General features: G+C 38.8%; 1 protein-coding gene and 2 non-coding genes across 3 annotated transcripts; 2 read left to right on the top strand and 1 right to left on the bottom strand.

The window, feature by feature from the left end:
- Positions 1 to 20222: 20222 nt before the first annotated feature.
- Positions 20223 to 59862, top strand: LOC126379868 (semaphorin-5A-like). The gene is made up of 20 exons (XM_050028839.1): positions 20223 to 20654; positions 30194 to 30319; positions 31278 to 31380; positions 38607 to 38814; positions 41089 to 41243; positions 41911 to 42070; positions 42384 to 42583; positions 44822 to 44983; positions 45464 to 45758; positions 46052 to 46247; positions 47014 to 47166; positions 48193 to 48396; positions 48852 to 49100; positions 49556 to 49632; positions 49821 to 50037; positions 50750 to 50908; positions 51136 to 51282; positions 51980 to 52102; positions 54643 to 54788; positions 55507 to 59862. The coding sequence occupies exons 2-20, from the start codon at positions 30205 to 30207 to the stop codon at positions 55735 to 55737; spliced, it is 3300 nt and encodes a 1099-aa protein (XP_049884796.1). The 5' UTR covers positions 20223 to 20654; positions 30194 to 30204; the 3' UTR covers positions 55738 to 59862.
- Positions 53014 to 53114, bottom strand: LOC126380805 (U6atac minor spliceosomal RNA). The gene has a single exon (XR_007568542.1). It is a non-coding gene; the product is annotated as a U6atac minor spliceosomal RNA (small nuclear RNA).
- On the top strand, positions 53225 to 53314 carry LOC126380804 (U6atac minor spliceosomal RNA). Its single transcript, XR_007568541.1, has one exon. It is a non-coding gene; the product is annotated as a U6atac minor spliceosomal RNA (small nuclear RNA).
- Positions 59863 to 65666: the final 5804 nt, after the last annotated feature.

Genomic DNA, 65666 nt, shown 5'->3' with positions numbered 1-65666 from the left:
TACATTTGACATTTAAGACTTTCATTTCGCGTTTCCTGTTTCCTGCTTATTTTAGCAGCCTTTCTATTTATCTTCGCTGTTGCGTTAACCGGGGCAGAGTCCAGAATGGGTGGAGAGTATATTTCTTGGTCCAGAATAAGTTGGTTGTTCGGTGGGGCAATTAGAGGGGTTTTTGCGGCCGGTGTACAGTTACCGTCCTGGGCACCTCCCTAGAAGGCGAGTGGCCGGTCGGCCGCAGGAATGCGTCAATATTGAGCCGCAGCCAGCTGCCTCCCCCCCACTATGACCAGCATCACGTCCGCATTCTCCTCACGTCTCTGCGTCCCCATGTCTATTAGCTTCTGAAAAGCTATTAATTAAGGGAAACAGATTTATTCAAAAGTAATGTATTGTTAAGTATCTCAACGAGCACAGAGTACTTAGATTAGATTCTATGTCTTTGAAGAAACCTAGTTATGTAGAAGAATATTAAAAAAAAATATTCAAATATATATATTCTTCAAAATTGGCTTACATAGCAGATTTTGAACGTCTAAAAATTATTAAACGTCAAAAAATAGTTTTGTTTTAGGAACGTTTTTTATTATTATTATTATAAATAGGACACTCAGATCGATCGTCTGGGGCCAATCTCAGTAGAAATGTAGCTACACTTCTTTTGATGGATGTGCTAAATAGAATAGGCCTTTAGACTACCTTACCTGTGCATTTAGTCCTAACCCACGTAAGTGTGTCATCTTGTACACCATCTCGTGCTTATAATGGGGGACATACCAGGCTAAGTTCCCATGGAGCTGTACAGAGTTGCCTTTGTTTAACCTTCTAATTTCATGGATAGCAGACGTATACATCTTTAATATTTGTTTGTTATCTTCTTCTATCGTGTGGGTTGTGAGGTGGATTACCAAACCCATCAGCCCTGGTGTCAGGGTTATTATTGAGCCGCCTTAGGCCCCTGACATGACACATGTAACGACTACGTACTTACATCAGTAAGTAATAACCGGGACCAACGGCTTAACGTGCCTTCCGAAGCACGGATCATCTTACTTTTGTTTGCTTTTGTTTGTTATTACACCCAGACACGACAAATATTTCACCCGTTATACTGATCAAAATAAAGAGAAGCAGTATAGGTAGCAAGATAATTCTATACCATTATCTGATGCAAATATCAAGCAAAAAATATTTTAATATATGCCTCTGCAAACATTATATTTTTGATTAATTATGTAAGCCACTTATGAGGTAGCAAGACTTAGCTAATTTCTATCTATTTAGCCAGATGCTATAAAAGGGGACGCTTCTTTTTTTAATTTAAAATCCAAATAGCATTTGGTACTACTTACAGCACAGGTTGTACGGTCTATTGTAAGTGCCAGCAGTGCTTTAAAATTGATAATCTCTAGCATTATCATATAATTGTACCAATTTGTTATTAGGTTGTTTGGAAAAATAAATACATTTTATTATTATTATTATAGTAAATGTTGAGTCTGAAATTGAATCTTGATTTGGAATAAATACTTAATACAGTAAGTAATGTGATGTGTGTTACTGGCCGTGAGTTAGTTTATTTGGTTTATTTGAGTTCTCTTATTTTGAATTCATTAAGAAGTCGGTTGTTTTTGGCTGAAAGATTGGAACCGACGAGGCACGAAAATTTCAGAGACACGTCAATTTTAAGCAGATATCTAAAACAACCGTCTAAAAATTTTACATCGGCCAATAATCCGACAGAATTAAGGTGACAGCACGTCAAACGGATTGCATACCAGTGAGATACCTTTTTGATTCGCCTGGGTTATTCTATCATTTAGGTACTAATTCTTCCTAAAATTAAGAGCTGTCAATCATCCGTCCCTTTCCTTTTCGGCGGATAAGAAAATGACAGGTATAACTTAAAGTAAAATTAGGAGGTGTCTGCAGGAATCGGGGCCATTTCCTCGTTAAAAAAGAGTGTAACATAATTTGTACTTGAGTTTTCTTTCATTTGAGAACGTCCCAATTATAGTAAACATGTAAATCTTTACACACAGAATTACATTACAAACACTACAGTACCTACCTACTTACTTATTTTATAGAAGTTTGTATAGAAGTAGATTCGTACTATAATATCACGCTGACGCCCCATGTAATAAGCTAAGCCTCAGAAAAAACTGGACGACCGGTAATAGTAAACTTTTTATCCAGGTAGATTGGACCGTCTCAGTTGTGTCATGCGATAACGACGGCAATGGCAGCCGTGATCGGCCATCTTGCACGCGTGAGTTCGTCACATATGGAATTATGAATGATAGGTGCGCAAGCGACCATTAACTACCTCCAAGAAATGTGCGCAGGATGTGATTTATACTTTTTTTGCAGCGCACGCGCTCTGTCTGTAATTGGACAGTTATGTGAGCAGCGGATTTATTTAAATAAGTTTTCTAGTTAATGTTTGATGTCGTGGGCGTAAAATTTATAATATTTCTTAATATTATATTAAGTCATGAATGTAATCGCTTCCGCGTTAGGCAGAGTTTTAGAGCAGAATATAACTTTGAAGGAAGACAAAGTCTGCCCTTGCTGCAAGTTTTGGTACAATCTGAATAACTTAAATTACACAATATGTTGATTAGTTACAGGCTTTCAACTTTCAACCCTCATCCCATAACCATAATTTTAAACAAAATGAGGACATTTCTTAAATAAAATAAAATCTATTTTATTATGTAATTATTTACTTAAAACTGGCTGAAACCAGAGAAAACTCATAGAAATAGAATAAAAGAATAAAAACAGTTTACTTTTAATTGTATTAAAGGTTTTTAAAAAATATAATATTGTGTTCTGCAAGCCAGTAAGGTGTTAATAGGGTTCCATTTAGAAAAGAGTTTCCAATCCAATCTTAAACCTTGGTTAAAAAAACAACAAAAAGCTGCGCCACAGAAGAAAAATCATACTTACCTAATGACTTACTTACTTAATATTAAATTATTATTCGGTAACATTTAATCTATGAACGAATATTAACGCATATTTATAGAACACGCCGCTCGTGCCTCTTTGCTTTTTGTAATTGTGAAAATTTTTAAGTGACGTTATTGTCTCGTTTTTGTGTGTGGCGTCTTTTTATAATAAACAATTTCTATTCTATTCTAATAGTAGGTACCTACTTGTAAAATCTTTATGAAAATTAAGGATTATTTAATATATTGTTATAAAACCTACGGTAGCGAAGTCCCATTACCATCAACCTACTCTTCTATAAAAGATTATTATTAATGGGATTCTACAAGCGTGCTTTGTGTCAGTCGTTTGAAGAATTAAAAGACAAAAACAAGTGGTCAAATATAAATCAGTTTTTAAAATTCTGCACGTGTCTCCTACACAATGACGAGTGATTGTTTCGTGGTGAACGGATTATTTCATACGATTTTGATAATAAATAGCTCGATGAATTTTGAGCTGGCCATAATTTTATTAATAAATTCAGAACTCGATCTTAAAATTGCCCTGCGAATACGCCTCTATTGTGTACAGATAGCTATAAAATTTCCCCACAAGCGTGGGGGAAATTTACGGAGGTACTATAAATCATAATAAAATTAAAAATTGTTTATGACATGACCCCGCAGAGCCAACTGTTTGTTACCTTCGATTTATATTTTAATCGTAAACTCTGTGGCCTAAAGGTCTATGTAACCAGGCCAAAAAATTAAAAATCGTAAATTCTTCCACAAGCTACTAGGAAAGAGAGGAAGGGGAAGACCAAGAAGAGCTTACATGGAACAGATTAAAGAGAAGGTGAACGTCGTGCCTTATAAGGAAGTGAAGGAGTTGGCATTTGATAGACAAGAATGAAGAATGCTACAACGACAAAAGGGCGGCCCTTAAATTAGTGATAAAAGTCTTCCAAATACGAATCAGACTATTATTTAAGTATATCTTTTTTTACGTGACTTATTGTATTGGCCGGACAAATGGGGAGCGTTGAGGGCTCTCACCCAGTACAAAATTTAAGACAACAGGCCTGAGGGTGCCCAGTTGATAGCGAACCTCGGCCTAGGGCGTCGTATGAGAGAAAGAATATTTGAAACAATTAATCGACCCTAGAGGGTCGATAGCGATAAGCGCTAAATGAGGGAAATCGTCGACCACGCCACGGGTTCTAAAGATTTAAGTATATCTCTTTTTGGAATGTTTCATTATTTAATGTAAGGATAATATTATTTAAGTTTGTGTAATTATGAATACGTACGCTAATGCCCTCTGACGAAATATATACGAATACATGGTGACAAATATGTAGGTATGTATAAAAATGATAAAGTTATTTTTTATTATCGTAAAATGGCGTGTTTCATTAAGTTTCCTGTTATGAATGTTCTGGGAAAGAGCATGTGACATTAGTCGTGTAAAAGCGAAAGAATGTTTAAGTATTATTTTCAAATTATTCTATCAATAACCAAAGACTTTCTCCACCTAAATCATGTGGTATGATTATTGAAAAAAATGTTTGCAGCATCCAATCTTATTTTTTTAAAAGATGACAATGGATTTTTAACAGCCTCCGTGGTCTAGTGGGTAGAGTGTTGGGCTCACGTTCTGGATGTCTGGATTAGATTCCCGATGAGGACATGTCGAAATCACTTTGTTCTCACAAAGTTTGTTTGGTAAGGACATTGTAGGCTTGAATCATATGATTGTCCGAAAAAGGGAGGGCACGTTGGACCGTTGGTCCCGGCTATTAGTCGTAAAAACACGGAGGTGTTTTTGTTATTTTTGTATCGACCTGCAGTGGAGCAGCGTGGTGGAGTATGCTCCATACCACCTCCGGTTGATTGAAGGGAGACCTGTGTCCAGCAGTGGGATGTATATAGGCTGTTTATGTTATGTAGATGGCAATCATATCCCCATAATCTCACATGGAGTAGGTAGATTCCCACTTATTTACAACAGGGTATAAGTTACGGGTACGTATCATAATATATAATTTCAAAATACATATGGTTGGAATATATAAAGTTAAAATACCGAAAATCAAAATATATAATGCATCAAAATGTATAAAGTAATTTTGCATAAGTTCTAAATTTCTAAGTTTGAATGCCATAATGGTCGAAACATATAACAAACACAATGCATAATGGTTCCTAAGGCTACGTTTTATAACATTACTTAGCATAATGTTTGTTAAGCCTAAAGATATTTACCCTGTTCTTGTGTAGCATAGTGGTTTTTGGCATATTGGCTTTACCTTTTTTTATTATAAATAGTTTAAAATTATTATTTTTTTCTATGGAGCTCCGCGTTACGGGCACCCCGACACTGTAGATATAGGTTACGAAGGCTGTATGGCAGGGGGCGAGCAAAGCGAGCCCCCTGCCATATAGCCGAGTGGGTTAGGTTACTTGTGACCATCGAGGCCCGAAGGGCCGAGAGGCGGCGGTGAAGATTTTAGTTTAAGTATTTTATATACTTTGAACTTATACATTGTAAACTTATGCATTATGATATTTATATATAACGTAAGTTATGCATATTGATGATTATTTCTTCTGACTATTATACTTTTTGATTTTATATATTTTGAACTTATACATTGTAAACTTATAGATTTTAAATTTATGCATTATGATACGTACCCATAAGTTACTATACCTTAGGCTGGTAACCAGATAGGTACCTAATACGTGATCGTTTATTGGCAATCTGCGACACGAATTCGCAATACTTACTTATCTATTCGTATACCGGACCATAGAAGTAACATACTTTTTTATTTTTAAAACGCACTAAATTTTAATTCAAAGGTTGTAGCTGTTAAGTGTAATCGTTGTCCCGGATACTCTGCGCAGTTGTGACGTGTATTTTGAACGTAATAATACTCGTAATGGCTTGTTTTATTTTAGAACCGAGTGGCTGAGTGGAGTGGCGTATTGCCTTGCTCAGGGTCACACCCTCACTTCCCGGTTGCGTGCATTACTGCAAATTCATCCACTATATTAAGTGAGTTCGTTTTCTACCGATTACTTGGTGTCTACTCTACTAATACTATAAGAATATAATGGTGCTAATTCCTGTAAATACCATCTAATTTTATTTTAAGTTATATCTGTCATTTTCTTATCCGCCGAAAAGGAAAGGGATGGGTAATCGACAAGCATAAAATTTATGGAACACACGTCAATTTTAAGTACAAATCTAAAACAACCGTTTAAAAATTTTACATCAGTCAATAGCCCGACACAGTTAAGTGGACAGCACGTCAAACGGATTGCATACCAGCGACATACCTTTTTGATTTGTCCGGGTTATTCGTTCATTTACTCATTCTTCCTAAAATTAAGAGCTGTGAATCACCCGTCCCTTTCCTTTTCGACGGATATGAAAATGACGGATATAACTTAAAATAAAATTAGGCGGTATCTGCAGGAATCGGGGCCGTCGTAAATGTCATTCACTTATGAACAACATGTGTGATTTTGTCCTGTGAAGCTACATTTTAATTTTTAAGGTAATCCTGCCTCATCTTTACGAAGTCGGCCAGAGTCAGAATCATGGCTCTCCAATCAGAAGTCAACTCGCAGCCATGCTTAAATCATGGTCCCCCTTATACTATGCTTAAGCACACAAGAATTTGGGGCCCTTTCGTATAGTAAACAAAGCGACTTATGCCATTGTTATACAGTTAATAATTTTCTACAATGATCATTAGTTACGGTAATCAGATATAAGTATAATTTATTATGATAATTAGTACCTATGCTGCTGGTTTTTTGATTAGTTTTTCATCCATACAAAATTGTGAAGTAGGTTAAAATGTTAGGAATTATTTCATAAGTATTGACCCGTCATTTCTTGCGAAATACTTAATTGATTGACAGATTTTTGACTTTTTTGAGATTAAAACAAAAAAAAAGAAAAACAATAAAAAAACCGGTTGTCCGAAAAAGTAAGATGATTCCGTGCTTCGGAGGGCACGTTAAGCCGTTGGTCCCTGCTATTAGCCGTAAAATCACCTCCACCAACCCGCATCGGAGTAGCGTGGTGGAGTATGCTCCATACCCCCTCCCCCTCCGGTTGATTGAGGGGAGGCCTGTGCCCAGCAGTGGGACGTATATAGGCTGTTTATGTTATGTTGTTGTTGAGATTAAAACGTGTAGGAGAAAGGCCCGCGGTGGATGGGGGCTGGGTCCTGGGCACGTGTTTTTTGACGTGTCTTATTGAAGATTTGACGCTTTTCAATTTCTATCAGATAAGTTCACGTGTGTTATACAGTTATCTATGGTTGAGGAGCCAACAATAGTGGGGTTTGTAGTACCTAGCAACGGCCCAGCCGGTGTGCAACGGATGGCCGCAGTAATCGACGTCGACGTTTCAATCACGCCGAGATATTGATTGCAAACTGGTACGACGTATTCATACGTGATTTATACGACAATAAAGACGTTACCGCTCAGATGAAACACAAAGAGCCAGTTATAGCACCTACGAGCAGTAAAACCAAAGCCTGAGGCGAACAGAAGCGAAGTGAAACTAAACCTTCGCCACTATAACTTGAGCCCCGAGTTAGCGCTGGTTGTCATGCGTTGACCTCGAAACTCTTGGCAATTTTTAGTCTCAGTCGTCACCGCGGGTCAATGTTGACTGGTAGCTGGAGATAGAAAGTGGCAAGCTTACCATATCAAGCGAGCCGTCCCGACCGCAAACCCGTATTAAACATTTTAGTAAGTAATCGTTTTATAGGGTAGATGAGAAACACTCATTAGGTTGTGTCGGATGGACTTAAACGAGACCTAGTTATGTTGTCGTAGTACTAACTGCAATAGTTTTAGGCGGATGAGACATTCATTATGTGAAATTAGGGACTTTCCGGGCTAGATTCCTCAAAAATAATTTAGATGGCGCTGTACAGATTTTCCTTTGTTTAAGCTTCTAATTTCATGGATATAAATAATGACCTTTTTTATTACACCCAGGCACAATTACATCTTCCACCCATTATTATTCTGATTTCAATAAAAAGAAGCATTAAAGGTAGCAACGTAATTCTATACATAATGTGATCCAAATATCAAGCAACAATTATTTTTGTATATACTTCGGCCATTAGACTGTATTTTGGAATAATTATGTACCCGAATAATGAGAAAATAGGTAATTATCACGTTAAAGTACAACGCCATCTATTTTGGTGAACGTAACCTGGAAAGTCTCTCATTCAAAGTGTAACTAGGTATGTTAGCAACTGAATAAAGATATTTTTGAATTTGAATTTGGAAATTGCCTAATAGCTTTTCACGTTATTGTCAAGAGACGGCTTAGACGAACGTTTCTATTAGTTACTGGTCCAACTGAGTATTCCACGCTAAATTCAGGATGTAACAAATCTACATATCTACCATTAAATACATAAAGTCACATCCATAAATGCTCGCACTTTTATCATTGATTCGTATGAAGAATACATCGGAGTTGAAGCAGTCGCCGTAGCCGAAACCGGCTGCACCAATGATGAATATATACCAGCTTATATAATTAAACATTCCGCCTTTGTTCATTTCTTCATAGAAAAATTTCATGGTGACAGGGTTCATTGTGACAACGATAAGCATTTTTCTGGAATACCCAGTCTATTCATAACATTGATCAGGAACGTAAAAGTTTCAAAAGTATGCCGTACACCGGAAGGTAACGCAACGCGCATGCGTTTACGCAACCAACGAAAATAACAAAATTAAGCCAAACAATAGATTTATTACATGTGGGGCGATCTAATTTGGGTTGTCTTCACAGCAATTTTGAAGTTAGAACACGCTCACGCCATCATGATGGTCAATGTTTGTTTAGTGGTCGGTTCAGACTGGAGGCGAACGTCGAATGTTATGTCGACGAACATTTAGAACATTCGAGAGGTTCTTTAGTGTGTTGCGCTGTCCGCGCACGGTGGACACCCAGTAAAAAAAAACACTAGTTGCGTATTCATAAACGTCAAATTGTAAAATCATCGTAATAATATACTTATGCGTACTGATTTCCTGTCAGTCAATTTAATTGAAAAATTAAACAGATGGCAAACATTTGTAAGTACGCAAAACGTTGGTTAGCTGTTAACATTTTGGATAGCTTTGTTTGTTGGGTAAAAAAGAATTGCGTATAAATAATTGTTCGGTGAAAAGACACAGTAAAGCAATGTTTTGCGGACTCAGATTAATACAAATGTTTGATATAGAAGCGTCTAGTAAGTTCACAATTTGTGTGAATGGCGACGAAAATATAGGTTGTTTTAATGTTTGACCACGATGTAACACCATGGGAGTAGTGAGGAGAAAGACTTAAGCCTACAATACAGAAACGAGTATTTACGCATTCTTGTGTAATTTGATGATGATGGTCGACTAATGCATGTAATAACACAAACATGGGTAAATAAGTAATTTTAGAATTTGAATTTATTAACGATAATAAGGTTAACAGGTAGCTAGGCAGAAATTAAGCTCTTAGTGATAATAGTGTTATTAAGACCCGCTTGTCACTAAGTAAGCACTTTGTTTTGCAATCTGTGACGTCACACGAGTCGCCATGACAGTTCGGCGCGTTTTGTTGGGCTAATGTCAAATAGTTTATAAAAATATATAATAAAATATGTGACAGTCTATATTTTACTGAAATATTAATATTACTGAAATATTAATATACATAATTATAATAAAGGCGCAATATGAAATCGTTTTTCAAAATTAGCCAACTACTTACCTTATTGTTTAGAAGTATAATGCGTGCCAGAGATGGAAAAATGACTTAAAATTATTAATGGACTTATTAAATGTTGTGGGCTGATTTTGTAACTGGTCACTATTAATAGTTCATCAATCTTTGGACATTAATGCCAAAAGTAGCCACCTACAAGGTATTATGTGACTCTAGTGGTTTTGCCTACGCCGATAGGTATCATTATATTAGTTTACGAAATGCATATTGTTTTATATTATGTAATCATGCCATGAATATATAGAACAGATGTGTCCTCAAGGGCTTTATTTAAATTGTAAATTTTAAGCCCGTGATTACATGACATCATATTTTATTAATACACAGGAAAAAGTATGTTTCATTTCTATAAGGTTCCGTCCAGTTTCATTCGCATTCAGACGCAGTCGCCGCCTTTGGACTAGCGTACTTTTTGTAGCTAGTCCGTCGCAAGCGCTTGTGGTTTTTTTTTGTGATTTGCTGCATGTGGCATTAACTACTTGGGCGGAGAAATGGGGACCGCTAAGGGCAGGGAAAATTTAAAACAACAGGCGTGAGGGTACCCAGTTGGGCGAGGACCTCTCAGGGCGTCGTTTGAGAGGATTGAATGAAGCTATAGATAAAGTTGCGCACCAAACTGTTACTGTAACTGCACGCGTGCAAGACGCGCTGCGCACGTCTAAGGGAATCACCCAGGATAAATGCTCTCTCTGCACACAGGGTGTTAGTGATATCGTAACGAATATTGAGGTGATGATGAGTTAATATCAAGGGGAATTTTCATGGCTTTTTTTAAATTATTTTCAATTCTATACTTTTGTGATGGAATCATCCCCCTTAATTTTTGTTACGATGGCACTTACACCCAGTACAAGTACGTACAGGTAGGTAGTCATACAAGTACATATGTGTGTCACTAACACCCTGTATATTAAACAAGAATAAGTGATGTCAGTGATAACTATTGCATGTTATTTATTACTTAATAAAAATATTAGCGTAGTTCCCATCCACTCTTGGCCATTTGTTTTGTGTCGCCCTGGTAGATAGTTATGAAAACATACAGTATGTCATAGTATAATATAGGTACATTCACAAACATAGTTGGCTCGATTAGACGGCGATACGGCTGACCATCTATCACGTTGGTCTAACAGAAAGCTCGGCGTGAGTACTTAGTTCATCTTGCGATGGATGTACCTCTGACTACCCTAATTGGGGTATAGTCGTGAGCTTATGTTTAGATAATATGTTAAATTTTATTCCTGTAAAACTGTAAAGATGTTTTATGTACAATTCGAATTACGAGGCGATACAGCATTTTTGATAGGGGTAAGGCCCCGATTCCTGCAGACATCTCCTAATTTTATTTTAAGTTATACCTACCCGTCATTTTTTTATCCGCCGAAAAGGAAAAGGACGGATGATTGACAACTCCTAATTTTAAAACGAATGAGGTAATGAATGAATAACCAGGAATAATCTAAAATGGGTATCTCGCTGGCATGCAACCCGTTTGAAGTGTGCTGTCAACTTAAATATGTCGTGTTATTGGCCGATGTAACATTTTTAGAGGGTTGTTTTAGATTTCTGTCTAAAATTGACGTGTGCTCCGTATCTAAATTTTATGCATGTTGATTACCCGTCCTTTTCTTTTTCAGCGGATAAGAAAGTGACAGGTATTAGATGGTGTGTACTAGAATTAGCACCAATAATGGGGGTAGTTTATAATATTTTGGGTCTAGAAGAAGGTATCTAGTGAAAATACACTGTGACGTGCGGATAAACTGACAAAGAACAATAGTTTAATTTCATAAAAGGTTTTTCTATCCACGAAAATATTGTGACTGCGCTAAAGAGAATTCGAACAATTTCGTATAGATTTTATCGAATTTACCTGTGGCAATACAAAAACTTATAGTTCAGTAGTTCACACGGTGATGAAGTCCGGTGTTCAAGACATATTTATACCTAATAATATTGTTTTACACACGTCCGGATTACCTACATGAAAAATCTATGTGAACTAGCCTTATTATCCATATGCCTCGAAAGGACATGAAGTGAGGGTTGTCACCCAGACTTTGAGAGAATGGAATAGATTTCCAATAGCACATTTACAAGCTTACTTAAATTAACTGCTACTATCGTATGATGGACGCCTTGTACGTTAAGGTGCAAAAGTCCAATCAGTTTCTTGCAAAGTAAAAAATTAACTGGTTGCACTTAAGATCTCATGGTTACATGTCGTTTCTGCAATAGACCAAAATCACCGTTATGACAACTAATGGTTCATAATTTCACCACTGTTTACAAATAATTCTCTGGGCTCACTGACTGCACCTGCTCTTTGATAGTACATAGACTTGCTTAAATACGCCTGACTCATAACAGCTTAGTGTATGGGAGTTGTTAAATGATTTACGAATGTGATGCAGCAGTGATTCATCGATTATTGAATCTCATGGCAATTGGTAGATGTTGCTCGATACCGATTTGTTTTCACTTTGGTACAACGATAATGACTTCAATTGTACGTAGCTATTTAACCGCGAAGAGTAGGCCATCGAACGGGTGAGTTTTCAGCGCGCTCATTTGTCTGGCCAAATAGTAGCTGCGGGCGGAGGCTACACACGTTCATTTAATTACAAAACATAACATAAACATGCCTATATACGTCCCACTGCTGGGCACAGACCTCCCCTCAATCAACCGGAGGGGGTATGGAGCATACTCCACCACGCTGCTCCACTGCGAGTTGATTATTTTTACGTCTAATAGCCGGGACCAACGGCTTAACGTGCCCTCCGAAGCACAAAATCAACTTATTTTTTCAGACAATCAGGTGATCAATCTGTAAATAAGACACGATAATCTATAAATAGTTAATTTCTCATACTTTTTGAATAAGTAGTTCGTAAAGTAGTAACGACAGTTGTTAGAGTCAGACAAAGCAAATGGAATTCCATAGTCTCTGCTTTAGCGTGAGTTTATGTATATGTACGTATGAAGTTTACACATATACCTACGATACATATACATCATAATCACCTAACGCGCGAAAACAAGGGGAACGACGCTGCGGCGAAAGTGCAAAGCGTGCGCCGGAGTCTGCGTCAACAGCGATAAACCCGGTGAGATCATTGTTTGTAGCTGATGTAGGCATCGATACACGCGGTTTATACGCCCGGCTGGATACAGACAGCGTTATCAAACTATGATAAATACACAGTTGTGGTCTTAAGGTACATCTATAGTGCTGCGTCAGTTAGGTGACTACTTAAATGATAAAAATGTCTGGTATTGAATGTGTTCCTCAAATTATTAAATACCTTGTAATATATACCTAGCTCGGTGGCGCAGCGGTTAACGCGCTCGGCCTGCGGTTGTTGAAGTAAAGCAACTTTCGCAAAGGCCGGTCATAGGATGGGTGACCACAAAAAAAAAAGTTTTCAGATCGAGCTCCTCCGTGCTTCGGAAGGCACGTTAAGCCGTTGGTCCCGGCTGCATTAGCAGTCGTTAATAACCATCAATCCGCACTGGGCCCGCGTGATGGTTTAAGGCCCGATCTCCCTATCCATCCATAGGGAAGGCCCGTGCCCCAGCAGTGGGGACGTTAATGGGCTGATGATGATGATGATACCCTCATTGGTTTTTAAAACATGTGTTGCTGTTGCAGTTTCTTGTCATTTCTTCTCCTCAGCCATAACACCTTGCGAAATGACGTAAATTAAAAAATGTTACATTGACCTTCAACAAGTTTATCCATGATAATTACGTTGAATAAATGATTCTGATTTCTGATTTCCTATGCACCTATAGCACCATTGCACTTAGAGCTACCTACCGAATTTATTGAATCCACAAAACAGAAGCATTTTTTTTTTGCGCAACTTATTGTAGATTTGCCGCAGACGGCATTAACTACTTGGCCGGATAAACCCGTTCCCGTTCCCGCCAAGCCTCAATTGTTTTTCGTCAGTTTTAGATCTGTCTTTATTTAGTAGGTAAGTACTTAATTAGAGTTTCATAATTTATCTTTGACCGAGGATACTACCCAATACTACTAGTTATATTGTTTCGTATGTTATTGTATTAAATGTCCAGCGATATGATGACTGTAGCATATGCTCAGGTGGCTGGCTCTGACAGATAAGAAAGATCAGATTTTGAATAGTCAAGAGAACTTAAACACATGTTACAATGTTACTTTAATAGCCATAGCCATGGCAACGATACAAACGTTAGAAAATATAACAACACGTCTGTATCCCCGAAGGGGTAGGCAGGGTTGTGTACCTACTCCTAGTCAGGTATATCTAAGTCCCATGTAGATAAAAGAGCTTATTGCCTTTTTCTATTTTAAAGAACGTCTAAGGCCCTGTGCCGAGGTTTTTCTTGCAGCTTCTTTTCCCTGGCTATACAGGTTATGTAAAAATTGACGATTCAAAGTGTAACTACCTATGTTACCTATTGAATAAAGATATTTTTGAATTTGAATTAACCAGGCACAAAGACTGGAAACGATGTGATATCATTTATCTTATGAACCAAACATGTATTCAAAGTCGAATTTTGCATTTTAGAGCCCGACGCCGGATTGGAACCCGTGAACATAGGATGTAAGTCAAAAGTTCTCCGTGTACGTCAGGACCGCCTATGTATTTTATTAAGATATGTGATATGTGGTCCTGACGTTCACAAGTTCTCCAACTACGAAAAAAATATCATTTTTCCATAAGTAGGTAAGTAGTCTAAGGGTGATATTAATAAACTAATCTCAGCTGAGACTGCCCTCAAGACCATGCTCAAATCCCTGTTTTTATATATGAGAACTGTCATATTGACACGATCTTGAGAGCAGTCCCGAAGCTGAGGTTAGTTTATTAATACCGTCCTAAATATGAAAAGACATACTTAAATGGCTCGTATTGTGTATAGAGCAAAATCGATAACACTTTAATAAAATAAAAATCCAACTTGATATTTTGTGGCTCGTGAGCGATACCATTACCGACACATGGGCATTTACTGGTCAAAAGTGAAATAAAATGGCTATTGCCGTCGTCAATATAAGCCTTGCAGTGGCGATATTTTGTGCAAATTATATCAGTACTAGCTTTTGCCCGCGACTTCGTCCGCGTGGCGTGTTATAAAATAGAGATCTTTGTGTGTGTGGGAGTACATGTCAAATTTCAAGCATCTAACTTATGCAGTTCAGATTTTTTTTGATACAAAATTTGTTTCCCGCTAACTCCCATTTTTCAAAATACAGCCATAACTAAACTTTATATTTACTAAGTTATGCATGCATGCTAGATTGAAAACATCTACTCGTATCTTACGCGGTTTAGATTTTTTCATACAAATGTTTTTTCCTGCTAACTCCCGTTCCCGTGGGAATTTTGCAATATCCTGTTGCAACTAAGCTTTAAGTTTACTAAGGTACCTGCATGCCAAATTTCAAGCGTCTAACTTCAGTGGTTTAGATTTTTCATACAAAAGAATTTTCCCGCTAATTCCCGTTCCCTTGGGAATTTCGGGAATTCCTTTCTTAGTGCACCTCTACGGTACCTAAGCTACGTCCCTTCCAAATTTCAAGTGCCTACGTTTAGCCGTTAAGGCTGTGCGTTGATATGTCAGTCAGTCAGTTTCTCCTTTTATATATTTAGATCATAATAAAATGTCTGGGCTTGCTGTTACGGACGTAGGCAGTTTTTATCGGACCACACTTGGACTCTTGTTTTGATAAAGCTCACACAAAAGGCGCTGTTGTGTCAAAAACTGGCACGGCCCGCGATAAGTGAAGTGTGCTGTGCTGCCCACGTGAGCGTGGCCTTACCAGTCATGTGCCGTTTCCCTTTGGGAACATTCCCGACAGCTTTTTTTGACGTGACTTATTGTAGATTTGCCGCAGATGGCATTAACTACTTGGCCGGACAAATGGGGAGCGCCGAAGGCTCTCACCCGGTATATTCCCGACAGTAAAAGCGCAAAACTTATGTAAAAGATACATACTTAGATCATTAAATGATCAATCAGATCAGAGCCTCCGTGGTCTAGTGGTTAGAGCGTTAGGCTCACGATCTGGAGGTCCGGGTTCGATTCCCGATGGGGACATTGTCGAAATCACTTTGTGAGACTGTCCTTTGTTTGGTAACGACTTTTCAGGCTTGAATCACCTGAATTATCATGTTAAAACTGTACAACGCCATCTATATTGTTTTTGGTGAACGTAGCCTGGAAAGTCCCTCACTGTATTTCAATACTTGTGTTACTGCTGGTTTATACTTTTATAGTCTGTGGTTCCTTATAAAAGTTCCCAAAGTGGGAATGTTCCCGTTGTTTTTTTTTTGACGTGACTTATTGTAGATTGCCGCAGATGGCATTACCTACTTGGCCGGACAAATGGGGAGCGCTGAAGGCTCTCACCCGGTACAACGTTTAAGACAACAGGCCTGACGGTGCCCAGTTGGGCGCGAATTTCGGCTCAGGGCGTCGTCTGAGAGGAAAAATATTTGAAAGAATTGATCGACTCTAGCGATAAGTGCTGATTGAGGGAGTTTTGCACCATATTTTACATTAAACTACTTATATCGTCTTTAACTGAATCGCAGTAGGTGGCCCCGCGACAGAGCATCACACACCTATTGTAAATTTGCCGCATGACATTTACTACCTACTTGGCCGGACAAAACAATACTTAGATAAAGTTTTTCTGCCAATAGGCACCATTATTACTTAATTGTTTTTTAGCCAATTTTCGAGTGTAGGTATCAGATTTCACCACTTATTACTTTCCTATATAATAAGTTACACGCATTAGAAAGAACGGGAAGCAATTATGACGATTATGCTGTTAATTACAAGATTCGCAACTTTTACTCTTAATCGCAAATCGCTGGTGAATCCAGTTTGTTTGCATATAGGTATCTAATTTTTAATTAACGATATAGGTATATTGTTCAGCCCCCCAGCATTATCCTGTTTTTCACAGGGTTCGCTTACCTAACCTGAAGATTTGACAGGTCCGGTCTTGTAGGTACCTTATTAGAAATGGAAATGTGTTATTGCGACCATGTGTTTGTACAAAATGTGGTGTTATAATAATAATAATACAGACGTAAGTATTATAGTATCAACATGGACCCGGTAAGGGCACTGCAACTGGTTGAGAGGACAGCATGCTTAATTATTAGTCATTATGTGTTTTTTTTTGGCTGTAAGTCGACGATAATGCGAAGATTGTTATTACGCTTATAAATTAAATAATTGTAGTAAATCCATAAAGGCGGAACTAACTATACTTACGTCCTTATCACTTGTTATCGCGTGCGTAAATAAGGATAGTAAGTAACTGCCATCAAAGATTTCAGTGATAAGCACTTTTTGATAACATCTAATGGTCACAGTGATAGCGAAGCAAGGTCGTGGTTTTATTTTTGATTATGTTTTATTAGCTTAGTAGTAGGCCGGAGTAAGATGGTGACTGAGTTTGAATAGGGACCCAGACCTACGGGATATAACAAATAAATTTTCTAATTATGACAACTAATGGTTCATAATTTCATCACTGTTTACAAATAATTTGTTGGACTCGGTGACTGCACTTTTGCTTTTTGACTGTACGTACATTGACAAATTTAGAGTTTGATTCTCCGTTGAGCATAAGTTGTTTTCATTCTCACTCTAACTCCTTTATTAGCCTACGAGTTCTGGTACCTACTTGTTTGTTTTCATTCAATGCTTATTTCATTTTTAAACAAGACTATTACGCATAAAGTTAAGATTATATTTCGTGCAAAATGTAAACAGCGGATACACTTTAAGATAACTTACTAGGTGTCGATAAAATAAACTATGTTTAATATTAGTAAACGCAAAGGGTCATGTATAATGGAGTCGTATAAGGTGTCTGGAGGTCGCTGCATGTGTTTATTTATCTACATATTTGCGAGTGGATGTGATTGTGTGCGTAATGCGTAGGCATACGATATATACAGGGTGTTAGTGACATCGTAACGAAAACTTTGAGGGATGATTCAGGCCATGATTCTGAGTTGATATCAAGTGGAATTTTCCGCCGCAAAAGTATGGAACGGAAAATAATTTAAATAAGCTCTAAAATTTTCATGACTTCTCCGACAGGAAATTCCACTTGATATCGACTCAGAATCATGGTCTGAATCATCCCCTTCAGTATTCCTTACAGTGTCACTAACACCCATACCTACTTGTATGGCTACTACTTACTTGTATGGGGTGTAAGTGACATCGTAACGAATACTGAGAGGGATGATTCAGTTGATTATTCTGAGTTAATATCAAGTGGAATTTTCCATCGCAAAAGTATAGAATTGAAAATAATTTAAAAAAACTAAAAAAATAACATGAATTTTGCGACGGAAAATTCCACTTGATATTAACTCAGAATCATGGTCTGAATCATCCCTCTGAGTATTCGTTACGATGTCACTAACACCCTGTATATACAAAATACTACGTATAGAACGGCAATTCTCCGACCCCCGCCAGCGTCTGAGCTAGGTTTACCTCACCGCCCCTCGAACACAGAGACTTGAATCGTATGGTGTAGTACCTATACGTATTATACAGGGTACAGGGTAGTACCCATTATAGTGAGACGCTTGGCCTCACTACTAATCCAGTTCAGTGGCGGTACTGACCATCTCCGTTGGACTGCCAACGACTGGAACGAGGCTGTCCATGTCTACTACTCCTCGCCGAATAGTTAGTATTGTGGTCACCTTCGAGGGTGAATGACGTTTCCAAGTGGTAGTTAACAGTCTTCGCCCCAGAGCCAGTAGGTGTGCTATCGTGTGAAGTGCCAGTGGGTGCTGTATGCAGCTTCGCCCTTTTTTGTTTCTCTTGTTAAGTAGTGAATGCTTAAATACAGAATCTGGATAGAACAAAGCGCATAAAACTCTATTTACGCGCGCATTGGATGGGGGTCCAAAATATTATTGGTCCTATCACCTAACTAAGGCACTGCCTACTCGATACAAGCGGGATTGAACCCGCGTACCTGCCTGCCCACGGCAGCCGAACTTATGTTAACAAATTTACAACCTGACACTTGTTAGCTAATTAGGTAACTAACTACCCACTTGATTTGTTATTATACTTAGGTAGGTACCTAAGTACCTACTTGATTTACTTACCTAGGTTCATAAACACTGCTGAACTTATTGAAGTTTTGTAGGTCTAGAATTTGAATATAAAAATCAATATAGGCAGGTCCCTCCTAGAAATGTAACTGCTTGTGTTGGAACCCCAAAGAGCTCATAGGTGCCTATTTGGGTGTCAACAAACGAACTGATCTAGGTACCTATGTAATGTACCTATCTACCTGACTCGTATTGTGATCTCCATAAAAGTCATGTTGATAAACTAGTCTGAATACGATATGAAGTCGACACGTAAATTTATGTTCTTATTATTGATGACAAAAGTTTCTAGGTACCTACTTGTAAATAAAGTTTTATTTAATAAATAAAGTTCCGTGAAGAAAGCTAAGAACATAGGGGGTATCTTTTATAGGTAGGTATACAACTAAATGCAAGAGGCAAGAACACATGATCTTGCAGATTAGCAGGTACCTATAACTACCCGTTTACCTGGGAGCTTCCATGAAACCGCGGAAGACGGCGGCGGCGGTCGACGGCCGGCGTGCGCGAGCGCAAGGACGTTGCCGCGCGGGCGGAGGCGACGCGGCACGACGTCTTAACCAATCAAAGCCCGTCCCTTGCTGTGTGCGTCAGCCCCGTACGTATTGCTTTTTTGCTGCGGCTGCGAGTGACATGTGCGCCTGTGTTGCCATTAAATTAGATTTTCCGCTAAATGTGGGTACAGTAACTACAGTTTATGCATTAATACAATTAATACATCTATTTTATTTTCAGGATTTTATAATTATATGTTATAGAATATTGATTTATATAAATCTCAAGGCGTAACGATGATAACCATCTCTCTTTTCCGCTTTCTTCATCTGTATTGTAATTGTTATGCTGACTATTTGTAGAATACCATTAATACCATTGAATAAGAAAGCTTTCTTATGAAAGCGAACTAAATCTCGCTAATCAACCTTGATTTAGGTAGTTACAAACGACAAAAATTAATACGACGGAAGATAGACTATTACTGAACCGAATGACCGTTGGGTAGTTTCCTAGATCAAAGATAAATTATAAAATTCTGATTACTAAAGACTTAGCCAATATCCGGTCACAATTAAAATGACATCACACGTTAAACGGCTTGCATTCCAGCGAAGGTCACTTTAATCATGTATTAAATCGCTCAAAAATTTAATTCCAATACGCTACTCCCCGTTACGTGCTATATCTACAAGTTAAAAAATATTTAAGCGTAAAGGCTAAAAGAATCTGTTTATTGGGGTGGGAGAATTTTTGGCATGGCAACCTACATCTTGTAGCAGAGCGGTGCTGCGCGCGGGTCGGTCGATTCTCCATTCACGCACACTGCTGCGAACGTTGTGGTAGTTCGGTTTTGTGAGCCTCACTTAACTTTTTTATTTTTTCTCTTTGCTCAGCCAGCCACTTGCTCGCTTCTTTGCCCGCGTCTACCTGCTGTGTATTAAATTAAACCCATCTTAGTTTACTTCCTGCTGTAATCAGGGCAAAACAACACTATCAGTTCGAGATCGTGAAGTGAAATTTCTGTCAAGTAAACTCCAGATGTTGTAGCAAACGGCAATAACCTCGTTTTGTGTCAACAAATAAATATAAACAGTGATCAGGACACGAACCCTGCACGGGACAATGTGATCAATCGAACAATGCTCTAAACTGCACACGAGAATGGGCTTCGTTCATTTTTTTATCGGAACTTGATTTTCTGTGCAACTTCACCCACATACGTTTATGGTAAGTAAAAAAGTTTCGTGTTCGTTTCGTAACTTACAACTTTTTACGGCGGAGATTGGCGGTGCATTTTTTGTAGAGTATAGTGGGCTTTGGCGAATTTGAAGTTTTCAAGTTGGAAGTAGTTGTAAGCAGGTTGGTTCGGCAGGCAGGTTGGCTTGCGAAACTGAGGACTTATGATCATGGCGAGTTATGGGCTGCGACTTGTGAGCCCACACAAAATCAAATTGTTTAGTACAGAAACCTGCTGTTTTACTGCACATTAACTAACAATTAATTGGTAGTTGTTGTGGATTATTAGATATACATTGTAGAATCTGTGATGTAAAAACAGCTATGTTATTAAATTTTATTAAATGGAAACCATACTTGTGGATCTGCCTACAGCTACTTTTACAAAGCCTCCACTTATCTATTTTGAAAGCTATAAGTATTTATCTAGTTTAAGTAGGTATTACAGTTTTCAATATTATTGATTTACTGCATCTAAAGAAACAAGTAGGTGAACCTGACGAGCGGTCCCTGTTTAAATCAATTTGTAGGTACATTTCCCAAACAAGACTTTCGTCTACAGAAATGTAATTTGTATTTTCTGCAGGATTTATCCTAACATGCTGTCAAAAATTAAGCATTTACATACAATAGCCATAATTGCATGTCTGCAAAAAAATTAAAATTGTCACCGTCATTTATACAGGAACACAATACGGTATCATTACTGTCATGTTGCAATGCAGATGAGGCCAAACTAATGATTGGGGCCTGCTCTCATTGCAGCCAATCAACCTCATGAGAAAGCATTGCTTTTGTCATTGTTTCAATAATGCGTGGTTATTAGGTAGATTTGTATGATATATGTACCTACTGTCTACTCTATATTGATATCTAATTGAAGATGTATCCTATTTCATTATTGGTGGGTAACTTTGATGCCAGAAGTAAAAGTTCTGCATTGTATAACGACTTTGTTGCTCTATTGAGTACCTAAGAATTTAATGTGACAATATTTGTTTCGTTTCACTGCAGGCCAAAGATCTTGGGGGTAAAAATTGTTGAAAAGGCCACATTGAAACTTTCTTAAAAAGCAATATTGCTTTTTGTCATTTCTTGACATTGCACTCTTTTCTACATGCACAAATGTCAAATAGCAATATTGCTTTTTAAATGAATTGCCTGTATTTTCTTCAAACACTGGCACTGGCAGTATTGTTATCACACAAAAGCCATACATCAAGAAATGAATTACCTTCATGTTGACTTTTTAGACCCTCTGTTTTACAATTATGCACTGTTCTGTCTTATTTCTTAAAATAGGAAGGACCTTTGAGCATAACATTGGTTACATATTCTGTCTGCATGTTAGATATGTACTTTACTTCACAACAGGACATTATTAAAATACTTTTTTGCATAGCCAAGAACCTGTTAAACTTGCGTATTATGCAACTTTGTATTTGTCAATCAGTATAGTCATAACATTTGTTATTTTGTAATTTTCTTACCTAGATAATTTTCTGATGATACCTAGGTATTTTTCCTATGTAATGTGATAGGTGGTTTTGCTAGTTGATATTAAAAACTGTCTCGTATGAGTTTCAAATGCATACAACAGTACAATATTTGAGGTTTTAAAAGTATTTTAAATTAAATAGGTCCACCTATCCAACCTTGAAGATTGATCTAGTTTGTTGTAATAATATCTATGAAGGTTCTAAATTATCCATATTAAATATGAATTACTCCTTTTGATAATAAAATAATGTAAGATATATTTTTTATAAAAAGAGCAGCATTATAAAGTAATGATATGGCTGCATAAAATATTTATTCTTCTTTATAATTATTACGATAATTAGTATTTCAAACTCAAGACTAATTATTATGCTCATACATTTGCCATTATTGGCTTTGTATGTACTTTTGTTACACCTACCTAGTTTCAGGCGTAATTTCCTAAAGATTTGTTATAACATAAACCTCAGTCTATACGTAATGGGAAACCTCGTTTTATCTTATCTAGCTAACATGTCCCAATGCTGGGCAAAGGCCTCCCTCCATTTCTTCCAGGACTCTCGGGTCAGCCTTCCAGGAAAGCATCCAAGTCGTCGCGCCGTCTCCGCCTCGGTCTGCCACCTCCTCGTCCATCTCGTCTATGTTATTAAATATACTCTACGACGTCGTTCTCACGAGTGTTATTATATTAATAGAACTATTAAGTATCCGTATTTCCTTACGTTTTTTACCGCTGCTGCGGAGATGCGTGCGTGATTGCAACCAGGCGCGTGTCGAGAGTCTCGAACACTTGTGATATGTGGGTTCAACGCTACCTATTCCGAGAAACAGTGGCTTTCTTGTTTATGTCGGGTAGTCTGCGCACTGGCACTCTGAGAGCCCATTGTTCTTCTGTTTACTCGATACAGTCGCTTGTTCCCGGCCTTAGTGGTATGTTTTCAGCAATAATACGCATTCGTTGCGGCCGACATGCATCAACGCACGTAGGACGCTGCCATAAGTTTTAACTTTATCTACAAGTACGCTCGCGGTGAAAATCGATTCCGTGATTCCGTTACCCATTCGCGGCTGTCGTATTTCAAGTTCAACTGGTGAGCGGCGCACGCGTCGGTATTAAAATGTCTCATAAGAATTGGATTTCATTGAAAGATACTTTTTGTGATTTCGTTCGTGTATTCAATGTGAACTGGAATCAGAATAATTATACCCTCCAGGGGAAGCTACACCTGGTGATCAATTTAAACACTTCTTCACTCGATAGTAAATTGTAAGTAGGTAGATAATTACGTGTGAGTGCGACACAGTGTTATCTGTTAAGGAGTTTACTACTTACTCTAAGGCAAACAAACGGCGTGCGTATCAATCCGGGTCAATCTGCCTGATAGCTTCTTATCAACAGTAAACGCCTTAAAATTATTTATTGACGAGGTGCTGTTGAAACCGTTGGTTACACGATCTACGGCCCGGACGTTATCAGATTTAACATTGATTAACATCTATTAGGTGAAGGGTTTGTTGGTAATCAAATCTGTCACAATAGGATAGTTTCCAACTTGTAAAATCAGTTACTTTTTACAGTTATGTTTTATGTCAAAACGCGAATTTACTATGGAATTTGTATGAAGCACCTGTGACGTCATAGAAAAACGTGACAAAATGTCGCACTTATTATTTCATTTTTTTTTATTAAATTTCATAAATAAGTTAAATAGAAAAAATAAATTGTGTTTTGTCACCTTTAGATCTGTCTTTATTTAGTAATCAGAATTTCATAATTGATCTTTGACATAGGAAGCTACCCAATTATAGGTGAATTTTCACCTAGTAGCATAATTACTTGATGGCAGTCCATAAAGAGTTGATATTACTGTTCACTGCCTTACCTGACTTTGAAATAATTTTGTTCGGTAATACAACATTTATGGATCCCATAAAGTTGAGGTAAATATGCTATTGAATCTAGGACTAGGTATAGTAATTATTTATATCTCGTCTAATTTTTCGGGATCAATCCCGAAGCATACCTAGTATCACGAGATCCCATTCGAGATTGACTGGATTGGGCGAATCTCCTTGAGTTACACTTTTTTTTCATAAAGGATTTTGTTTTCTTCAAAAAAAAATATTTTGTCACTATCACAAACAAGCCGTTTTCATCGTTTCAGCCATCCTAACTTTATTTTTTTCATGAACTAGACGAGATCCCGAAAAGTTCGGGATCTCGCGGGATTGATATTTCCAACCCCGCGGGATCTCGAATTTACCATCTCGAGTCGGGATTGCATTCCCTAATGTAAATACATTGTTGCTATGCCTCCCCCCAATAGATAGAGGCATTTTATACTGTCAGGGAGTAATTGATGTTTGGCGTCCTGTATAACTAGCCTGGGCTTTAAATTGGCGGAAATTGTACTGAGAAGGCGGATGTTGGTAATGTGAAATTGTCTGTCGGATGAGAGTTGACTGGTGTCTTGTAGGAAAGTGGTCGCGATGTCGAGTTGAACTCGTTAGTGCCGGGGTCACGATCTCAATGTTTGCGTTATCGTTGGAACCTATTACTATACTTCGCTGATTTGATGTGTGACGGGATGTTGCTGTGTTTCTAGTGTGTTATATGAATAGCCTGTATGGGTCCAGCTGATTTGTTTGTTGATGTTCTTTAACCTTTTTAAGCCCGGATTTCTTTTGGTGACAATTGTTGGCAACATCTATAAAATTATTATTTTTTACTTTTTAATACATAAAATAGCAATACGTTTTTCTTCTTCTTCTACGATCAAGGAACTGTAAATAACGTATAATTGTGTGTGCCTATTTTTTTAATAATATAACGTGATCAACTCAAAGTTGTATTTTTTACCATCCTCTACACACCAGGCAGAGCACAACATCTGTGTGCGACAACAATTATTGTGACGGATTTTATTTAGGCAGTTTGTAAAATGACTAGCGGTACCTTGGTACCTCTTCAGTTCCTGCTTGCAGTTGCCTCCCATAACATCCCCCCAACTATGTAAAGTGGAACATATAGGCAGTGATGTAGTATGTACACATACTCACTTTTTAATCAGTCAGTAGTCACCACACCTTAAAGATACCACGTCTTGAACTATAAAATAAATACAGTAGCAGATATGAAAAATGTCTATAATTTTAGATATGGATTAATGAGTACTCGAAATGTGGGTCGAAACTATCGAGCTCACTTGAGACTAATTTGAGTTGAATTTATAAACATGCGTTTGCGTCGGAGATAAGCTAACCGATTACAACGCCGTATTGATGATTCATTATTATTAGAAGTATTAGTGCTTTCACGAGATTTCCGTTTTCTATTAATGTAAATGTATTTCAGTCTCCTTAGAGAATAAAAATAAAAGTTTAAAAACTAAAACCGCGTTCTGAAAAGTATAAAACAAGAAAAAATCTCTGGCATTCTTTCGAATAGTGATGTTTAAGAGATAGCCGTGGTCGTATGCCAATCTATTCTTTCGTCACGGTATACGATCACGTGGAACGTCGTCGCCTGGCCTACAACCACCCGACGATCAAGAAGCTCCTAGTGACACCTCATTTGTTAAATTCTGACAGGTGGTTTAGAAGTTAAGTGGTAAATGACGTGCATACACATAGAAAACATAACCCTCCTTTTGCTATGCCGCAGTCTGGTAAAATAAATACCAATTCCTATTGGATCAGTACGTCAAAAGACGTCACATTATTGCCATATGAAGATATTGTGACAGGTTACCACATTATCGCACATAAAGCCCAGTGCTCTCGGAGGGGCGGTACCGTGAATTCCTTACAAAAATCTTATTCTTATATGTCCCGCTTTACCGCGTAAGTGCGAACGAGACAGACAGTCAGCGCGCGCTCCCTCTTGGTCCTCAAAGTAACACCCAGAAGGGGTGAGGTAAATAGTTAGCTAGGCTCCTGGTACGAATTGGTGGAGGGCGGAGAGTTATCGGGGTAGCGGGAATTTGTATGAAACATTACAATAGTCCCGGTTTTTAATGATGCAGTGTCATCACGTTACGCATTTATGAAACTAAAGACGAAGACACAAAGCTTCATTTAATACTGTTTACGGTTGTTCATTTAGATATGTAACTATTAAAGAGAAACAGCAAATATTGATTCATAATGTAAATAATAGTAAAGTTTACTGAGAATTGTATTTAAATAACGGTGCTTATTCCTGTAAATACAATCTAGTTTTATTTTAAGTTATATCTGTCATTTTCTTATCCGCTGAAAAGGAAAGGGACGGGTAATCGACAAGCATAAAATTTATGGAATACACGTCAATTTTAAGCACAAATCTAAAACAACTGTCTAAAAATTTTACATTGGCGAATAACCCGACAGAATTATGTTGACAGCACACGTGAAACGGTTTGCATACCAGCGAGATACCTTTTTGATTCCCCCGGGTTATTCATTCATTTACTCATTCTTCCTAAAATTAAGAGCTATCAATCATCCGTCCCTTTCCTTTTCGGCGGATAAGAAAATGACAGATATAACTTAAAATAAAATTAGATGGCTTCTGCAGGAATTAGCACCATTGTTAGCATAAAATAATGAGATAATTCTGACTCCATCGTAGATGCAATCTGCAGTATTCAATAACACTTGATTGCCGTTTAAATCGTGAATGCTTTTTGCTTTGTGTGTGTTAGCTATGTCAATGTCGTCGGGGCATAGGGTAATCGACATGTAAGCTCTGTTGAGCAATACTTATTTCAAGTATTTCTAATTATAATGGTGTTTCCATTATCCTTATTTTAACGTACGACAAGAATTTCCTAAGCCGATTCATGCAGCTTTAAACCGTATCCCTATGAGTTCTTTAGGGTATTCACAAAGGTTTTTGGAACCGGGTTACCCTTAAAGTGAATAGGATACCCATTCGCAAACGTGTACCATCCGCTTGATGAGAGGTCTGTGCCATGTATTAGCAAGTATAGTATAGGTTGGTTTATATGTACGTTATGTAAGTATTGGAGTCTTAAGTTTCCGCGAACTATTAGCCGGTAATAGCTTTGAACCGTTCACACGACGCGACTCCGAGGGCTAGCGAGTTAGTTCTGGTTCCTAGTAATTGTTTTACTATTGATTTATCGATTGATTTTCTAAGAAGCCCATGCATGTTAGAGGAAACTTTTTTAATTTGGCTTGTAAATATTTAAAAGTAATAATCAAGCAGACGGAAAAGTTTTCTTTTTTTGTTTTTAAACATCGAAGGGTTTTTCTTAAGTGAATCCATCTTGGTTTTAATTATCAGGTAGTTCTTGGGTGTCTGCAGCTGAGTGAAATATGTAGTTCATGTACTGAAAGCGACAAGAGTACTTAAAAAATTGGAATAGCAGTACAATGTACCCTTTGAAGGATCTCCTTGTCCAATATTTTCTCTAAAGGATAATACCTAATTTTATGAATTTAATGCGAAATCGTGGTTCAACAGAATGCACATTTCCATAAACAAGTGGTCACCTTATTAGCAAGTGTCTGCATAGTATGCGACCGTAATGGCTGACCGATAGAGCACTGACACATAGATAGACAAATGGACGGGTTGTCAACGTTGCAATGCATGGTTGAACAATGATTATCCGACGACTTGTTGGTAAAATAGAACTGCATCGAAAACAGTCAACTAGTTTATTTTATACTTCGACATTCTTTCAAATGTGATTTGTCAAATTTACAATGTTGTTAGACAACAAAATTACAATTGAATATGTCTTTTGTCAATTGAATATCTTTTTATAATTCAATTCAATTTTAATTCACTATATTTAATAAACAAAAAAAAATGAGGAGCTCGGTGGCGCAGCGGTAAACGCGCTCGGTCTGCGATTGTTGAAGTTAAGCAACTTTCGCAAAGGCCGGTCACAGGATGGGTGACCACAAAAAAAAAGTTTTCATCTCGAGCTCCTCCATGCTTCGGAAGGCACGTTAAGCCGTTGGTCCGGGCTGCATCAGCAGTCGTTAATAACCACCAATCCGCAATGGGCCCGCGTGGTGGTTTAAGGCCCGATCTCCCTATCCATCCATAGGGAAGGCCCGTGCCCCAGCAGTGGGGACGTTAATGGGCTGGTGATCATGAATAAACAAAATTACTTATAAACGATTTGCACAATAAATTTACACGACACTGTGCTATTTACTGTTTCTTTTGGGTCTAGGCACTCGTTGTCATATACCTACATAACTTTTAATGATAAAACCGCTTCAAAACGGTCGTCGGTCTAACCTTTCATGTCATCTCTTGCAAAAAAAATTATCTAGTTGTCATGACCATACGTTTCAAAGCCTACTCTACTAAAATATTCGTTTGTAACGTTTTGATTACTAATCAAAACCAAGCGAGCAAGGTTCAAAGGCTTGGCTTTAAATACCTATCAGTGATCTCTAAACTTGGGTTAATTAACGAGCGGTCTATAATATGTCTGAAGGTACTTCGCAGGCGGTATCGGGAATGTAACAGTACATCTCATAACAATGATGGACTGTCCAGGCTGCGTTCCTCAAAAGCAATACAGATGGCGCTGTACAGGGGGGTTAAATTGGCCACATCGAAGCAATTCATCTAAAAAAGCAATATTGCTATTAGACATTTGTTTGCATTTAACACTTACTTTTATATGCGCAAATGTCAAATTGCAACATTGCTTCCTTAGATGAATTGCTTCGATGTGGCCAATTTAACCCCCCTGATTTTCCTTCCTTTAACCTTCTAATTTCATCGATAACAGATTTTTGGGTATAAATGATGACCCTTATTACACCCAGGCGCAATTACATCTTACCACCCATTAGTACTCTGATCAAAATAAAGAGAAGTAATATAGGTAGCAACTTAATTCCTAACATAATGTGATATCAAGCAATAATTACGAGTGTTTGCCATATTTTTTTTTCACTTTGCACTTAGTACTTTTAAGTTCGTCCTGGGTAAGTACTGTGGTACATTAGAAAATAGTTTTTTTACTGATTTGGCCCCGATTCCTGCAGACACCTCCTAATTTAATTTTAAGTTATACCCGTCATTTTCTTATACGCCGAAAAGGAAAGGAACGAATGATTGACAACTGTTAATTTTAAAACGCATTATTGAATAACCCGAACCAATCAAATAGGTATCTCGTTGGTATGCAACCCGTTTGACGTGTGCTGTTAACTTAATTCTGTCGGGTTATCGACCGATTTTAAATTTTTAGAGGGTTGTTTAAGATTTCTACTTGAATTTGACCTGTGTTCCATAAATTTTATGCCTGTCGATTACCCGTCGTTTTCTTTTTCAGCGGATAAGAAAATGACAGGTAAAACTTAAAATAAAATTAGACGGTGTGTACAAGAATTAGCACTATCTTACATCTATCTCCAATATCTGTATCATAAACCGATGGATATTATCCCGGTTGATATTTCTAGTTTCGATCTATAGTGTTAATCATCTAAGTCGATCCAGCGGTTTAGGCGTGGAAAGGTAACTAACACGCAGACAGAGTTACTTTCCCATTTGTAATATTATCATGGATACATTATAATATAAGATTTACGTGTAGGAGGTTTCGGTTAAAACTTTGTTTTGCCTGCAAATGTGGGTCGAAGAACAGTGAAACATTCGCCCACAGATATATACAATGTACAATATTGTTTCTTATAATCCGTTGCAAAATGTATAATATATATTTAAGATTTTTTGTACCACTCTAGAGCGAATAAATTTTATTTCATTTCGTTTATTTCATTTCATAATATAATATTGACGCTTGTATCCCTGAGGGGGTAAGTAGAGGTGTATAGTACCTAAATCCACTCTTCGACCCACGTAATAGGAAGCGAACCTATTGCCAATAACGTTTCGTTTTAAAAAATCTGGCTTCAAATTGGTCTCCAGCGACCTGCCTGCTTTTGAAGTGATTTATAAAGGATATAAAATAAATAATTTCATTATTTTTATCTAATTTTACAAGGTATATATGTACTTTTTAATAACGACTTGTGTATCTTTTCAGATTGAAGCATCATGACAAGAAGAATGATGCAGTGGGGAGTATACAAAGTGACATTGCTGGTGCTACTCAGCACACTCAGCAGAGGCGATCTGCCCGAAGACGACTTCAGGATAATCAGCAGACAAGGTAAGCTTAGTACGCCAACGATCGTTCAGTTTAATTAATAAAGTTCCCAGGTGGTATAGCCGAGCTGCATTGTGTGACGGATGCAGCAGAGACTTGGTTAAGGGAGCTTAAGCTGGATATTTGATCCAAGCAGGATATCTGTCTGCCATACGCAATAATAATTAATAAAGTATTCGCATAGCTTCGTCTGTCTCAGTAAACGAACTTGAAACATATACGTAATATATCCAGGCAATTATGCACCTTGTAGTTAACTGACCGTCTGATGAATTTTCCTTAAAAGTACCAATAACATAATAGTAGTCTACAACTACGCCATGCGTATTGACCGAGACAAAGCTCGTAAAAGTTATTTCATAACTCGCTTGTTACGAGGTCGTTTTACATTATTCACGGACTGTTTTAATTAACGATCTTGAAGTCAAATATTTGTTCCAAACCTTACATTATATGTATTGCACTATTCTATGTGTGTTTAAGAGCGTGTCGAGTTTGAACAGTTCGCAATAGTACACGAGGAGTAATTTGTTTGCCCACGTCCGTATTCCTGTTACAAAGCATAATAATAACACATGTCAGAACGGCGTCGGCGACGCATACGATACATTAACCTTGGTCCGCCTTTGTTTTTTAACAAAACCCCAGCTCATAAGGATGTATTAGGAAGAACCTGTTTAGGAACAGTATTATATTTGACATGGCGTGTGGCATCGGATTGATGATCGAACCGGTCCGAAGAAAGCTCCACGTACAGGATGTTCTGTCAAAAGAGGGATGTAGGGAAATCGATGGCTGCTATACTTGAAACGGCGCCTAATAAAAATGTCTATTTTTAACTTAAGAACATTGGCTGGCTGTAAGTGGACAGACAGTAAATTGCTCAAGCGGCAGTACCGACGTCGACGGCGAAATACTGCTTAATTGTATGCCTTGTAATTGAGTTTATAAATATTTACAGATCTACTGGCGTCAGACAGCGATATCTTCGAAGATAAGAACGCTAAATCATTTTCGCAACTGTTGTTCGATGTGGCAAGGGACCAGGTGATCGTGGGCGCAAGGTGAGTGCCTCAACCCAACTATTTGCATTCAAACCTAATCCCACATTTTACGCCGACTATGAATTTTCTAGACGCCACTGTCTTTTGAAGCAAGCAATAATAGTTGATAGTTTGGCGCAGATAAACATGGAATTCTTGAATTAATTAGTATGTTGATACAACATAGATAACATTAAACTTGAATATTTTGGATATACTTCTGTTAATAAATAATGATATAATATAACTGTGTCAAATACAAAGTTGAATTTATTTTTACACCTTGTATTTGTGGTTACATGTAGATGCGAAATTATGTAGTTTACAATTTTATCGAATTTGTGGTCGTAATGTTTATTGCTACCGTTATCTGTTCGTTTAGTTGGGTGGGAGTAATTACTTTAAGCCGTAGCGAATGCGAAGAACATTCTTTTTGCAAAGCGAAGGATTTACATATTCAATTACTACTGACGTGAGTTTGATTTGAGTGGACCGATGGACCTGTCTGTTTTTGGTAAACTTATGCAATATCATCCAATTCTACACTGGAAGTTCTACATTATGCAAAAGCGATTATTTTATCGTCTTTCGCATTTTAATTTTTGATGTGCTTGCGTAAGATGTGTCAGAAAACCGTAATCAGATATAAATCGTACGCCATAAACGTTTGTTTAACGTTGTCTTAATATTATTTTGATTTTGATAGCAGTGTGTGCGCCCGCGCCGCGCGCCCCAATAACTTGTACAAACAGCTTGAGTCATTCACCTGCTTGTCAACTTATGATATAAGATAGTGTCGCCTTATCACGCCGGCAGGTTCATAACGGGACGCAGCGGCCGCTAATGAATCTCAATAAACTTGTTATTACACATTTAATTGGTGATTATAACGTCTCAATTCCTTATGGTGATCCGCGGTTAGAGGCTCGCAATCTTCGTATTAAGGGGCGTGCGTGCGTGTCATGCCCCGTCCACGGTAATGTAAGCACGCAGCCAAGCTCAAATTGGGATTCGAAATAAGTCGAAGAGAAAGTATAGTTGACAAGCAACACTATAAAATATCTAGCTAGTTCTAACTCTCTTCCCATTTATAAATATCAAACTTAATATTATAAATAGGAAAGTATGTGTGTAAAAGTAAGTATGTGTCTGTCTGTATATTTGTCCGTCATTCACGGCAAAACGGACGAATTGACGTGATTTTTTAAGTGGAGATAGTTGAAGGGATGGAGGGTAACATAGGATATTTTTTGTCTCTTTTCAACCCCCCACTTCCCTAAAAGGGAAAAAAATTGGTATGCGTAAAAATCGTGCATCATTCATTTTTTGGAATCTGCCCCCTACCCCTTAAAGGAGGGGGTGAAATTTTATATGGGACTTTGTAGGAAGCTAAAAGTTGGTACATGAGGAACGGGGGACCGTGTTATCCCGAATTTAACGCAAGCGAAGCCGCGGACGAAAGCTAGTTGACTTATAGATCTTTAAAGTTGGACAGAACTATTCATTACAATAACTTTCTAGACACTCCTTGTTCAGTTGACTTGATTTTAATGGAGTTGTGTATAATTATACAATTGTATGTATTCACGAAAGTGTAATCTTTCTACTTTTTACGGCTAACGCGCTTGACACCGTCAATAGAGTTTATTATCCCAGCATAAAATAAGTGTTTTGGTATATGCGAATACATTTTGCTTATCTTGTTTTTGAAGATTACTATATTATATACACTAACAACATTAAAAACTAGCAGATTCTTAATGTAGAAATCCTTGCTTATTAATCCAAATAATAACATAAGCTCACGACTATATCTGAATGGGGTAGTCAGAGGTGCATCCATCATAAGATGAACTAAGTACCCACACTTCACCGAGCTGTCTGATTGAACCGTATCGCCGTCTATAATGGTCGAGCCAACTGTGTTGGTCTTCTTCTTCTTTCGCGTGGGTTGTGAGGTGGATTACCAACCTCATCAACCCTGGTGTCAGGGTAATTATTGAGCCGCCAAAGGCCCCTGATATGACTCATGTAACGACTACGTACTTACATCAGTAAGTTGTAACCGGAACCAACGGCTTAACGTGCCTTCCGAAGCACGGATCATCTTACTTTTTGGACAATCAGGTGAACAGCCTGTAATGTCCTAACCAAACTAAGGATCACAAAATGATTTTTGTGATTTGTCCCCACCGGGTTGAACCCGGAACCTCCGGATAGTAAGCACATCGCTCAACCACTGGACCACGGGGGCCGACTATGTTAGTGAAAACTGCACTTAAGATAATTTTCGTGCGTTTTAGTGTATTTAAACAGGAATGACTGCGGCACTCAGTTGACTGAGCATTCTTTTGGATACAAATCAGTCTACGGAACGGACCATCAGTGGGCGTAAATTACCGTCGGCTAGGATCACTCGGGTATGTCTGTTTGCTTGCTGTGTCAATACATGTGTGTGCGCAACATCGACCGGCTACAACACTATGTTTGACCAAGTGAACCAAGGCGGTCCTTGTAAAACCGTGGTATTCATGCCATGTGTATCGGCTAGGAATCGACTGCGTTCCTTAACGCAGTTAAGCTGCCGCGTTGCTTTCTCGATGTGCCGCAAAAGGTTGCGGCACAAGCAACGCGGCAGCAGTTTCAACGGGAGTCCGTCTTAAGACCGCGGTCAGTTGTCCTATTATACAGGGTGTTAGTGACGAAAACTTTGAGGCATGACTCAGGCCATGATTCTGAGTTGATATCAAGTGGAAGTTTCCGTCGCTAAAGTATGAAACGAAAATAATTTAAAAAAAACACAAAAAATTTCATGATTTTTTCGACAGGAAAATCCACTTGATATTAACTCAGAATTATGGTCTGAATCATCCTCCTTCTCAGTATTCGTTACGGTTTCTGTGTGTGAAAACTGAAGGGGATAGACCTCGATTCTCAGTTGATATTAAGTACGTAGAATTTCCTGTTAGAAAATTCGTGAATATTTTAGTATTTTTTTTTTATTATTTTAATTTCCATACTTTTGCGACGGAAAATTCCACTAAATCATGGTCTGAATCATCCCTCTATGTTTTAGTTACGATATCACTAACACCCTGTATATACAATCACGGGTGGTCGTAGGTATAAAATATTCACGATGACCTATTTTACTTATCGAATATGGTCAAAACAATGTTTGTTTTTTGTACAAAATAACATATATACATATATTACATTTTAATTAATACCAAGGTCAGGCAAAACGCCCGTATCGTAATTATTCCAAAGTAAATTATGTTTTATTTATTTCGCGGTAGTATTTCTTATTTCCTTGTTAATGTTATATATAGCATTATTCGTTACATAAGTGATAAATGTATAGGCTTTTGATAATTTTGATACTGGCCAGTCGATTCTATCGTGCGACAAATGAAATAAATACATTTTTGCGCATACTCATTGAACTTTATGCTGTATTGCGGACTTTAAAGTATATTTTACTCAGCATTTTGAGCTATGAAGCTCTTTACAAATGATTGCGTAACACCCCACGGTTGTTATTACAACTTGGCATGTAATTTGACTCTGCCACAAGCAGTAGGTGTGCAAATGTCTTGGGTTTCGTACTTCACGCCTCGATGCCGATGAGGTACGCAATGAGGAATGCAGCAGAAATGTGTGTCTGTTGATCACCGTTAGGTACCTGTCCGTGGCTGCCTCATATGGAGTTTCCAATGAGGTTCAGGAGAAATCTTTTTGATAGAAATAAATAGTATTTTTGAAAATGCTAACGGGAAGAAGTTAAAAACCACCAAAGGTCCTTGACATGGCTCACGTAACGATTACTCACTTATATCAGTAAGTAGTAACTGGTACCACCGAATTAACGTACCTTCCGAAGCACTGATCATCTTACTTTCGGACAATCAGGTGATCAGCCTGTAATGTCCTAACCAAACTGGGGTTCACAAAGATTTTTGTGATATGTCCCCACAGGGATTCGAACCCGGGACCTCCGGATCGTGAGCTCAACGCTCAACCACTGGACCACAGAGGCTGTTAATACATAGTTACTAAGATAATATAAATACGCTACGTGTGATTTGCCCAGTAGACTACTAGTGCATTTGCGTTGGCGAGAAATGATAAGCAGGTCTGAAGTCTAAAGACTAAAGAACGCCGAAATCACACTTAATTATTAGTTACTAATTGTTCTTCGTATTCAGCCTTCACGTGCTTGTGATAAGAAATATTGGCTAATTTGCTGTCGCTTGAATGATAAAATAATCAGATCTGTCAGAAATGCGAGGAAAATTGGTCTAAATGTTTGAAATAACCCTGGGAATGCCCATGAGAAAACAGAATCTAAAACTATAAACATAATAGTGTTTGCAAAATTATATCTTGTGGTTTGCAACCACAGGTCTGTGGTCAGATTTACGATAATACCCAGTAGCTGGTTAATGTGTGCCGCTGGTGTGAGGTGACATCGATGTGGCTGTGTTCACACCAGGCTGATACCTGGGTTGTACGCGTACGTATGCTACTTATCGACACTCCGATGCAATTTGTTGCTCCATCTTCACAGTTTGGGTAATCTACATACATACATAGGAGGAGGAGCTCGGTAGCGCAGCGGTAAACGCGCTCGGCCTGCGATTGTTGAAGTTAAGCAACTTTCGCATAGGCCGGTCATAGGATGGGTGACCACTGACCACAAAAAAAAAGTTTTCATCTCGAGCTCCTCCGTGCTTCGGAAGGCACGTTAAGCCGTTAGTCCCGGCTGCATTAGCAGTCGTTAGGGACCACCTATCCACCCATAGGGAAGGCCCGTGCCCCAGCGTGGGGACGTTAATGGGCTGGTGATGATGATGACATACTTACATAAAATCACGCGTATGTCCCACCGGGGTAACCAGACACTAATCTAATGTTGTGAGGGGGTGTGTGTAATCTATTCGGTTGTTTAGTTCGGGATTTTTATTGGTTGCTGATGTGTATGTAATTGTTACGTGAGTCATTTCAGGGCCTTTGGCGGCTCAGTAATAACCTTGACAGGGTTGATGAGGTTGGTATTTCACCTCACAATCCACACGGTAAGTTTGGTTGTTACGGGGAAGTATGGAATAAAATATAAATCGTCTTTGAAAAGAGCTTATTTCTTGGCTTCGTTATGACCTTGATCTGTATTTGAAGGTACTCAAGAATGGAAGTTTTAGGAGAGATAGAGAAAGGAAAAAGATCAAAGATTGTAGGTCACTATGGTAGGACAAACTTAGTATGATCAATAACCTGATATATTGTCACATACTAATAACAAACACACTAAGATATAAGTACCTACTTCTCATCGAAAAAATCTAAACATTTCTGAATTTTTGGTGCAACAAAACGCGAGATTAATTATATTTGATAAAAACCATAATGGTGCTAATTCCTGTAAACACCATCTAATTTAATTTTAAGTTATATCTGTCATTTTCTTATCCTCCGAAAAGGAAATGGACGGGTAATCGACAAGCATAAAACTTATGGAACACACGTCAATTTTAAGCACAAATCTAAAACAACCGTCTAAAAATCTTATTTTGGCTAATAACCCGCCAGAATTATGTTGACCGCACACCTCAAACGGTTTGCATACCAGCGAGATACCTTTTTGATTCGCCCGGGTTATTCATTCATTTACTTATCCTTCCTAAAATTAAGAGCTATCAATCAATCATCCGTCCCTTTCCTTAAGTTAGGAGGTGTCTGCAGGAATTGGGGCCATTCTCACTGTAAATGTAATTTTATTTTTTAAAGAGCTATTTTTTAATATTTTACTGATGGCAACGTGTTTCGATTTTTTTTGTTGCGAAGTGTAAATCAAGACCTACTCCTGTATCAGAATCAAGTTCAGTTACTTGATGAATATTCAAGTGAATCCAGTGTCGGATGAAACTACGGCGGGTTTTGTTCGACTCTGGCTCTAGTTTATACATTGTAGGGCCACAGCATAATAATGTACATAATGTATGTATGATTGTACCTGTAATCAAGGTCTAACATAAATAAAAGTCACTTGATACTGTTATGCTTCTGTGAATATCACTGAACCGAACGTCTGTATGCTAAGTGATCTGCATAATGTGCTTTACTGCGAATGAATATGCTATACTATAGAGATGGTCTTACATTATCGATGTTTGTACTTGTAAAATGATTGTATCCAGTTGTATCCAACTACCCGCTTGGGGACTGTACTAAAAAGAACCGTCCTGGGTCGAGGTTCGCGCTCAGATGGGCACCCTCAGGCCTGTTGTCTTAAATTTTGTACAGGGTTAGAGAAAAAAAATTGTTAACGACAAAATACACTATTGATTCCAAAACTCTTGATATTGTTACCATACATAACTTAAACAGCCTATATACGTCACACAGGCACAGGCCTCCCCTCAATCAACCGGAGGGGGTATGGAGCATACTCCACCACGCTGCTCCAATGCGGATTGGTGGAAGTGGTTTTACGGCTAATAGCCGGGACCAACGGCTTAACGTGCCCTCCGAAGCACGGAATCATCTTACTTTTTCGGACAATCAGGTGATTCAAGCCTGAAAACTCCTTACCAAACAAAGGACAGTCTCACAAAGTGATTTCGACAATGTCCCCACCGGGAATCGAACCCGGACATCCAGATCGTGAGCCTAACGTTCTAACCACTAGACCACGGAGGCTGTTATCATATTGTTATAATCAATGTTTTATTTTTTGTTCAATAATAATTGTTTACTTACCCTAAAATGCTGACTGCGAATAGTGCAAAAGTAAAAATATATTTTTAGGCAGATGTGTTTGTATGATGAATTGATGATAGTTTCGATACTATCGATAGAATGAGTTAACCCATTGTCAATGTCGAGTATTTACCCTTTATTTACCACATCACTCAACACTCATAATTGTGGGTAACCTTCTATTATAAATGGGTTTCCAATGCTTCTAATAATTACATTGTATGGATGATGAGAGTAGAAACAAGTTTTCAATATTGCTTAGAAGCCGCTTTGTGTTGCGTTGAATGTATAGAATAAAATAGAAATCATTTATATTAGATATAAGTAGACATAGGTACACAGTAGGAATGAACATAATAATTGATTTAGTATTAAGATTTAATAAATACATAAATAATAATAAATTAAACCTTATTTCTAAAAAGGGACGTCAGCTCAGCGATATGTTGTGTTTTTATTATTTTTATGTGAGTATTTTTCTTTTCCAGGGACGCCCTATATCGGTTGTCCCTCCGCGGGCTGCGTCAACTGGAGCGCGCGGAGTGGGCAGCGCCAGCGGAGAAGGCTCAACTGTGCCAGGACAAAGGCCAGACGGAGGAAGACTGCCACAACTACGTCAAGGTGCTCCTCTCCTACGGACACAAGCTGTTCGCGTGCGGGACCAACGCCTTCAGCCCTGTCTGTAGTTGGCGAGAGGTCGGTGTCATATGTTATTACTTTTATATGTTAGAAAATAGTCGACCTAATTTCAACTAATACATCACTAACGCTATGCCAATGAATAATGAACGTCACAACACTAGCTGAGTTACTTTGACAGGTTTAATTCTTACCGCGCGTTGAAGACATTGTAAAATGTTATCTTTATTGAAATATAATCACTAATAAGGGGGGTAATAAAAGCCACATCGCAGCAATTCATCTAAAAAAAGCAAAAATATTGTTTTTTAGATGATTTGCTGTGATGTGGCCTTTTTAACCTGTTTAGTGATTATATTTCAATAAAGATAACCATCGTTCTGTTTAATATTAGTTACTAGTAATTGTATCCTGTAGAACTGAGTCCCGTTGAAACCTAAATAATGGAATAGGAAAAACATAAACAGCCTATATTCGTCCCACTGCTGGGCACAGGTCTCCCCGTAGTCAACTGGAAGGGGTATCGAGCATACTGAAACACTTTGAAATAAAAATAACTTATTTTTTGACTACGGAAAACGGGTTTTAACTAACATCATTTTCTTTCAAACATATCAACTAAAAAGAAAAGGTTTTTTAAATAAAGCTGTTCAAAGAGCGAATCTAACAACGTAAAGAAAATGCCATTTCCAATAGTAAGATTTTGAACTTGTTCCTAGTACGTACACAAACTACAAATGCCTCAAATATTAAAACATGCGGCCTAATCATGAAACGAACACGTAGACACTTGCTTTACAAATCGCATTTCCCGCAGAGTAACCATTTTAATTAAGTTTGTTCTACTCGCGATAACAGTCATGTACTTTATAACAATGCCATGCCCTAGTTCTAGCGATTGGCATATTATAAACGGCCTTTCAAGGAAGGAACTGGCAAGGCAGAGCCGAGGCGATAAAACGAAGGAATAATGCTTGGCGATAAAAGTTTACGGTGCTTTTACAGACCTTGCTTTCCACAATACAATGCCTGCTTTCGTATCGTCTGTCAAGTCGATAAACTACAACGTTTTAATCTATACAGTTTAATGATTTATGTTTCAAAGCATGATTATAGGCTGTGAACTTGTTGACCTGCCAGATGCATGTTATTTAATGTTCAATGTTTAAATGTAATTTTTTTTTTATTTATTTATTCCAAAAAAGGTACAATTTTTCTTAAAAAAATAATTTCGCCAAACTTATACCACTTTGTTGGCGGGCGCTCTTATAACTAAATGAGTATGCACCTTTTGTTGCTTAAAAGAAATTGCTAAATACTTAACAACTATTACAATGGTTTGATAATCGACCTTACTACCCACACGATAAGAAAAAGATTACAATGCTTATATCGTTTATACATCGATAATGAAAAGAAATAATAGGTAAAAGATTAAAGCAAAGATTCCTGCCTGTATTTATTCATCAATGTTCTAGAATATGGTAACATTTCAAGGTTAGCCCAGGTGAAGTCACTCCACCCTGCGTTGCCATTTCGTAAAAAATAAATTACACACGACCAATGTTTTTATATTTACTTTGCAAGGAAATTTTGAACTTTTAGTAAAAGATTTACTTACAGTGTTGATGACTTTTATGTATGTGACAAGTAATAGTAATTAAATACATTAGTCAGTAATTCACTGAAATTTCAATAATAAAATGTACGTCCTTGGCGGTAACACTTACGTCATCAAAGGGCTAGCAATGGCGGCTTGTCATAGGATTGAGCATACCTATTCTTATACCATGGTTTATACATTGTTTGAGGTTTACGCGGTTATTGGTGCTAATTCCTGTAAATACCATCTAATTTTATTTTAAGTTATATCTGTCATTTTCTTATCCGCCGAAAAGGAAAGGGACGGGTAATCGACAAGCATAAACTTTATGGAACACACGTCAATTTTAAGCACAAATCTAAAACAACTGCCTAAAAATTTTTACATTGACCCATAACCCGACAGATTAAGTTGACAGCACACGTCAAACGGTTTGCATACCAGCGAGATCCTTCAATCTCAGTAGATCCATTCTCCAGATCCATCATAGATCTAGTGTGAATTTTTGATACCTTTTTGATTCGCCCGGGTTATTCATTCATTTACTCATTCTTCCTAAAATTAAGAGCTGTCAATCATCCGTCCCTTTCCTTTTCGGCGGATAAGAACATGACAGGTATAACTTAAAGTAAAATTAGGATGTGACTCATATCCCTGATTAACACGGTGAGAACCCGGTATTATGTATTTTGATTGAGACTTAACTCGTGATAATTATTCTTCATCAGATCGAGTCAATCAGCACGGTGTCACAGTGGGTGACGGGAGTGGCGAACTGTCCGTACTCGCCGCACTCCAATGTGACGGCGCTGCTGGCCGGCAGCGGCGAGTACTACGCCGGGACGCCCACCGACTTTTCTGGCTCCGACACCGCCATATGCAGGTGACATATGCACACTACTACTACTATCGTGTGGGTTGTGACGTGGATTATCAACCTCATCAACATTTTCTGGTCACAGTTCACTGAATACCGTGAAAGGGTCATTTGCGCAGTAGAGACGCAACGAATGCTAAAAACAGATCAAGCTATAATGTAAAAAAAAAGTTTGATGTAGCATTGTAATCACAATTACAGAACAGAAAAAGTCGATGTTTGTTTTGTTAATTTGAAAAAAATATAACGCATGGTGGAGAAATGTGAGGTCATGACACACGCCGTGAAGAGACTCACCGTAGCGGGAATCGAGGTTCGGAAACTCGAACGCCGTCTGCATCTTGTGGGTACTTCTTCTTCTTCTATCGTGTGGGTTGTGAGGTCGAGTACTAACCTCATCAACCCTGGTGTCAGGGTTACTATTGAGCCGCCAAAGACCCCTGACATGACTCATGTAACGAGTACGTATATAAGCCGTAACCGGCACGGCGCCTTCCGAAAACGGATCATCTTACTCTCGGATAGTCGGTGATCAGCCTGCAATGTCCTAACCAAACCAGGGCTCACAGAGTGAGTGATTTTTGTGATATGTTCCCATCGGGATTCGAAGCTGGGACCTCTTGATCGTGAGCGCAACTACTGGACCACGGCCGTAATAATGTTAAATGTGCAGGAGTCGCGGCGCAACAATGCAAGACGCCATCACGCTGCGCACCAATCAGTACGACCTCAACTGGCTGAATGAGCCGCAGTTTGTCGGCAGCTTCGAAGACGACACCTTCGTCTACTTCGTCTTCCGAGAGGTCGCTGTCGAGTTCTTGAACTGTGGAAAGGTAAGCATGTGTTAGGTCTTCTTTGAGATATTATTCGTAACATCTAATGGCTGCTTTCATACTTTCATAAATACAAGTCACGCCCTTAATCACAAGATGCGAGTGTCAATATGAATACAGGAGCACTTCTAATATTTATGATGGACCACTGTAAAGGTGTACAGGTTATCATTCCATCGCCAAGAATAGATAATTCATCAGTTGGAGAGTACATTTACCCCCTGGCGAATGAAATGGTAATATTTTCCCCAAATCATACGCCTCATCCGCATTCCACATCATGTTTGATGCCTAATATGTCCATCGTTCACAGACAATCTACTCACGCATAGCCCGCGTATGCAAGAACGACTCTGGCGGCCATTTAATGATGAAGGACAACTGGAGCACCTTCCTGAAGGCTCGGCTGAAGTGCCCCGTGCCTGGGGACGTGCCCTTCTACTATGACGACGTGCAGAGCGTAGAGTATCTGCCTCAGGAGAAGATCATTGTCGCTGTCTTCACTACACCCGGGTAAGAGGCCTATAGTCTCATTAAAAAGACAAATGCAGGCTCGGCTGAAGGTGCCCTGTGCCCGGGGATCAGGGGACGGGGAATTAGGCTAATGGCAACCTATTAAGATAAGATAATTTACTACAAAAGATATATAACCTATGGCAAACTACTAATTGGGTATTTGACTGGATCAAAAATAAACTAGACAATGCTAATCTAGAAATAGAAAGGGGCGGGGCTAGAAAAGGGCGGAAGGCAAGAGGGAAACCATTGCCCTATTTTTCCCTAAAAAAGTAGCATGGAAAATGCTGTACCGACAAGAGCGTGGCTCTTAAATTGATGCTGATGAATCTAGAAATAGAAGCTAGTCAGCCAGTAGTAAGATGATCAAAAATCAATCTCATTTTATTTTTCGAATTTTATTTATGAATTAAGTAACAATGATGATCGATGTTTATTGATGAGGTCACAGGGCAGCGTTTCCATAAAAACTCCAAAGAAAATTACGATTTGTGGGTTCGTAAAACTATCTTATTTGAGTAGATTGTCAAGTGGCTTATTATAATTATAAATTACTACGAAAATAATTGACGTCAAAATGGCGGAACCAAGTGCTTAATGTTGAAATTGCATGATTAGACATAGTACTCATCCAGTACTATTTACTACGTAAATTAAAAAGTCAGTACCTTTCTTATTCAAAAGATTTGTACACGTTAAACTGCGGTCCCGCCATCTTGACGTCAAGATGTACGAGTAATTAATTATAAACATTTCTAAGAACGCTTATTCGAGTATCATGGGACTTGTTAATCATCAAATCAATCTTCTTAACGTGTGGGTTGTGAGGTGGAATACCATCCTCGGGGTTATGACTGACCGGCCAAAGGCCCCTGACATGGCTCACGTAACGATTACTCACTTACATCAGTAAATAGTAACCGGGACCAACGGCTTAACTTGCCTTCCGAAGCACGGATCATCTTACTTTCGGACAATCAGATGATCAGCCCGTAATGTCCTAACCAAACTAGGGATCATAAAGTGGTTTTTGTGATATGTCCCCATCGGGATTCGAACCCGGGGCCTCCGGATCGTGAGCCCAACGCTCAACCACTGGACCACAGAGGCCGTTATCTAATCAATAACTTTTATCGACAAATACTATCTAATAATAACTATGTAGATACTCAAATGGAGCAATCATTACAAGTATTTGTATGTGCCAATTTGTATTTACACTGTGCACATTAAAACGTTTGCACACTGCAATTATTTATCAAAGTCCGTTCACATAACCTGATTTAGTTACATCGACACAATTTTATAGAAATAAACGATAAAACCAGACCCTTTGGTGGCGCATGTTTATTGCAATTATTTATTTTATCGGCTATTTTTATCGCTACCAGTAGCGTGTTATCATTAATACACATCTACAATGGACGGTTGGTAAAATAGAACAGTTAATACAATTGAAAAAGATAATGGGTAGAAAATACAACATCTAAAAACAACACAAAATAAAATTCATTTATCTTCTTATGTTCCTCAAAACTTTTTTGATAAAGTACATCATCATCCTCTTGCCCTTATCCCACTCTAGGTGGGGCGGCACAATATGTATTCCTCTTCAACTCATTTCTGTCAGTCGCCATCTCGGTACTCACACCTTTCACACACATAACCTCTTTTACACAATCCATCTACACTTTCTTGGGTTGTCCCCTACCCCTATAACCATCCACAAATATGTTTATATTGTTTAAATGTTGTTGACGTACAGGTTGTTCCCCTTTTATAGAGTGTATTTATTTTAGAACAGTCTCCGTGGTCTAGTGGTTAGAGCGTTAGGCTCAAGATCTGGAGGTCCAGGTTCGATTCCCGATGGGGACATTGTCAAAATCACTTTGTGAGACTGTCCTTTGTTTGGTAAGGACTTTTCAGGCTTGAATCACCTGATTGTCCGAAAAAGTAAGATGATTCCGTGCTTCGGAAGGCACGTTAAGCCGTTGGTCCCGGCTATTAGCCGTAAAAACACCTCCACCAACCCGCAGTGGAGCAGCGTGGTGGAGTATGCTCCATACCCCCTCCGGTTGATTGAGGGGAGGCCTGTGCCCAGCAGTGGGACGTATATAGGCAGTTTATGTTATGTTATGTATTTATTTTAGATCAACTGTCTAATAAACTACTGTCTGTATGTTGTTGGTCGGAACTTACCTAGATTAATTCACACACTATGAAAATCTCTCACAGGAACAGCATATCAGGCAGTGCGGTATGCATATACAACATTTCCGATGTGCACGCGGCGTTCGAAGGCCCGTACAAGACTCAGGAAAACAGCAAGTCCACCTGGGAGCCCCGGTCGCCCTCCAACCACGCGCGTGACCACTTCCGATGTCACCCTGACGCTAGGTAACACGCATACATACATGGTCTTAGTAACACCGTATCGAATACTGAAGGGGATGATTCTGAGTTAATATCAAGTGGAATTTTCCGTCGGCACAAGGCTTTTTCTGGAGAGTCCTAACCAGCCACGGCTGTAGCCTACCACCGGTAAATGTCGTTCGATTAGCACCACACAGGGGTCACTTGTTACTTATAAGGTCCAGGTAAACTTATGGACGTTGCAGAAGGTCCCAACCAGTAAACATAAGTTAAACCAGTAATAGCACACCCGGACTCTTCGACGACAAAACACCTCGTTTTACACAAACACTAACGTGGACGTTATCTTAAACGCGTATCTGTGTGCGTGACGTCTGGTGCCATACGATTGAAGACTAAAGTAAAACCGGGGGGGGGTGAAGTTAACCTAGTGCTGCGGAGTTGCCGTTCTTACGTAGTGTTACTGCTTATTCTTTGGTAATACTTTACTGTTTTATTCTCCAGGCCCCATCAACAAATAGAATACCACCGCTACCACCTAATGTACGAAGCCGTGCAGCCGATATCCGGCGAACCAGTATACAAAGCGACCTTACAACGCTTCACACATGTCACCGTGGATGTTACCCCTACCAAATCTGGGAGGCAGTTGGTCGCTTACGTCGCCACTCAAGATAATGACATTCTGAAATTGGCTGTGTTACCTCGCTTGGATGGAGCTTGCCTTGTTGAAGTGATGAAGCTCAAAGATGAGAGTGGAGGGTTTGATGTCCTCAATATGCAGTTTGTTAAGGATACTGTGAGTAGTTTTCATTTCGCGTTTAGACGCGTTACGCGCGTTAGTAAAAAAAAGTAATCATCATCGAAAAGTGAAAAAGGTTCGTTGTTTTTTAAAACAAATCTTTTACTTTACGACATCTTATACCTTACCCTAAAATACCGATGATTTTGAATAGCATTACTACTAATATTTAAATATATTTTTTACTAGTAAAGAAACGGATCTCAATGACAGTTTGTCTGAACTTGTTTTGTCATTGTAGCATTTTCCATCTATTTCTAACTAAAGCCAATTCGTGTTATTGCCACTAGATGTCGCTGTACATCGGTAGCGATACCGGCGTGGTCCGTGTCAGCGGGGAGCGTTGCGCGCGCTACCGCACTCGCATCGCGTGCGTCGACGCGCGCGATCCACACTGCGCGTGGGATGACGCGCGTGACGCGTGTTTACACAGCCAGGATGCCTTACCAGCGGCCACTATAGCTTGCCCTTCAAATAACGCACGTGGTAAGTTATGTCACAACAACTAAACGTCGCTATACAACGGTAGCGAAACGGTCGCTGCTCGTGCTACCGCACTCGCACTACATATGCCGATGCGCACAACGCACTGCTCGTGAGGTGACGCGCACGATACGTTTGCATAGCCAGGATGCCTTACCATCGGTAGGTTTGCGTGCGCTACTGAAGGGTTAAAAAGGCAATTTGACATTTATGAGCAAATGAGGAGCTCGGTGGCGCAGCGGTAAACGCGCTCGGTCTGCGATTGTTGAAGTTAAGCAACTTTCGCAAAGGCCGTTCATAGGATGGGTGACCACAAATTAATAAGTTTCATCTCGAGCTCCTCCGTGCTTCGGAAGGTACGTTAAGCCGTTGGTCCCGGCTGCATTAACAGTCGTTAATAACCATCAATCCGCACTGGGCCCGCGTGATGGTTTAAGGCCCGATCTCCGTATCCATCCATAGGGAAGGCCCGTGCCCCAGCAGTGGGGACGTTAATGGGCTGATGATGATGAGCAAATGTTAGTAAGTTTTTAAGTTTGCAATGCCTAAAATGCCAAAAATAATATTCCTTTATTAAGTTAAAGAAGTTTGCACAGTACCGTTGGATCGTCGATTCTTATTCCCTAGTCACACTACCAACTTGTGGCTAACGAGGTGCTATGCTCGGTTCGGTACCCCGAAAACATCATTTGGCGGTACACCCTCACCGCCAAGAGCTTCACAACCCACACGAAAAAAGGAGATAGCTACATAATAAGTTATTCCACAGTGGACGGGGGCTGGTCGTCGTGGTCGGAGTGGGAGCCGTGCATGCAGGACGGCACGGCGCACTCCGCGTACGGTGAGCGGCCGGACATGTGCCAGTGCCGGACGCGGCGCTGCGACAACCCGCGGCCGAGACACGGCGGGGACAGCTGCGAGGGTGAGTCAACAACAGCCACCATGTATTCAAAAATAGTCACCATAGTCAACAGTAGTCAACAATAGTCACCATAGTCACCATAGTCACCATAGTCACCATAGTCAACAGTAGTCAACAATAGTCACCATAATCAACAGTAGTCACCATAGTCAACAATAGTCACTATAGTCAACAGTAGTCACCATAGTCAACAATAGTCACCACAGTCAACAGTAGTCACCATAGTCAACAATAGTCACAGAGAGCCGTGTATAAAAGTAAAGACTGAAATGGACTGAGCCCCGTTTTAGTACGGAAGTTTAAGATGTGGTGTAAAAAATGGTGTAAGTGACTGAGATGTTGTTAACGAAAGCGATATGTTCTTACCAAACAAAGGACAGAGATTTGGACAATCTCCAGATCGTGAACCCAATGCCACTGGGTCGATTGGCAGGCTGTTTAAATACTGTTCTGTGACGTCATCAATAAAAGCGGTCAAACGTCGTACTCATTGTTACTTAATTTATAAATAAAATTTAAAAATAAGTCGTAACATAAAATTATATTTATTTTTGAACATGTTGGACTGGCTTCTATTTCTAGATGAGCATTTTTTAATTTATCTTTGACCCAGTCAAATATAAATATCCTGTTATTGGTCCCGATTCCCGCAGACACATCCTAATTTTACTTTAAGTTATACCTGTAATTTTTTTATCCGCCGAAAAGGAAAGACAGCAGGACAGATGTTTGACAGCTCTTAATTTTAGGAAGAATGAGTAAATGAAGGAATAACCCGGGCGAATCAAAAAGGTATCCCGCTGGTATGCAAACCGTTTGACGCGTGCTGTCAACTTAATTCTGTCGGGTTATTAGCCAATGAAATTTTACTATAGGGTTGTTTTAGATTTGTGCTTAAAATTGACGTGTATTTCATAAATTTTATGCTTGTACCCGTCCCTTTCCTTTTCGACGGATAAGAAAATGACAATAAAATTAGATGGTGTTAACAGGAATTAGCACCATTGTGCCGTTTCTTTTCCTTAGGTCCGAGCATATCGGTGACGAACTGCACGGTCCACGGCGGGTGGTCAGCGTGGTCGGGGTGGTCGGAGTGCTCGGCCACGTGCGGCATCGCGATCAAGTCCAAGCGGCGCACCTGCACGGCACCCGAGCCGCGCTTCGGAGGTCGAGTGTGCGTCGGGCTGGACCTACAGGAGTTGTACTGCAGTAACCTGCCGCCTTGTCCAGGTCAGTTACGAGTGTTGCGACGTACATGGATACGATGACTATTTTTTTTTATTAATATGGGTTTGCTCTTGATCCCATTCTTCCACGAGGTAAAGAAGGGGTCGACGGTGAAGCGAGCTTACCCAGAAGATGCCTAGTCACCCGTGACTTAAAGGACCCCAGGTCTATTGATAAAAGTCGAGCGCTCTCCCACGTGTGGTATCTCAATGTATTCAAGGATATCGTCCATATTGTGCTACAAGGGGGAGAGGATGATCGGACGAATCATTATCTCCCTAGCATTATCCCGTTTTTCACAGGGTCCGCTTACCTAACCTGAAGATTAGACAGGTCCGGTTTTTTACAGAAGCGACTGTCTGTCTGACTTTCCAACCCGCGAATGGAAAACCACCCCAATACAAGTTTCCTCTAATAGACATTTTATTCTATTCAATTCAACAATCCCTTTATTCCAGACCCCGAATTAGCTCCCGTAGACGGTGGCTGGTCACCTTGGAGTTCCTGGTCTCCTTGCACCAGTACCGGGGGCACAGCCTGCGGGCCGGCGGCGGGCTGGCGCGAGCGACGCCGCACCTGCACCGACCCTGCGCCGAAGCATGGTGGCGCCGATTGTGATGGAAACAAGGTCGACCGACAGGTGTGCGATCTACGAGCCTGCGAGGTCCGCAAGGCCACTGCTTGGACGCCCTGGGTGCAGATCCCAAGTAAGTGAAGCGTTACGCTAGTCCAAAAAAATATAACACAACATAAGCTCACGGATCCCAATAGGCTTGTTTCGAACTAGTCAAATTAGTTACTTTTTACTAAACATCAAAACACGAAATTACCATAGAATTTGTATGAAAAATCACACTGTAAAATCATAGAAAAACGTGACAAAATGTCGCAATTATTACATTTTTCTTTATTAAAATTCATAAATAAGTAAATAGAAAACGTTTTATGTCACTTAGACTTACATTATTCGCAAGATGAATTAAGTCACCTCACCTAGTCTCTGTTAGACCAACGTGATGGGCGGCGAACCGTATCGCCGTCTATAATGGCCGAGCCAACTGTGTTAGTGAAAACTGCACTTAAGATAAATTAATAATTTGTTTTTATATTTTAAGTTTAGTTTGTAAGTGCATACAATAATGTGTATTTTTATTTATAACAGGTAATTCTTCAGACGATAGTTACACGGAGAAGCGGTTCAAGTTTTTGTGCAAAGCGCCTTCACCGGAGCAAATCAAAGTAAGCATTTATTAAGTTAAAATGATTCCCTATTACCAAAATGTGATGTGAGTTATAGCCCGGACAAATGGGAAGCGCCGAGGGCTCTCACACGGTGATACTTTATGTTATGATCATCACCAACTATCGTCATGACAATCGACAGTGGTATATCGATCAACAACGCTAACTTCTTTGTTACTTGTTAGCTAACAATAGCCCGCGAAGAGGAGCGGTACTGCACGGCCCGGGGGTCTTGTAGCAGCTCGCCCCCGGAAGAGGGGGGCTGGGAGGCGTGGGGAGCGTGGGCCGACTGCTCGGCCCCCTGCGGCGGGGGCCAGCAGGCGCGCGTGCGCCGTTGCCGCAAGCCCCCGTGCCAGGGCTCGCGGGAGATGCTGCGCGCTTGTAACACGCACTCTTGTTCCGGTAAGTTACTCAACACTCAACAATACTCAATACTCAACATACACAGTCAGACCCTCTCCGTCTGTTTTAAGAACACCTACGGCCCTGTACCGAGGTATTTTCTTGCACCTACTTTTCTGCGGCTATACACTGTACAGGTTGTGAGAATCTGCTGTAGTTTTTAGGCGCATATGACATTAGACAAAAGATATATTTAAAGTTACATTTTTGAGTTCAAATTGAAATTTAAAAATATCTTTATTCAGTAACATAAGTACAGTTTGTAGAGTTTGAGTCCATAATAAGATAGGCAGAGCCCCAAGAAACCAGATCACAAATTCCAGCCACCTTTGATTTCAAGACAGGTGATCAGCCCATCGCTCATAATGGTTCATTGTGTTACAAAGGTCAATATTCCTCTTTGATTCTTTACTAAGTACATGTCAAGAAGAGCAAAGACATCGACGTGCGTTTTACTTCGACGCAACTCGTAAGGGTACTGTATAGACTTAATTTAATTTCCAGATGTACAAGTGTGTGAATTAATACCATATTTTATCTCAGTTACGTTTAAATAATTAGTTTCGTCTTATAATCTCTTAACTAATCATTTAGAGAAAACAACGATAAAATTATTGTATACCTACCCTGACACCAGGGTTGCTGAGGTTGGTAATCCACCTCTTAACACACACGATAGAAGAAGATGATACCTATAAAATCTTTTCTCTAGGTCAATGGTCGTGTTGGAGCGAATGGAGCGACTGTTCAGGCGGGTGCGACACGGGCGCGACGGGGCATCGAACCCGGACCCGAATGTGCCTCTCGCCGGAGGGGTGCGCAGACGCCGGTGCCGCTCTCGAGCGACGCGCTTGCGTCAACTCTTGCGCAGGTTTGTTCTGCTATATTGAGTTTTATTTATCACTTTTGTAATGTCCCGAGTTCAAATTTTGGCTCAGGTTCTAAACCACCAAATTCGAACTTTGTCATTTTGAAATCAGTTAAATCGAGAAGAGTGCACCAACAGTACACCTGACATTCCAACAGAGGATAATAGGTTTAGAAAAAGAAGAAATATTACTTTCAGTATTCAGTTAATCATACCATTTATGTTAATAGAGAGTGAATCCGGGTGGGAAGCGTGGGGCTCGTGGACGACGTGCGACAATGGGGAGCGGTTGCGCCGACGCAGCTGTGCGAGCGACGCGTGCGCCGGCGCGCAGATACAGGTCGCGAGGACTGCTAGCGATGCTGATGTTGACAATGGTATAATTATTGGACTCTATTATCAACACTCGTGAATTTGTTTAATGCGATTTGATAACATATGGAATGACAAGAGGCCAGACACCTGGAGCTGAGGTTAATCCAAGTCGAGTTGCACAATTCGTAACAAATGTATACACTTTGAAACCATGTCACATTAACTTTTTTGACAAATTAAACCGTAAGTCTCATTAAATGTCAAATAATAAATGCGACAGGGTTCTAAAGTGAGTACATAATATTGCTCATGACTGTACGGCCTCTGTACGTTAAATGGAGTATAAGTTAAATTTTAATAACAATACCCGTACATAACATAACATAGACTGCCAATATACGTCCCACTGCTGGGCACACGCCTCCCCTCAATCAACCGGAGGGGGTATGGAGCATACTCCACCACGCTGCTCCATTGCGGGTTGGTGGAGGTGTTTTTACGGCTAATAGCCGGGACCAACGGCTTAACGTGCCCTCCGAAGCACGGAATCATCTTACTTTTTCGGACAATCAGGTGATTCAAGCCTGAAAAGTCCTTACCAAACAAAGGACAGTCTCACAAAGTGATTTCGACAATGTCCCCATCGGGAATCGAACCCGGACCTCCAGATCGTGAGCCTAACGCTCTAACCACTAGACCACGGAGGCTGTCAACAACAACAATACCCGTACTCACACATAATGTTTATGTTTGTAACAGAGTTGTACGCAATGCCCGCGTACAGTGCTAACGTAGAGATGGCGTCGTTCGTCACTGTGGACGGCAGAGAGTCACTCAGCGTCGGAGGCATCGTCGGCTGCGTCGTAGCTGCCTTCGTTATGGGTAAGTAATCGCTAAATACACATCATCATCTCCCCAGCACTATCCCGTTTCTCACAGGGTCCGCTAACCTAACCTGAACATTAAGCAGGTCCGGTTTTTACAGAAGCGACTGCCTGTCTGACCTTCCAATCCGCGAAAGGAAAACCAGCCCAATACAGGTTAGGTCACATACCTCCGAAAACGCATTTCTCGGGAATGTGGGTTTCCTCACGATGTTTTCCTTCACCGCTGAGCACGAGATAGTAACTTATGATCCAAAGATGAATTCGAAAACAAATTCGACAATCATTCAATCTGTGCTGGATTCGAACCTGCGACTTCAAAGTTAATGCAAGCGTTCTATCAACTGGGCTACCACGGCTCTTCGTTAAATACGCATATTGACGGTAAAAAGTAATCCTGCTGTAATGCACAAAATGTAAAATGTTCACCAGAGCCTTATATGCTTTTGAGAAATTTGAAAAAAATATCATATCTCCTGAACCGGTACACCTATAAATGTGTTTTTTAGAACTAGTTTAGAACCAAATTGTATTTATTGATTGTCTATCAAGTCAAATACCAAAAACTTACTAGAATTTAAGTCTATGTTTGTGGGTTACAGCGATTGCATTTTTTTTCTGTAAGTGGTAGGTTTAGAAGGATTATTATAATTTATACATCAATATCTCGTGCTGTGAAGCTCTTGACAGTATACAACACAAACGTGGTATTTCGACGTGTATTTTTTTTGAGTAGCCGCTTTTTGAGAAATCTGCTTTTGGTAATCTTTGCAAAAGTTTATGTTACTCAATCGTTTGCATAGATGGCGTTATTTCACAGAACTTGTCATTTAAACATAGTTTTTTATTATAACAATTTGTTTTACATTATCCCCATGAAACATTTGTGTTGAATTACTATATTTATCAATATATTTATTGCATAACGTCTTTAAAGCGTGCCTTCACCGTTTTGATGTGTTCCATCCTTGTCAAGGGGAGTGCTAACCTTCTCTCCTTTCAATAGACACACGCAAGGTATACAGGTAGTATTATTAGAATTATAAATCAATTTCCTACAACACGGTATTGAAGTTTTTTGTTTAATCGGTATATAAGAAAGTACACGTATACCTTGCGTGTGTCTATTGAAAGGAGAGAAGGTTAGCACTCCCCTTGACAAGGATGGAACACATCAAAACGGTGAAGGCACGCTTTACCACATTTTTTTATTATTATAAAATACTGTTATGCTCAGCGATAAACAGGAAATCCGGGTAAGAGCCTTCAGCGCTCTTCATTTGTCCGCCCAAGTAGTTAATACCATGGTATAAGAAAACCAGGTATGCTCAAAACTGACAGCTAGCATTTCAAGGTTAGCCCAGATGACGTCATCAAATATATTACCCACGTCCAATGTTTTTTAATTTACTTTGCAAGGAAATTTTGTACTTTTAGTAAAAGATTTACGTACAGTTTTAATGTTTTATTATTGGTGAAGGCACGCTTTACCACATTTTTGGGGTTCCGAACTTTAACAGGAAAAACCCCTATAGAGGGTCACTTTCTTGTCCGTCCGTCTGTCTGTCAAGATCTTTATCTCAGAAACGCGTGGAGGTATCAAGTTGAAATTAATATGTGATACTAATGTCTGCGGTGTCTTGAAGACGTACAAAAATCAAGCTTCTACATTAATTCAATCCGAAGATATAAATAACCCTTTTTTATTATAAAATACTGTTATGCTCAGCGAAAAACGGGAAATCCGGGCTAGAGCCTTCAGCGCTCTTCGTTTGCCCGGCGAAGTAGTAAATGCCACCTGAGGCAACCTTCGAATAAGTCACGTCAAAAAAGGCGGATAGGAATCTTAGAAATTTTTACGAAAAATTGGTTGCAGGATGTCTTCTGATTACTCGGGGCTCTGCTTAGTACATTACGTATTAAGGGCGTGAGTTTATACAAGGTGTTAGTGAGGATGGTTCAAACCATGATTCTGAGTTTATATCAAGTGGAATTTGTCGTAGCAAAACTTTTGGAACTGAAAATAATTTTAACAAACACTAAAATTTCATTTCCGATAGGAAATTCCACTTGGTATCAACTCAGTATCATGGTCTGAATCATCCCACTTAGTATTCGTTACGGTGTCACTAACACTCTGTATATGGATAAATAATGTCAAACATACGTTCTACGTAACGAGATAAGGTAGAGCTAAGTCAGAAATAGGTTGCCAACAAACTGTTCAGCAGTTTGGCGACCTTTGATTATAAATAGGAAACTGTTGAATAATGCTCATTTTAAATTTCTCTCTCTCTCTCTTCTTGGCATTTATTATTCCCAACTGATGGCGAGGTCTGCCTTCTTCGTACTTCTCTTCCACTTCGCTCTATCAGACGTGTCGCTCTCGGAGACATTGCACATGTAAAAGTCCTTTTGTCCACATCCGCCCATCTTGTTTTTGGTCGTCCTCTTGCTCTAAGCCCTGGTATACCCTCACCTGCCCCCCTTCCTCTGCTGCCTGGTAGAATGTTCAATTTAAATAAATAATATTTTCAGGTTGCCTGGTATGCCTAGCGGGGGTCATCTACTGCCAGCGGCGAGGGTCGTGGCTGCCCTGGCGGCGCAAGACTCGCGTGCCCTCCAGTCCGCACTACATCACCGCCAAGCAGAACAGCTACGTCACCGTGCCGCTCAAGGAAGTGGTACGTTCATATGGCACGCTATATCATCATCACCATCAGACGGAAATCGTCCATTGCTGGACGTAGGCCTACGGGCTCGCCTCAATGACCGATCCTCTACTGCACGCAACCAGCGTTTACCCGCAACCTTCAGAAGGTCAGCGGGCTACGTTGTGATAACCCTATCGGCTGTCCGTTCTGCGAACGATATGCCCCGCCCCTTGCCACTTCAGTTTAGCAATAGGCTACTTGACAACCTAGTCGAAAACGAAAATTTTCTTTGGAGTTTGTATGGAAGTACTGTCCTGTGACGTCATGAATAAAAGCGGTCTAACGTCGTATTCATTGTTACTTAATTCGTAAATAAAATTCGACAAATAAGTCGGAAACTAAAATGAGATTGATTTTTGATCATCTTAGACTGGCTTCTATTTCTAGGTTAGCATTTTATAATTTATCTTTGACCCAGTCAAATAGTATTGTTTGGGCTATGTGTCATCTGGGTGACTTTGGGTCATCTGCGGGCCAGGCTATACACGGTTACCTATTCATAGAGAACCACCTTATATTTTTTAAAACTTTCTTCCATTCATACCATAAACAATCAGATCCCCATTCATTATCCTTCCATTTTGTTGTCTCTAACTTTTTACTCACTTTCCTACATATAAATGTATAAATAAAGTTTAATACAGAGTAAAAAAGAAAATTATAGTAACCAACTGTTGTTCCTCCGCAGCCGCGCAAAGCGAAACGCCAACCGTCGTTCACTGGCATCGGCGGCAGCAGCGGTATAATCCTGTCTAAGAGCAACAACCTAAACGTGAACAACCACAACACAGCCACAACACCCAAGCTCTACCCTAAAGCCATAGCCAACGAGTACGACTCCATGGGCACCCTCAAACGGCACTCCAATCAACCGAATAACAAGAACAACCTCGATATCGAAGAAGACAAGTTTTATTAGCAATGCAAAGAGGGTGAATAGTATACATACATACATAAACTCACGCCCGTAATCCCTAATGGGGTGGGTACAGCCACAAGTAATCAAAGACAATCTCTCCAGGCATCCAGTGTTGATACGATGTCGTAAGCTGGATATGATAAACCTTATAGTGATTGGAGATCAGCCTATCGCCCATAACATTAGTCCATCATGTTAGAGGACACAATCCCTCTGTCGGTTTTTACGACATGCCCGGGAAGACAAGCAGCTGAACGTGTTCTAAGTTATTTGAATAGTATAATTAAGGCAAATAACGGTGAGAAAGACAAAACATTTCTCACTCTTGTAAAGTCACCGACTACATCAACTGCAGAGTTACGCCATCACAAACCTCTGACATGGCTCATGTATCAACGACTAAGGACCTTAGCGACGCAACGTTCGCAACATGGATAATCTATCTTGCAAATCTTTCAATATATTTTTTGTAGACAAAACAAAATGATCTTCAAATGGAAGTTTCCAATCTGGATTAGGAACCTGCAGAACATTGATATATAGTACAAAAGTGATAAATGTGCCTTGAGATTGCTGTGATTCTTGTCAGGTGTACTAAATAGTTTCAAAATCTCACAGAATTGATAATAAGGCCCAGTGAAAACTGCGAGTCGCGAACGCTCGCGTCTATTACGTGTAATGAAGAAAGTGTGTGACCTGTTAAGGAAGTAAATCCTGCGAGAAAGGTGCCAAGTCTAACATACGCCGTATTGGGCGGGATAAAAACGTAATAATTTGTATCCACAACAAAACAATGAGAGACTTAACAACTATTGATATTGCCAATAGTAATTTTGTAACTGAAATCAATATTCTTATACAATAAGCATTTGTTACAGACAAGACGCCTTTAGGAAATAGTATTTTTAAACTTTAAACAATGTGAAAAGTTATATTTTAAAATAAGTGCAGTCTTAGAGCAATTATATATTTAAATCGTTGCAGAAGTGTAAAAGTATTTTGTGTTATTTGTTACTGGAATTAATAGATAATTATAAAATGTGTGATTATGTTAGTGAAAAAATCTTTGAGTATATCGTGTAATTAACTCAACGAAAAAGTGAGATGGAACTTTGTTATTAGTTGACTGTGAGTAAAGTGATGAACTATAAAACGAGAGTACTTACTTAGATTTTATATTATAGATTTTATTATTTCGCAAATGCTAGCAAAAACACCTCCGCCAACCCGCACTGGAGCAGCGTGGTGGAGTATGCTCCATACCCCCTCCGGTTGATTGAAGGGAAGCCTGTGCCCAGCAGTGGGACTTATATGGGCTCTTTATGTTAAGTGCATTAACTCGTAATATTTTAACGAGTAACAATTCCAGTGCCATGATCACTAAAATGTATACATAATCTATTTTTTTTTATATTCGTCCTCATAGAAATTATTTTAACATTATATTTGTATATGTTTTATTAAGTATTTTAATTCAAATGGAAGGAGTCCAGTATATGACAAAGCCAATCACGTGCCATGTAAATAAGTAAGAAAAAATATAAATGTAAATATTTAATTACTACAGCGTTATTGTAAGTGATAGTTTTGATGTTATGAAACATACTTTATAAGCAGTACAAAGTGCGGTGCCTTCAGTAAGTTAACGCGACAATAAATCTGTATACCTATTTAATTATTATACAAAATTAATCATCAGAGTATATTTTTGTATAGTTGAATATATTTCGACGCATCTAGTGGCTCACGTTGAGTCAATACTTGTTATACGTGTAATGTGTGGGTGTCGAATATTTTGTACTTTGTATTTTAATCCGAATAATTGACTAAATGGATGAAAGTTTGTGGTTGTTACTGATATTGTAAAGATTATTTATTGTACGATTTGAGAGTTTGAACATGTGTACTTGACAACAAGTTGAGAGGACTTTTCATTATGATTACACCATCAATCTTTTTTATTTAATCAGTAGGTAAATGAATCAATGCAGATTCTGATTGGTATTCTTTATTATGTAAACTATTAGATACATTTGCTATTGAATAGGCTGCTATTTGTAGAATGTAATGCGGCGTCATTAGGCTCTGATCTATTAAAGGATTTCAACATGAACATTCTGTTCATATATGCCCCATGCTGTATATTCACAGTCCTGATTAATAACTGTAGAGCTAGTAATGTCAAAGTCTTTATACTCGACATGATTAGCATTATGTGCTACGCTTATACCCTATTTAACGTTGCATGCATTATAACGATAGCATGACAGAGATAGCAGCAGTAGTAGTATCGTCTAGTGCGAAAGAGACGAGAGATATCTCTTTCGCATTATGTGCAGCTTAGTACGATAGACTCGAGGGTTATGGCATTATAGCATGCTACGTTAAATACGTGCTTGTCCAAATTAACCCGCGGCCACGGTCACGAAATTTAATACTTTTAACAAACCAAAACTAGGGGCATGAGAAGCGCCTCCGCCAAGACGAGCAAAGCGAAGCGCAAGGGCAGGGGACCTACATTTTCTCGATCGTCGATTGTTTTAATCCTCATAATACTTTATTGCACACACGGGAAATACAGAAATACTAAAATGAGAAATGAAAAGACTACAATAGGCGCCCTTATTGCTTATGACATAATGTCATAAGTGTTCTTAGAAACACTTATCACGAATACATGTTATATTTCGAGGCCGCGCCCGCAAGTTGAACAAGCACTTAGTACGAAATCGCTACACATTCCCGTTCAGTAAGATGAAAAATAAATATTAGCCGGGCATACATATGTTGTGTATAGCATTATGTAGACATCTAACTCATTATAAATTAGATTTTATTATCATCTATCTGTGACTAATCTGTTTACCATAGAATAAGGAATAATACTACGTATAGAATGACAATACTCCGCTGCCCACCAAAGTCTGAGCTAGGTTTACCTCACCCCCTCGGACATAGTTTAGCGTTCAATCGTATTGTGTCAGACGCCACACACACAGATGCGCGTGTATGATAACGTCAATGTGTGGTGTCTGTGTAAAAATAGGTTGTTTGTATGAAGTGTCTGGGGTGTGCCAGTAGTAAACGGCGAATACTGAACGCTGTTAATACTTATAGACTACTAGTAATTTATAACCAATATTCAAACGTGGGTGCTTTGCTTTACATGACAGGCAGGTTTGAACGTGTCACATCTCGCGAACAGAACGCTTATCTGCATAATTATTGTGATCAAAGTATTTCAAGGTGGGTTAAACGGAGCGGCAAACTTACATTTGCCGCTCTGTTCAACCCACATTGAAATACTACCTACCGACAGGGGGGTTAAAAAGACCACATCGAAGCAATTAATCTAAAAACGCAATATTTCTATTTGGCATTTGTTTGCAGAGCGCACATACTTTTATACGCGCAAATGTCAAATTGCAATGTTGCTATTTTAAAGGAATTGCTTCGATGTGGCCTATTTAACCAGGCAGATTAAAATATTATCAATCTATCCCACTCATGCCCTATTTTTCCCTAAAAAGTAGCATGGAAAATGCTGCACCGACAAGAGCGTGGCTCTTAAATTGATGATGATCCCACCCATGGGTAAAGAACTTGTCTTGGAGCTTCCTTCGTTATACCGTTTCACTGCAGATTGATTTTCATTATAATAAAAAATCATATTATATTGTAGTCTAAAGTCACAGACTGTTTGAGGTTTACGCGGTTATTATCATAATTAAAACACATCCCTCATATCCCCAATTTTAACGCGGTAAGAACCCGGTATTATGTGTTTCATTAGTCACATAGACGCCGTAATTTTTACTGATATTTTCAAACACTAAAATTATAAGTATCTTACTGAACGCGATTGCTGGCATTATATTATTATGCATTCGATATTCAAATATTAGACTTAATTATAATTATTGTTTTAGAGGCTTTCCCGATAACTCACCGATTCCAGCCTTTTTTAGAGATTATCTAAATCGTTATGAATATTATTTCTAAACCGATTCCATTATTTTTCATTCCTAAATAATTTTATTACTATACAAATGTTATTATATAGTTATTATTGTAAATGTTTGTTAAGTTAGCTACTTAAAATAACAATAAAGACTGTCGAATCTATGATATTATGTTTTATTCTTTATCACCAATTGTTTATTTCGTTACAATATTTTGTTGACTTTTATTACGAGTTTCTAACTCTTTCCATACGAATAACTCTCGAATAATGTGTGGCGTGTGGCAAAATCTCGTTGCTATTCAGTCGATCACCCGCCATCTTGTAATTGAACTAATATTATTCCATAATAAATAATCAGTCATAAATTATGTAAACATTTCTCAGTTGAGTAAATTGCGTTTTAAGATGAGTTTAACACTGAACTAGAAATACACCTTACTAACCCGTGTAACACGGTAAAAATAAACTTTATTGCACGCAACACAAAAATAACCTGTAGTTTTATAAAAATTGCTTTACAGAAAGTCGGTAGTTACCAAAGATATTTAACAGGTTCCGAGGTCTAGTGGTTAGACCGATGGGTTCACGATCTGGAGGTACGGGTTTGATTCCTGATGGAGACTTGTCGAAATCACTATGTCCTTTGCTTTTTGATTGTCTGGAAAAGTAAGATGTTTACGGGCTTCGGAAGGCGCGTTAAGCCATTGACCATGGTCAGTCCTAAAACACCTCCGCCAACTCGCACCGGAGCAAGAGTGGTGGAGTATGCTTTTCTGATTGATCGAGGGGAGGCCTGTTGTAAATATGGTTTGTTGTAGTTTGTAATTTAACTTTCAGCTGTCAGGGAAAACAGCAGCTTGCAGTATGTACCGCCCGGCAAATTGAAATTGCTTCCCTATTAGATTACGTAAAACAAGACCCGTTTTATTGAGCTTTGATGAAATTCTCCACTTTTTAACTCAGTTGTCGAGTCAGGACGGAGTGTGTAAGTGAATTTCCTCATTGGTCAGAAAGATAAGAACAAAGTATGGTTACGGATAGGGTATGCAATCCCGACTCGAGATTGCAAATTCGAGATCCCGCGGCGTTGGAAATATCAATCCGCGAGATCCCGAAGATTTCGGGATCTTGTCTAGTTCATAACAAAATGTAAAGTTTGAAATTACATTGAAAACGATGAAATTTTCTTGTTTGTGATAGTGAGGTTAAAGAAAAAAAAAATACTTTCCAAAATTAATTAAATTCAAAATTACTAACCAAATAGGTAGGTAGTTAAGATTTATTTGGAAAAACAAAGAAGTATAAGTCAGGGAGATTCGCCCAATTCCGTCATATTATTATGCTTCGGTATTGATAGCGAAAAAATTGACGAGATAGATTGCGTTCCTTAGCTACGGAGCATAAAGCATTACCACGACTTTATCACATTATTATTTACAAATAAACAAAATTATAATAATTAAAAAAACAAAAACTCACACACATTAACTAGTCGAGTCAGGACGGAGTGTGTAAGTGAATTTCCTCATTGGTCAGAAAGATAAGAACAAAGTATGGTTACGGATAGGGTATGCAATCCCGACTCGAGATTGCAAATTCGAGATCCCGCATCACTCACATACATAATTAAAATCACCTTATCCACAAAAAATCAGTACACTTTCAACTACATAAACTCACGAGTCTATCTCAATTGGGATAGTCAGAGGTACATCTATTGTAAGATGAATTAAGTGTCCACACCTCACGAAGCTTTTTGTTAGACTTTTGATATGAAGTTCTAACTTGCAGCATTTACTAGCCATTTAAACTTATACATATGTAGGTAGGTATATAGAAAAAGCATTAAAGAATATTTCAACTCAGCGCGTCAAAGGCGTAAAGACGCAATTTGAAAAGTTTGATGGGGTTTTATGATCGCTAAAAATCCTATAAAGTTTTAAAGTCAGGAAAAATTATGATGCGACCCAATTCCCGTATTTTAAGTGATACCGCAGCCTCCGTGGTCTAGTGGTAAGAGCGTTAGGCTCACGATCTGGATGTCCGGGTTCGATTCCCGATGGGGACATTGTCGAAATCACTTTGTGAGACTGTCCTTTGTTTGGTAAGGAAAAGTCCTTACCAAACAGGCTTGAATCACCTGATTGACCGAAAAAGTAAGTTGATTCCGTGCGTCGGAGGGCACGTTAAGCCGTTGGTCCCGGCTATTAGCCGTAAAAACAACTCCACCACCCGCAGTGGAGCAGCGTGGTGGAGTATGCTCCATACCCTCTCCGGTTGATTGAGAGGAGGCCTGTGCCCAGCAGTGGGACGTATATATGCTATTTATATATAATATATGTTAAGTGATACCGCGGCGCAGCGGCTGAGCTAGTTTACCTCACTCCCCCTCGGTTTTACTTCAGACTTCAATCCTATAGGTGTCAGACGTCACACACACATATGCGAGTATCGTACGCTCGCCCCGTAAACGTCAATGTGTAGTGTCTGTGTAAAACGAGGTGTTTTGTATGAAGTGTCTGCTAATGGTACCTACGTGAAAGGGCGCACGCATGAAACAAACAATGAATTTCTATAAATATTTTAGGCTCCATTGTCCTTGTTTGTTGACGTTGGCGGGTATTTTCTTAATAAATTAATTAATATTTCTTGGAAGTCGGATGCCGTATAAGTCACCTCTTTTACAAAGAAATGGAAAACAAAGCATTTTTTAAGTATCAGATGGTCGAAAGTCCTTTGACCACAAAACAAATATTAAACAATGAAATATAAAATTTATTTTCGTCCGCTTGGATTTCGATTACATACCTAATACCAGTGCTTGCCGGAGTACGCTAGGACCGTGAAAAATGGAAAGAGGAAACCTTTGCCCAGCAGGGGGATCTTGTAGGCTAGATTACATTACCTGTAGTAGCATAATATATCTTACCTAGTGAGAGCTCCCAGCGGTCTCAATTTATCCGACCAAGTAGTTAATGTCGTCTGAGGCAAAACTACAATAACTCACATAAAAAGAAATGTCTCTATCACTCAGGAATAACGTAGCTTTAGTACAGAAGAAAAAAAATGACCACAAAAAAAGTTTTCACGTCGAGCTCCTACGTGCTTCGGAAGGCACGTTAAGCCGTTGGTCCCGGCTGCATTAGCAGTCGTTAATAACCATCAATACGCACTGGGCCCGCGTGATGGTCTAAGGCCCGATCTTCCTATCCATCCATAGGGAAGGCCCGTGCCCCAGCAATGGGGACGTTAATGGGCTGGTGATGATGATGAGTACAGCAGCGCCCACAGTTCCAAAGATTATCTACTTCTCACAAACTTCTTATTAACTCAGAATAATGAGCTGAATCATCTCAGTTTTCGTTACGATGCCATTAACACCCTGTATATAATTGGTTATTTCCTCCAATAGTTGAACGTATCGTGAAACCGAATAGTTCGGCATATTATTCTGTTCGGTAATAGTCAAACCGAATATTCGGTCATATCTCAATTTGGCACATCTCTAATAAGCGCTGCGGGCTTTTATTTTCATGACTTGTTTCTCTACATAACCCTATAGGGTTGCCGGCGTGTTAAGTTATGTAAGTAAGTGTGTATATTTCTTGTCGTATGTTTTAAATTATAAATGAAACCCGAAAGTAGCTAGTTTATAACATTTATTGTCCGAAGACCACAAGTAAGAAATGAAAATACCTGCAATAAATATTACAATAATAGTAAACATACATTGCTAAACACATATCCCATCAAAAACGAATATTAAAAGGGTTTGTTCTCTATTACAACCTTCCAGCCGTATCAACAACGACAAGACACCATATAAGGGCTTATTACACCTACCTGTTCGACAGGCTAGACGCGTCAAGGTCACGGGTGGTTACCATGGTTACGACCTGCCGATTTGCTATTAGACTACACGATCTGATTGGCAACGGGATTTGGAGGGAAGTAGTGACCGTGACCTTAACGCATCTGTCGGACAGGTAGGTGTAATAAGCCCTTATGGCTGACGTAATCGATCTTAGCGGCCACATTCACTGCACGTCAGCTCGGATCACCTCCGATATAGTTGTAAATATGTCTCTTACATAACTATGACGAGTACAAATCCCCATATTTGATGCAATAACTACAAATTACATTTGGCAAAAAATTTTGGAATTAAATATAGTTATACACATAAAGAACTGCCATCAATATCTTTTTTGCGGACCATAGCCTGAAAAGTCCTTATTAAATTGCATAAAGTAGATGCATATATAATAACCAGCCAATATATTAATAGGAATAATCAGTATTATCATTATAAATTACTATGTTGCTTAATTCTATTACCATTACAAATATCAATATAAATCACGCACGGACAGTCTCTAAGAGTAAACCGAGAACATGGCCAAGGTTTTAGTGCAATTTCAATATTAAATATCTTCATGTAACTAGACACTGAGTCATCACAACATTGAGACATTGAGTAAAACACCATTATTCCCAAAAAACTTTCTACTTAGTACTTATCCTATTAAATACATATATATTTTTGTATCTATCTTATAATTATCGATTACACTGAGAATGAGTTATACCTATAATCAATTCGATTGTCAAGTGATTGAGGTTAATATATAATCTTAAGAAAATAAAGAGAGTTATATTTTAGACATGACACACTAAGTTATGTAAACATGTTCCGTAATTTATACAGGAAATTGAAAATCATTCTTAAAAGTTTTGAAGTCCTGCTTACAAAAAATACTTATTTAAATCCTACAAAGTATGTGCATGTCATAATAATCAGTATTATCATTAAAAATTACTATGTTGTTATACCATTCAAAAATATCAATATAAATCATGTATGGACAGTCTCCAAGAGTATAGCGAGAACTAGACTTGGACTTCGATGCAATTATATTTAGGTACCTACTTGTAACTAGACACTGAGTAGAATAATAATATTTTCTAAAAATATTCTACTTACCTACTTCAATATTTGGTTTGTATTTATGTTATAATTATTGATTACGCTGAGATGGAGGTTTGATAATTTAAAAAGTCTACATAAATTAGGACACTCATATTATATTATTACTTGAAACAATAAGTTTTTAATAAACATGTAATGTAATTATTACAAAAAAATGACAAATTTTTAAGCACACTTACAAACAAATAATTCACTAGTAAAGTACAGATCGTAATTAGTATCATCATTATAACTTACGATGTTACTTAATTCTATTACTATTACAAATATCAATATTAATCATGCACAGACAGTCTCTGAGTAAACCAAGAAGGGCCAAGGTTTTGGTGCAATTTCAATATTATATTTAAGTACTATATATTTAAGTAGATGAATTTTACTTTTCAAAAAGCATTCTACTTATCCTCAATTTTCTTTTTAAATTAATCTTATAATTATTGATTATGCTGAGATTGAGGTTATATTTAGAGTAATCACTTTAAATGGACACAATGTAATGCAGTTCAAGTATTTTTTATCGCCTGAACCAAGTATAGAATAAATGCAATTGTTATTAACTTACTACTAATGTGACTGTATATTTATAACTCGTCACAATTATCAGCATGTTTCTTTCCTTAAGCGAGAACTTTGGTACACTTTAGGAGGAAACTACAGATTCTTTTAGTAGGTATCTATATGGAGAAAACCTTCACTGTTATCTTAAACACCTACCTTAATACTATTCCTTCATTGATTATATTATTTGTTACATTTATGTAATACAGCACTGTAAATACATAGAAAATTCAGGGCAAAGCAAATAAAATTATAAACAGATTAAAGAAATCATGCATCAACAACTTTGTCACAGAGGGCTGATGATGTCAGTCCGTTTATCAAAATTAGAGATAGCGTAGTCAAATTAGAAACTTATCATCAAAACTACACATTTCTATGGAATTTATATAGAAATACACACATATGATGTTATCA

This window comes from Pectinophora gossypiella, chromosome Z, assembly GCF_024362695.1.
Source record: "Pectinophora gossypiella chromosome Z, ilPecGoss1.1, whole genome shotgun sequence".
NCBI lineage: Eukaryota > Metazoa > Arthropoda > Insecta > Lepidoptera > Gelechiidae > Pectinophora > Pectinophora gossypiella.
The sequence above is the reverse complement of the archived record's forward strand: the minus strand, read 5'-3'. Positions and strand labels throughout refer to the sequence as shown.

Coding starts and splice junctions, on each gene's coding strand:
- LOC126379868 (XM_050028839.1), top strand. CDS start 30,205: ATGACAAGAAGAATGATGCAGTGGGGAGTATACAAAGTGACATTGCTG. Junction 38,815..41,088: donor CTGTCTGTAGTTGGCGAGAG/GTCGGTGTCATA, acceptor ATTCTTCATCAG/ATCGAGTCAATCAGCACGGT. Junction 50,909..51,135: donor TTGCGTCAACTCTTGCGCAG/GTTTGTTCTGCT, acceptor TTATGTTAATAG/AGAGTGAATCCGGGTGGGAA.